The sequence below is a fragment of the Lithobates pipiens genome, unplaced genomic scaffold (genome assembly GCF_037356315.1).
Source record: "Lithobates pipiens isolate NorthernLeopardFrog02 unplaced genomic scaffold, aLitPip1_a1.2 Scaffold_13, whole genome shotgun sequence".
NCBI lineage: Eukaryota > Metazoa > Chordata > Amphibia > Anura > Ranidae > Lithobates > Lithobates pipiens.
Window position 1 is genome coordinate 535,731,593 of NW_027507718.1, and position 72,089 is coordinate 535,803,681.

Here is a 72,089-nt window from a genome sequence, read left to right on the forward strand (position 1 = left end):
GCGTGGATGTTGCTGGAGGGTTCCCAAGAACTGTCTTCAGGGGGATACCCTTTCCATTTTACCAGATATTGGGTCTGTGTTCCCCTTTTTCGACAGTCCATTATGGCTTCAACCTCGAATTCTTCCTCGCCTTCGACTTGGACGGGTGGAGGTGGTGCCACTTGTCTACCGGTGAAGGAGCTTGGAATCACTGGTTTTAATAGGGATACATGGAACACCGGGTGAATTTTGTATGAACTAGGTAGCGCCAGTTCAAAAGCTACTGGGTTTACCACCCTTTTGATTGCAAAGGGGCCAATGAACTTGGGACCGAGCTTTCGTGACGGGTATGGCAATCTCAGGTTGGCAGAAGATAACCAAACCTTATCCCCGATCTTGAAACTTGGGCAACTTCTTCTTCCTCTATTGTAGTACACCTCATATTCTCTTTGAGCCTTCTTCATGGCCTCCTGAATCTGTAGGAAATTGTCCTGAATTGACTTTACCCGTTCTTGGACTGCAGGAGCGGAGACTTCAGGGACGGAATCTGGCAAGAAAGAAGGGTGGTAGCCATAGTTCGCCCAAAATGGAGTTTGGTTGGTGGCGGAATGTACAGAATTATTATACGCAAATTCCGCGCAGGGCAGGAGAGAGGACCAATTGTCTTGAGAGCAGGAGCAGAAGCCACGAAGGTATTGTTCTAGTGTCTGATTTGTTCTTTCTGTTTGCCCGTTGCTTTGCGGGTGGTATGCGGAGGATAGTGAGGACTTGATTTCTAGTGCTTTGCAGAGGTCTTTCCAAAATTTGGAGGTGAATTGGATTCCCCTATCAGACACGATGTTGAAAGGGACGCCATGTAGCCTCACGACTTCCTTGATAAAGATACTTGCTGTAGCTGAAGCAGAAGGGGTGCCATACATAGGTAAAAAATGTGCCATCTTCGAGAGACGATCTACCACTACTAGGATTGTAGTGAACTGGTCAGAAGGTGGTAAGTCAACAATAAAATCCATAGAGATCTCTCTCCATGGGCGTTCAGGAACAGGTAAGGACCTCAAAAGTCCCCAGGCCTTGGTGTTTGCCCCCTTGTTACGCTGGCAAGTGATACAGGATTGGACATAGTTCTTGCAGTCCCTTCTCCAACCCGGCCACCAGTACGAACGACTGATTAGATCAGCAGTCTTCTGGATCCCAAAATGTCCTGCCATCTTGTGGTCATGAAATGTTTGCAAAATCTGAGGTCTTACTGAAGGAGGAATGAATACCTTGTTGTGTGCCCATAGCAAACCGTGTTTCCTTTCCAGGGAGGATACTGTAGTTTTGGAGAGTTGGTTAGTGGCTTGTTTGATGGCAGTTTCTAGATCGGGCTGGATAATTTGGAGGAAGTTGTGTGGAGACAGAATAGTTGTGGGTTCGGGTGGTTCTTCGGCTTCTGGAAACATTCGGGAGAGTGCGTCTGCTTTCCCATTTTTGGAACCGGGACGGAAGGTGATATGGAAATTGAACCTGGAGAAAAAGAGAGCCCAGCGTGCTTGTCGGGGTCGGAGGCATTTAGCAGCTCTGAGGTACTCCAGGTTCCTGTGATCTGTAAAGATCATGATGGGTTGAGACGCACCCTCCAGCAGGTACCTCCATTCTTCCAGTGCAAACTTTATAGCAAGAAGTTCTCGATCTCCGACATCGTAATTCCTCTCCGGAGGACTGAGTTTCCGAGAGGCGAAGGCAACTGGATGAAGGAGAGCCTTCGGCCCACTTCTTTGGGAGAGGATAGCACCTAATGCGAATTCAGAGGCGTCCACCTCCAACACATAGGGAAGGCTTGGATCTGGATGTAGGAGGATAGGAGCTGATATAAAGAGTCTTTTTAATTCATCGAAGGCTTCCTGTGCTTGTGGAGACCATCGAAATTTGACCTGCTGGCGGGTTAGTTGGGTGATGGGGGAAATAATCGTGGAGAAGCCCTGGATGAGCCTGCGATAGAAATTGGCAAAGCCAACGAATCGCTGTACAGACCTTTTGTCTGAAGGTGCCGGCCATTCTTGAATGGCTTTGATCTTCTTTGGATCCATTGAGATTCCTCCTGTGGAGATGATAAATCCAAGGAACTGGATGGTGTCTCTCTCAAATTCACACTTTTCTCCCTTTAGGTAGAGCCCATGTTCTCTGAGGACAAGGAGGACCTTCCTGACGTGAGTACGGTGCAGTTCTAAGGAATTGGAAAAAATCAAAATATCGTCAAGATATACTATCACGAAGTTGTCTAGATACTCACGGAAAATATCGTTGACCAGATGCTGGAATGTGGCCGGGGCATTGCAGAGCCCGAAGGGCATCACTAGATATTCAAAATGCCCGAATCTTGACCTGAAAGCCGTCTTCCACTCATCCCCATCACGGATTCAGACTAAGTTATATGCTCCCCGAAGATCTAGTTTAGTAAATATCTTGGCAGTTCTTAGGCGTTGAAAAAGTTCAGGGATGAGTGGAAGCGGGTACCTGTTCTTAATGGTAATTTTATTAAGTTCCCTGTAGTCCACGCAAGGCCTGAGAGAACCGTCCTTTTTTTCGACAAAAAAGATGCCTGCACCAGCTGGAGAAGAGGATGGTCGGATGAATCCCTTTTCCAGGTTTTCATCTATGTAAGAGCGTAGGGCTTCTAGTTCAGTCTCTGATAATGGAAAGATCCGACCAAATGGAATTTCGGAACCGGGTAGCAAGTCTATCGGGCAATCATAGGGCCAATGGGGTGGCAGAGTATCAGCCTTCTTCTTGTCAAAGATGTCCAAAAAATTATGATAGGCTGAAGGGACATGTTGCAGGTTATCAGGTATGGTCTGTATGGTTAGGCAGGAGGTGGACTTGTGGGAGGTCGGCAGGTGACAGTGCTGTGAACAGTAGGCAGATGAAAAGAGTACTTCTTTCTTGTTCCAGTTGATCTGTGGGTCGTGGGCTTGTAACCAAGGGAAACCCAGAATGATTGGGAACATAGGAGAGTGGATAACGTCAAAGCGAAGAAATTCGCAGTGACCAGAGTCTGTGGATGTCAAGATTGGTACTGTTTCCTGGGTCACAGGACCGGAGCAGGGTAGGGAGCCATCGGCCAGATGAATCTGAAGGTGTTGTTTTTTAGAGCAGAGGGGAACGTGCAGGCTCCGAGCTAGGGTTATGTCCATAAAGCAACTGCAGGCCCCGGAGTCAATGATGGCTCCCAGCCGAACCTCCTCTTCCGCCACCTGTAATGAAACCGGGAGGACAAGGTGAGACCGGGTGGAAACCGCAATCTGGGACTTCACAGCAACACGAGGTTGGCACTTACTGGGTCTCACAGGGCAGCTGCGTAGGAAATGGCCCGCTTCACCACAATATAGACAAAGGTTGGCTTGACGCCGACGGAGTCTCTCGTCAGGGGTGAGTGGAGCCCGGACCAAGCCCAGCTGCATGGGTTCGCCATCAGTAGAGGAGGTGGGAGCTGGAACAGGTGCGGGTACCGGGGGTACCCGGGGTAGCATCCAGATGGGTCTAGGTGACTGGAGGCGTTCGGAGCGACGCTCCCGTAGACGTCGATCAAGTTTGGTAGCCAACTGGACCAGATCTTCCAGGGATGTAGGGGTGTCTACTCGGGCTAGTTCATCTTTTAAGGTCTCAGACAGGCCCAGACGGAACTGATACTTAAGGGCAGCCTCATTCCAGTTAGTGTCCCCAGACCATTTCCGAAATTCCACAATGTAGTCCTCTACTGGTCTCTTTCCCTGGGTAAGGGAATGCAGGATGGCTTCAGCCGTAGCGGTGCGCTGGGGATCGTCATATAGTTGTGACATAGCTTCAAAAAAAGTCTCTACTGAATCAAGAAGGGGGCTCTTCTGTTCTAGGAGGTTATGGGCCCAGGACTGTGGCTCATCGGATAGCAGGGAAATGATGAACCCCACCTTTACCGACTCAGAATGGAAGGTCCTGGGCTGCAAAGCCAAATACAGGAGGCATGCGTTTTTAAATGACCTAAACTTCTTCCGGCTGCCCGAAAAACGCTCAGGAGTAGGGACCCTGGGTTCCGGAAGGGTCATGGCTACCGCAGGTGTAGCATCGCCTTGGGCTTGCGAAGCAGAAGGTCTGCTGGATGAAGAATCTGGTAGACTGGGAGCGACTGCCAAGTGCTGAAGGCGACCCTCAATCTGGAAGTAGCCATCTTGGAGTCGCTGTACGGCCTGGGTGAGGGCTGCAACCTGCTGGCAGAGAGCCTCTAAAGGTGAGCCAGCCCTGTCGGCTTCTGACATGGCTGGTTTGTACTGTCAGGTACTCACCAAAGCCGAAGTGCTGAGAGCGGCTTCCCTTGCAGCTGGGTGCACAGTACCCCTGAAGATGGAACAGCGGGTACAGGGCACAGAGAGGCACGGGTTGCCAGCAGGTGACTGGAATGCAGCAGGTCCACTGAAGGAAGAGATGCCCGTGCAGAAGATCTTGGAACTGGTAGAGGTAAACGCCTGCCAGGGGTTCCAATACCTGGAGTGAAGGCCGAGGGTCAAACACAGGTACAGTCCGTGAGACAAAGGATATTCCAGAAGCAGGCCGAGGGTCAAGCACAGGTATCAGTCCGTGAGACAAGGGATATTCCAGAAACAGGCCGAGGGTCAAGCACAGGTATCAGTCCGTGAGATAAAGGATATTCCAGAGGCAGGCCGAGGGTCAAGCACAGGTATCAGTCCGTGAGCCAGCAAGGCTAAGTGCAGAAAGTCCGTTTAAACAAGCCAGGGGTCAGATCAGGAGAGAAGCAGAGTGGTCTTCAAACAAGCCGGGTCACAACAGGAAGTGGTCAACAGGAACAGGAAACAGGAACACAGGTGAGCTGAGGAGACAAACCAGCAAAGACACAGAGCACATTGATGCCTTTTATAGGACTGTCAGGCCAATCAGGTAAGGCCCATCGCCGTGTGCATAGGCTTGCACATGCGTGTACGACATTGTGTCGTACGACGCATATGCATGCGTCGTTGTGCAGCTCTTCCCCGCAGGCGCACGGGGAAGTGCCGACGTTGAAGTCTGGTGATTCTCTGACACACATATTCTCAACATGAGGGGTGGGTGCTTTGCGTCAAGGGGGGTGCTCTGCCCCTCATCCCAAAATACCTTGTCCCCATGTTGATGGGAACAAGGGCCTCTCCCCAACAAACCCTGGCTGGTGGCTGTTGGGGTCTGCAGGTGGGTGACTTATCGGAATCTCGAAGCCCCCTTTTACAAGGAGACCTCCATATCCCGGCCCTCCATATGAATGGGTATCAGGTATATCATACCCCTACCCATTCACCCCAAAAAGCAGTGAAACATAAAAAAATGATGCAGCTTTCTGCCCCCTGCTGCCGTCTTCTCCACGTTGCCGTCTTCTCCCCGCTGCTGTCTTCTCCACGCTGCCGTCTTCTGCTCGCTGCCGTCTTCTCCACGCTGCTGTCTTCTCCCCGCTGCCATCTTCCCCCAATGCTTCCTTCTCCGCGCTGCCATCTGCTCCCCGCTGCCGTCTTCTCCCCGCTGCCATCTTCCCCCAATGTTGCCTTCTCCCCACTGCCATCTGCTCCCCGCTGCCGTCTTCTCCCCGCTGCCCTCTTCTCCTCGCTGCCCTCTTCTCCCCGCTGCCGTCTCCCCCCCTACTGTTTATATCTTCCCCCTCTGCCATCTTCTCCCCGCTGCTGTCTTCTCCCCGCTGCAGTCTTCTCTCTGCTCCTGTCTCCTCCCCACTGCTATCTTCTGTTCCAGGGAGAAGACGGCTCGGGCCTATTGTCAAAAACTGGCTGTTTTTTTTACATTTCACTGCTTTTTGGGGTGAATAGGTAGGGGTATGATGCACCTGATACACACTCACATGGGGGGGGGTTCTGGGGCCTCCTTGTTAAAGGGGGGCTTCCATATTCCAATAAGCCCCCTGCCTACAGTCCCCGACAGCCACTGGGTAGGGTTGTCGGGAAGAGGCCCTTGTCCCCATCAACATGGGGGCAAGGTACTTTGGGGGGACAGAGCCATCTCCCCATGTTGAGGGCATGCGTTTCCTCCCTTTCCTGACCTGCCGGACTGCATGCTCTTATAAGGGCCTGATATGGATTCTAGGAGGGACCCCATGCCTTTTAAAAAAAAGTAACTGGCGTGGGGGGGGGGGTGTTCCCCTCCGAATGCATACCAGACCCAAAAGGCCTGGTATGGACATGGGGGGACCCTTTTTTTTTACATTCAGCTGTCAGCAGGGAACCCCGCTGACAGCTGATGACTCATCGGTTGCTAAGAATGTGGCAGCCGGCTTCCCAGCCCCCTCCTTAGCCACCAATTATATGCAATGGGGGTAATTTACTAAGATGAATGCGCTGAGCCGGTCCAGACCTTAATTTGTGCACCAGATAAATTATTAATTGAGCGTGTGAACTGGCGCACGCATAAAGGGGCCCCCAGATCCCGACCTTCCCCGTGTGAAATGGTAAGGGGCCTACCATTTCAACAAAAAAGTGACAAAATTGTTAAAAATGACAAGAGACAGGTTTTGACAAGTCCTTTATTAAAGACTTCTTTCATCTTCTTTCTTCTGGTCTTCTTCCTTCTTCTTTCCTTCATCCTTCGGTTTCTTCCTCTATCTTCTTCTTCCTCCATCTTCTTCTTCCTCCGATCCTCTGCTCCTTTCCCCGGTGTTCTCATCCGGCATCTTCTTCCACGGCGTCTCTTCTTCCTCGCTTCCTTCTCAGGCTGCTCCGTGCAATGGGAGGCTCCCGCTGTGTGACGCTTCTCTTCTTCGGACAATTATATAACGGAACCGTGCGTCAGGGGGGGGCTTAGATTCACTTTGCAATAACAAAAACTTGGTTATTCGCCCTGCAGACAAAGGGAGGGGGCATAGTGATCTTGGATTGACAGGATTATGTTAAAGAGATGCACAATATAGTGGATGATGGGGATACCTACATTATATTGCCAAGTAATCCTGTTATTCAATATAAGAAAACCCTACAATCCTTGGTGGATAGGGGCTTTCAATCTAAAATATTGAATGAGAAAGAAAGAGTATTTCTCGTTCCAAAGGCACCAAAGGCCCCAGTGCTCTATTATTTGCCTAAAATTCATAAAAACCTTACTTGCCCCCCGGGACGTCCTATAGCAGTGTTTCTCAAATCCAGTCCTCAGGCCCCCCCAACAGGTCATGTTTTCAGGATTTCCCTCAGATGAAACGGCTGTAGTAATTGCTAAGGCAGTGAAACTGATCAAATCACCTGTGAAAAATAATGGAAAACCTGAAAACATGACCTGTTGGGGGGGCCTGAGGACTGGATTTGAGAAATACTGTCCTATAGTAAGTGGTATAGATTCTATTACATCCCGGGTGGGCAAGTATATCGATTTTTTTCTTCAGCCATTAGTGCAAAAAATGCCTTCGTATTTGATGGACACTAGACATGTGATTAACTTGTTGTCGGATTTTAAACCGAGTGAACAGACTTTGCTGGTAACGGCAGATGTTACCTCGTTGTACACGATTATCCCACATAAATTAGGGGTCGCAGCTGCGAGGTACTATCTGAACACTATGTCCACTCTGCCAGTACAGCAACAACAGTATATTATAGATTTGCTTGAATTTGCAGCGAGCCACAATTATTTCTGGTTCGAACAGAAATATTATCAACAAATTCATGGGGTGGCAATGGGGGCTAAGTATGCCCCCAGTTTAGCTAATCTTTTTATGGCGAAGTGGGAGGAGGACGTCATCTATAAAGACCGAAGCCCTTTTTTGATATTTTGGGCGAGGTATATAGATGACGTCCTCCTCCCACTTCGCCATAAAAAGATTAGCTAAACTGTGGGCATACTTAGCCCCCATTGCCACCCCACGAATTTGTTGATAATATTTCTGTTAGGGGTATAAGATTTTCAGTGGAAGCTAATCTAGACAGTCTCCACTTTTTGGATTTAACAATCAGTAAATGTGATGGTAGGTTTAAAACTATTTCATACTTCAAGAAGACTGATAGGAATTCTTTTATACCCGTGGGGAGTTGTCACCATAATTCTTGGTTAAAATCAATCCCTAAAAGCCAGTTTGTAAGAATGAGGAGGAATTGTTCAGATGTCAATGATTATAGGTTGCAGGCGAATATCCTCAAGGGGAGATTGGAGGAGAAGGGCTATGATGTTGAGTCTATGGATAAAACCATAGAACAAGTTGCTGAGGTCGATAGAGCTTCACTGTTGAAAGACAGTTTGGGTAACAAGAAGGAGAAACCCATTATCCCTTTTGTTACTTCTTTCTCAACCCAACATTATTCGATCAAAAGGATGTTGTGTAAACATTGGCATATATTGGGTAACGATAGGATTATTCGTACCTTCCTCCCAACCAACCCAGAGGTTATTTTTAGGGGAGTTCCCTCCCTTAGGAATAGGATAGTACCTAATGTGATAGATCCTCCAAGCAAGAGGGTTTATTTTTTCCAACAGTTAACAGGATACCATCAATGTAGACGGTGTCAGATTTGTACCTTGAACAAGAGTAAACAGAGGAAAACAGTATCATTTATTTCCACTAGTACCTTGAAAGAACATGAAATTTAACCTTTTATAACATGCAGCTCCAAGGGCGTAGTATACCTTTTACAATGTCCGTGTGGGCTTCAATATATAGGCAGAACCAAGCTATGCATGTTCGCTTGGGAGAACATATCACGAATATTAAGAATGGATACAAATTCCATTCTGTATCCAAGCATTATGCTTTACATCATGATCGCAACCCCGAAAACACTCTGTTTATAGGAATCGACAAGTTTAGTGCACATTGGAGGGGCAGCTCCCTGGTGCGGGATTTGTCGAGACTTGAAATGATGTGGATTTATAGAACACGGTGTTATATACCACATGGTCTTAACATGGACGTTGATGTGAATGCCTTTATAGATAATGGTTAGGCCTATGTATTGTGAACCATTTGTGAGTTCCTGGTTTAGATCCAATTAATTTTGGGAAAAGTGATCCCCATATAATTACGGGGTATATAGAGGCACTGAGTGTGACCGAACCGTATTTTTAATGGTGGTTATTTACCCCCTAATAGTCCCTTATTTTTTCCAATTTTAATAAGGGGCCCTTCTTTTGATATATTCCTCTAGCCGACATCATCTTTTCTTTAAGGTTGAGATGGGAGTAGTATATCTGAACATAGTGTAGGGAACATTGTATACGGAGTACACCTAATGTGTACACAGGTTCTAGCTATATATGGGATAGCGTAGGAATTGATGGCCCATTTTATACAAGCGGGAATAGAAGTTAGGGTTTTAGGGTCTCTAGAGCTCTGATGGGTGTACACTACGATTGTGTTAGGGGGGGTTGACCCATAGTCTATAAATGGATAGTGAGAATAGAGGTCAGTCATTTTGATTTGGGGCTGCCTCTGGTGTTAGGGGTTGTACCCCATGAATATATCAGGGGGTTTGACCCATAGTCCATATTTGGATAATTGAGCCCATATCAATTGGGGACAATGAGATATTTCTCCATATAAAAAATACATTTTTAAAGTATTAGGTTTTCTATTATATATAAATTTATGATATATGAATTTGTATGTTGCAATTTGTAAGAATTTTTTTTTTACATATGCTGAGAGAAAATTTTCTTATAATTTTTTATAATCTTAAATATTATCCTTTTATATATGTTTTGATACATTATTTTGGGTATTTAGCCTTTTGTTCAAATGGGTACATAGGTATTCGTATATTGAGAGATGAGAGTGGGACGTTTTTTACTTGAGATATTATATGTGAATCTCTCAATAATACAGTGTAGCGGTTCCTTTTCTTTTTCGCCCTAAGATACCTTATAGTATATGCCGGATGATTGGGCTAATATGTTAATGTTGCCCTAGTCCAAAATGGTGAATTAGGAGCGGGAACCAGGAGCTCAGAAGTGGGCGTTTACAATTTGCGGTCAGTATATACTTAAGGCGGTGGATCAGCGCGCCGCCCGTACCCCAGGAAGAAGTCAGCTGTGACGAAACGACGTAGGGTTGAGCGGCGTGCTGACGTCACCGCCATTCCCCATTGGTCTAGGAAGGACGGGCAGTGTGAGCGAGAGAGAGTGTTAGGGTCCAGGTGTGGGAGCCCGACTTTGTAGGAGGAGACCTCTCTTACAGCGCTGGTTCAGGAGCCGCTGGAATGGGAACAGCGGTCTCGAGAGCACAGTGGGTAGGAGGGCCTGCTGGATAGGACCGCTGTAGCTGGTAGTGGAGCGGAGATCCCTCTGGAAGGCTGAGCGACTAGAGGTTGCTGGAAGGCTGAGAAATGCAGGCAGTAGCTTCAGAAGCCGAGGACTGAACTGGCAGCAGGCTGGAGGAGAGTCAGACGGTCCGGGTCAATAGGTCAGCAGACTGGTGGTAACAGCAGGCAAAAGAGGTGTCGGTAAACTGGCAGAGGTTGGCAACGGAATCGCAGGCAGAAGAGGTATCGAGGTCAGGCAAGCCGGGTCGGGATTGGAGAAGGCAGAGAAGTCAAGCAGGCCGGGTCGGTAACGGTAGCAGGTAATCAGGTTCAGAATCAGGTATTCAAGTAATCGGGTTCTGGATCAGGTATTCAGATACACGGAAGCTGAGACGAAACAGCGCCGCACCGGCGCACTTGAGGAACCTTTAAACGTTCAGTGGCGGGAAGTAGCGCACGCACGCCACTCACGACCACGCGAACGAGCACGCGCACGAACGCCACTCACGAACGTGCACACTAACGCGCAAACGAACGCGCATGTGAACGCGCAGAAAACACGCGCCGACCCCTGTGTGCACGCAGCTGTACCTGTCCATTGCTGGTAAGTTCCTGACAGAGAGAGCCGGCCGGCTCGCTATTTTTATACCCGCTTGTATACAGCAGAATTGTGAGTGTACAATCTTGATTTTATATTGCTTATTAAAAGTTTTATACGGAGTTACGCTATGGGACCCTTTTTGTTTTATTTTATTAAACCAATGTGGTTGAAACGAGAGACATTTTGAGGAGGGGGCATACAGATTGGAAATATCAGCTGGGTCCCTGGAAGGTCTGGATTGGTGGTTAAAACTACAGGCACGTGTGATCTCCCTAAAAAGAGATCTTGCTAGCTGGTAAGCCTCACTGGATCTAGTGGTGGAGGATTCTGTTTCTGGGGGCACTTGCTTCAAACTCTGAGGGTGTTGTGTGCCAAGTCACCTAAGCGGATTGAAGTTTTATCTTCTCATTCTCCTGTTTTCATTATTTTTGGACTATTCACGTGTTATTATTTTAATACAGCTTTTCATTATTTTTGTGCTTATATCAATAATTTGCACATAAGGTGAAATGAAGTTGGTGTTATGGTGGTATCGATATCATTTAGCATTATTTTTCATATAAGCTTTTCAGCCCAGCTTTCTTTTTTCGATATATTTTGAATGTGTATGTTCCCGAATATGTTGCTTGGGAAGAATACATACATGTATACTGATTTTTTATATATTCATTTTCTACAAGAGAGAGGGCCATGGATTATTCAGTCCGGAGTGTCCAAAGAGTGGTTAATACTATGTATTTGGACTAATTCGATTTTTATTTTATTTTTTATTTTATTTTTTATTTTTATACATATGTGTATTTTTGGTATATATACATATGTTTTTTTTCCTATATATTTTTTTTTCTTTTGTTAATAACCTCTTTGGGACTTCTTAACATGTTTTAATAAAATAATGATTTTTTTGAATTAAATGATATTTTTCTATATCGTTCAAACCTAACTTGAATGTGACCAAATAGGGGACACCGATGGGAATGAGCTGAATGTCCATTTTTGGTGTCTATCCTGCCTGACAGGTATTTAACCACTTCCCGACCGCCGCACGACGATGTACGTCGACAGAATGGCACGGGCAGGCATATGGGCGTACATGTACGTCCCTGCCTACCCGCGGGTCGGGGGCCCGATCGGGCCCCCGCCCGGTGCCTGCGGCGGTCGGTATTCGTTAGGGAGTGATCCGGGATGAGGGGGCGGCCATTCATTCATGGCCACCCCCTCGCGATCGCTCCCGACAAATGGAAATCCTTCGTGACATCACTTCCTCTCCTGTAATGTAAACACAGGAGAGGAAGTGATGTAATCTCTCCTCCATGTCGGTATTTTTCGTTCCGACACCGAGGAGAGAGGATCGGTGAGTTGCACCAACACGACACTACACAGTAGAACATGCCAGGCACACTCACACCCCCCCGATCACCCCCCCAATTACCCCTGCCCCCCAGTCACAGTGACACCAATGTCATTTTTTTTTTTTTGCATTGGTGTCATTTGTGACTGTAATAACTGTTAGGGCAGTTAGGGTTAGCCCCCTTTAGTTCTAATGTACCCCCCTAACCCCCCCAATAAAGGTTTAACCCCGTGATCACCCCCCGTCGCCAGTGTCACTAAGGCTGGGTTCACATTGCAGCGGTTTATGAGAAAGAATGTGATTCGCACCGCACTGCAGTGCAAATCACATCCGATCTCTGTGCGATTCGAGTTCAGCCATACAGATAGTATACAGATAGTATACAGATAGTATGGCTGAATTCGTGTCGCACCCGCCGCAAACTCGCACGGGACCCTTTTTTAGTCCGCAGCAGAATTGGATCGCATGGGTGTTCACACCATGCGATCCGAGTTTGCAGATCGCACTGCGATATGCGAACTGATCTGGGGGTGTCAGTAACATTTCACTGACACTCCCAGCAGTTCGCATAGGGCAGTGTGAACTGCCGCCGGGAGGCATGCGATGCGGGAACCCGCCGCGGATTTATGGCGTTCCCGCATCGCTCCAGTGTGAACCCAGCCTAATAAGCGATCGTTTTTCTGATCGCTGTATTAGTGTCACAGGTGACGCTAGTTAGGCAGGTAGGTATTTAGGTTCGCCGCAGCTTTTTATAGCGCCAGGGACCCCCATATACTACCGCATAAAGCCCCCTGATTGCCCCCTAGTTAACCCTTTCACCAGTGATCACCATATAACTGTTACAGGTGACGCTGGTTGGTTAGTTATTTTTTTATAGTTTCAGGGCACCCGCCATTTATTACCTAGTCTCACTAGTGTACCCCTAAATTTAGGGGTGTCTACTTTCCAAAATGGGGTCATTTGGGGGGGGTTTGTGCCATCTTGGCATTTTATGGCCTTCAAAACTGTAACGCCCTTAGAAAGCCTGAAGGCGGTGCTTGGTTTTCGGGGCCCCGTACGCGGCTAGGCTCCCAAAAAGTCCCACATATGTGGTATCCCCGTACTCAGGAGAAGCAGCAGAATTTATTTTGGGGTGTCATTTCACATATGCCCATGGCATGCGTGAGCAATATATCATTTAGTGACAACTTTGTGAAAAAAAAAAAAAAGTTTGTAATTTTCCCGCAACTTGTGGCAAAATATAAAATATTCCATGGACTCAACATGCCTCTCAGCAAATAGCTTGGGGCAGTGGCGTAACTAGAACCTTCAGGGCCCCGATGCAAGAAACCATGAAGGGCCCCCCTAAACCCCAGCCAGGGCCCTTTCCTCCGAGTCCGGCGGTGGAACTTTAGGGCGTGGTCACAGGTATGACCTTTGTGAGCCCTGTAGTTCCACCACTGGTATCAGTAGTTTTTTTTTTTGTTTTTTTAGGTGCCCCATTGGGGGACTGTCCCCAGAAGAGATGAGGTCCTTTTCTCCAGGGCAGATGAAGTTACTGTCCCCAGGGGAGGTGGGGGTCCCTGTCCCCATGTGAGAAGCGGTCCCTGTCCCCAGGGGGAGATGGAGGGGGTATGTAAAGGTGTGTGGGGGATGGGGTCCTCTCAGTCACCATGACCAAGCTGCAGGCCGCGCACTCATCCATGTTGGCCTGGGCTCCATCCAGTGTGCTGGACGGGCGATCGGCATATCTCCCAGAAAGACCTTTCATCATCTGTGTATGACGGGGGAGGGGGGGGCTGGCAGACAAGCCTGCAGTGTCCTCCGGGGAGCTCTCATAGGGCTGCACTACATCTGTGTGCTTAAAGTTTGTTTACCCGGGAGAAGTATGCAGTGCAGTGTGGGCCGGACTCAGGGGGGGGCGGGACTCTGTCTGGGGAGAACAGACATTGGACTGAGCGGCAATGCATGGAGCAGGAGAGGGGTACACTGAGGAGCTGGCTGAGGACACAGGTCATGCGGGGAATGCACAACTAAAGAGCAGCCAGTGCGATAGTCGAGCATGGAGCTCTGCTAGTCACCCTCCACCTCCAGGCACCCGTGTGCCTAGTGCACTTGTACACCTAGCTGCCTATGCTGCTGCCAGCCATATGTAGAGGAGGCTGCATGGGCCCCCTGCAGCACAGGGCCCAGTTGCGGTCGCAACTGCTGCACCCCCTATAGTTACGCCCCTGGCTTGGGGTGTCTACTTTCTAAAATGGGGTCATTTGGGGGGGTTTGTACCATCTTGGCATTTTATGGCCTTCAAAACTGTGATAGGTAGTGAGGAGTAAAATAAAAAATGTATGCCCTTAGAAAACCTGAAGGCGGTTCTTGGTTTTCGGGGCCCCGTACGCGGCTAGGCTCCCAAAAAATCCCACACATGTGGTATCCCCTTACTCAGGAGAAGCAGCAGAATTTATTTTGGGGTGTCATTTCACATATGCCCATGGCATGCGTGAGCAATATATCATTTAGTGACAACTTTGTGAAAAAAAAATAAAAAAAAATTAAAGTTTGTAATTTTCCCGCAACTTGTGGCAAAATATAAAATATTCCATGGACTCAACATGCCTCTCAGCAAATAGCTTGGGGTGTCTACTTTCTAAAATGGGGTCATTTGTGGGGGTTTTGTGCCATCTTGGCATTTTATGGCCTTCAAAACTGTAATAGGTAGTGAGAAGTGAAATCAAAAATTTACGCCCTTAGAAAGCCTGAAGGCGGTGCTTGGTTTTCGGGGGCCCCGTACGCGGCTAGGCTTCCAAAAAATCCCACATATGTGGTATCCCCGTACTCAGGAGAAGCAGCAGAATTTATTTTGGGGTGTCATTTCACATATGCCCATAGCATGTGTGAGCAATATATCATTTAGTGACAACTTTGTGTAAAAAAAAAAAAAATTTTTTTTTTGTCATTATTCAATCGCTTGAGGCAAAAAAATAAAATATTCAATGGGCTCAACATGCCTCTTATCAATTTCCTTAGGGGGTCTACTTTCCAAAATGGGGTCATTTGGAGGGGTTTTATACTGCCCTGCCATTTTAGCACCTCAAGAAATGAGATAGGCAGTCGTAAACTAAAAGCTGCGTAAATTCCAGAAAACGTACCTTAGTTTGTAGATGTGACAACTTTTGCGCAAACCAATAAATATACAGTTATTGACTTTTTTTTTACCAAAGACATGTGGCTGAATACATTTTGGCCTAAATGTATGACTAAAATTGAGTTTATTGGATTTTTCTAATAACAAAAAGTAGAAAATATCATTTTTTTTCAAAATTTGCGGTCTTTTTCCATTTATATCGCAAAAAATAAAAATCGCAGAGGCAATCAAATACCATCAAAAGAAAGCTCTATTTGTGGGAAGAAAAGGACGCAAATTTCGTTTGGGTACAACATTGCATGACCGCGCAATTACCAGTTAAAGCAGCGCAGTGCCAAAGTGTAAAAAGACCTCTGGTCATTTACCAGCAAAATGGTCCGGTCTGAAAGTGGTTAAGCGCGGTGTGCTGACGTCCAGGTATGATCTCCGTTCCCAGTTGATGCCTTCTATGGGGAAACGCGTCGGGTGGAGGAAAACTTGTGATGTCATCACGCTGAACAGCCACCTGGCTGCTTCAATTTGTCTTTTTATGGATGTAAAGCCTGTATTCTCCTTTGGAAACTAAATCTTCTTTTTGGAACATATTACACCATGAAGCCCTCTCTTCGTCCTCTACTAAATGAGACTTTTTAGATTTCTATCGATCTGAAAGCGATCTCCGGAGTGAGCTTCCCTTCTGAGTGTCCGTCTACGGCAGGTGGATCATCGACCACAATCACAGCTCCACCTCCTCATCAGTATGTCCTGTAACACATTACCTCTATGAATAAAGATATGTGGACCTGGTTGGAGGAGATGGGACAGACAACTGAGGAGAGAGACATCTATTGGTCAGGATCTCCCAGCCAGGACCACAGATCTACTATCATCTGCTGCAATCCCTGATTGAGGTGTGAAATGTTTTACACTCGTATTATCTGAGAGTGATAGTGAAGGGGAAATGAGGAAGATATAGACGGCCCCTGGAAAGCTGCCAGTCCCTCGGGCACCTGCCTGGGGCACCTTGTGGGTAATCCGGCTCTATCCGTATGACTTGTGTTATTGCAGCCAAATACATCAACTTTGTGTTCCTTTGTCTGTGAAATGTTCTAATGATATGAAGGAGAATTCCTGACACAACGTTCCCTCATCTTATTACATGTCCTTTATTTCCCCAGATAGGGAGATTATTGTCAGGAGTCCTCCCATGTATTATCTGTGTTCCTCTGTATAAGGAGTCCTATGACTACGTGTCTCGGTGTCAGCCCCTCCCTGTGTAGGAATGTACAGAACTGGTAATGTGTGTCAAAGGCTTTCACTGTCATTGTCTCTTCTGCTCTCAGCGATGGCGTCTGCAGATCTGAGGAAGGAGCTGGAATGTTCCATCTGTCTGAACGTTTATACAGATCCTGTAATGCTGAAATGTGGACACAACTTCTGCCGGGACTGTATTGGTCTTGTGTTGGATACACAGGAGGGGTCTGGAGGTTATTCCTGTCCTGAATGCAGAGAAGAGTTCCAGGATCGGCCTGCACTGCACAGGAACATAACACTACGGAACATAGTGGAGAATTTCCTGTCCACCCATCCGGATCAGGAGGAGTCCGGGGTCTTCTGTACTTACTGTATTCACACTCCTGTACCTGCTGTCATATCCTGTCTGCATTGTGAAGCTTCTCTGTGTGACAATCACCTGAGAGTCCACAGCAAGTCACCAGAACACGTCTTATGTGACCCCACCACTTCCCTGGAGAACAGGAAATGCTCCGTCCATAAGAAGATCCTGGAGTATTACTGCACTGAGGATGAGACCTGTATCTGTATGTCCTGCAGGCTGGATGGAGAACATCGGGGACACCAGGTGGAGACTCTGGATGAGGCCTCTGAGATGAAGAAGAAGAAACTGAGAAATGTTCTGCAGAAACTGAACACAGAGAGAGAGGAGATGGAGAAAAGAGTCCAGAGTCTGCAGGAACACGGGAGGAAAGTACAAGGAGAAGCAGATGATGAGACAGAGAGAGTCACTGTCCTGTTCAGAGACCTCAGGAGACGTCTGGAAGACCTGGAGAAGAGAGTCCTGAGGGAAATCTCCTGGCAGGCAGAGTGGATCTCCGGGATAATCAATGATCTGGTCCAGGATCTGGAGATAAAGAAGGAGGAGCTGTCCAGGAAGTTGCGTCACATTGAGGAGCTGTGTAACGTGACGGATCCACTGACTGTCCTACAGGAATCAGACACAGGTGACTTGTGTGATACTGAGGATGGAGATGATGAGGACAGAGAGAGACATGATAAACTCCTCCATGATGGGGGGGATCTGGATGTGGGGGGGATCTCACACACATTACACACAGGTCTATCTGATATCATGTCTGGGGTAAATGTAGAGAAATGTCCAGGCACACATGTCTATCCACATTCTACTACAAAGGGCGAAGGTCACATCAATGCTGAACCATCCAGGGGACCTCCCCAACCCTCCCCCACCCTACAACCATCCAGGGGACCTCCCCAACCCTCCCCCACCATACAACCATCCAGGGGACCTCCCCAACCCTCCCCCACCATACAACCATCCAGGGGGCCTCCCCAACCCTCCCCCACCATACAACCATCCAGGAGACCTCTCCAACCCTCCCCCACCATACAACCATCCAGGGGACCTCCCCAACCCTCCCCCACCATACAACCATCCAGGGGACCTCCCCAACCCTCCCCCACCATACAACCATCCAGGAGACCTCCCCAACCCTCCCCCACCATACAACCATCCAGGGGACCTCCCCAACCCTCCCCCACCATACAACCATCCAGGGGACCTCCCCAACCCTCCCCCACCATACAACCATCCAGGGGACCTCCCCAACCCTCCCCCACCATACAACCATCCAGGGGACCTCCCCAACCCTCCCCCACCATACAACACTCACACCTCCAGGCTGGAGGACCAAATATTGGGGCTGTACAGCAAACATCGGGGGTGTCGGGGGTTACAGACATATTACTGGATGTGAGGACAGCTGGTAATTATCTACATATATCAGATGACAGGAAAACTGCATCCTCCTCATCATATCAGAATCGCCCAGAAACAGCAGAGAGGTTTCAGGTTTATTCTCAGGTGATGAGCAGTCAGAGGTTCTCCTCAGGGAGACATTACTGGGAAGTGGATGTCGGGGGGTCAGAGTACTGGAGAGTCGGGATGTGTTACCCCAGTATAGAGAGGAGAGGAGGTCAGTCACTGATTGGATATAATAAGAAGTCCTGGGGTTTGGAGGTGGGGAGGAGGTTGGAGGGGGTGTGGGGGTTGATTAATCATCTCTCAGTGATACATGACAGTAATAAGACCCCATTACCCGGCGGTGTCTCCAGTAGGAGAGTCAGGATAGATCTGGATTATGAGGCCGGGCGGATCTCCTTTTACGATCTGTGTGACCCGATCCGACATCTCCACACCTTCACCACCACCTTCACTGAGCCCCTCCATGCTGGGGTATGTGTATGGGGAGGTTATATACAGATATGTGGGGGAGAATCAGAAGTGAGAGATCTGCCCAGAGACATCACAAGGTGGAATATCTGATTGGTGATTGGTGGAATACTCATCCAATAGGAGGAAGCAGAGGACAGGAAACATGAGGGATTTATTTATAAAGCTGCAGGTTCCGGGGCCGTCATCTTCATCCTAAACCTCACTTCACTACCTAGTGTGTCACTGACCAGGAACAAGCATGCAGGAGGTCAGATTGTTCAGCCTTCACTGGCTGCATGCTTGTTCTGGGTCAGTGACACACTACATAGTGTAGCCAGGATCAGGATGACGGCCCCGGGGTCTCCACCATCACTCTGTATCTGTAGCAAAAAAAAATTTGGATGGAATGGGGGAGGGGTAGAGCCTCTTTTGGATTTTTACTAAGATCCAGGGCTCCATTAGAGATCTTCCCTCACTTCCTGTGTCAATGACAACACCAGACAGGAAGTGAGGGGAACTCTCCAACAACAACACAAACAGATATAGAAATCCTTTTCTTTAGTAGAGATGGGGAGGATTAGAACCCCTGTCAGACCTTTATTACTGTCTGTGTCCCTGTTGTAGATTTCCCTTCATTTCCTGTCTGATAAAATATTGTCACCAGGACAGGAAGTGAGGGGAAATCTCTCTGATGGAGCCCCGGATAGCAGTACAAACTTGACAGGGGTTCTAATCCTCCCCCACTCCATCCAAATCTAGAACAATAGGATTTGTCTAGACACACACTTTAATATCCACAATGAGAATTCCCACATTTCTGTCCTCACAGGTTCCTTTACATGACCAATCCATGGATCTGTGATTGATCCTCCCCCTCACTGTGATTGGCTGTGATGATTGTCACTATGAATACAGCCAGCGCTAGCCTTGTTCATATTGGATATGATGTAGAGGGGGCGGGGATTGTGGACAGGTGACGGGGGAGGGGTATATAGTCTCAGGAGGTGGAAATCCTTGACTCTGTATATGGGAATATTGATTAATGATTGGATATAGATAGAATGATGGGAGGGATCACATGATTTACTAATGATGAGATGAGATGACTAAGTGCTTATATGCTAATGTTCGGTTCTCTATATAATAACAGGTTCTCTGTCTAGAAGGACTTTACAGAAAGATGTTATTAGAGGAAATTGTTGTTCTCGGGGTCCTTGGAAGGTCTTGTTGGGGAACATAGAGACAGTTGGTCTCCTTCTTCTACAATGAGGGATTTGGGGGTCTGGAGGTGGGACAAGCTGATAAGGTGTTCAGAGATAACAGAAATGAATGTCTCTTGTAATGAATGATGTGCTGCTTGTACAAATTCTTCAGTGAATGATTCCATCTGTAAAATGTTGACGTTCCCATCTCAGTATTTCCATGTGTAATCTGATCATCATCTCTATCCCCAATACTTCTATGTGTTATTGATGAAAATCTGCAGAACATTTTAATAAAAATCTGTTATTTTACAAAGAAAAGTTTATTGGGAAGAGAAGACAGCAGAGAGGACGGTGCGGTCCCTTCATCCAGAACACAGATTGTCAGGAAGGGTGGAGGAGGGGTGTGTGGTGGTATCAAGCAAAATCAGGAGCGTGAAATAACGTTATTATTACTAACAAATAAGACACACTTATATCACACCTATACCAAACATATAATATATACATTGTATACATCCCCCTACAGAATGTACAGGAAACACCCCTCCATCCTGAGCTCCTAATGGTTACAGGGTAAAAGGAGGCAGAGCTCTGCAGTACTGTGCAAGACCAGAGAGGTTGGTGCAGTTCCACATCTCACCTCTAGTTGTTACACATTCTTCACACCAGTGACTGTATAATGAATTGCAATGTACACACAGAGTATAGAGCAATGTACACACGGAGTATAGAGCAATGTACACACAGAGTATAGAGCAATGTACACACAGTGTATAGAGCAATGTATACACAGAGTATAGAGCAATGTACACACAGAGTATAGAGCAATGTACACACAGAGCATAGAGCAATGTACACACAGAGTATAGAGCAATGTACACACAGAGCATAGAGCAATGTACACACAGAGTATTTGAGCAACGTACTCACAGAACATAGAGCAATGTACACACAGAGCACACATGCACAAGGTACACACAGAGCACACATGCACAATGTACACACAAAGCACACATGCACAAGGTACACACAGAGCACACATGCACAATGTACACACAGAGCACACATGCACAAGGTACACACAGAGCACACATGCACAAGGTACACACAGAGCACACATGCACAATGTACACACAGAGCACACATGCACAAGGTACACACAGAGCACACATGCACAATGTACACACAGAGCATAGAGCAATGTACACACAGAGTATAGAGCAATGTACACACAGAGTATAGAGCAATGTACACACAGAGTATAGAGCAATGTATACACAGAGCATAGAGCAATGTACACACAGAGCATAGAGCAATGTACACACAGAGCACACATGCACAAGGTACACACAGAGCACACATGTACAAGGTACACACAGAGCACACATACACAATGTACACACAGAGCACACATGCACAATGTACACACAGAGCACACATGCACAAGGTACACACAGAGCACACATGCACAATGTACACACAGAGCACACATGCACAATGTACACACAGAGCACACATGCACAATGTACACACAGAGCACACATGCACAAGGTACACCAGCATGTACATCATGAGAAGTAAAACATACCCCCTCTGGTGTGAACAGCCCCCCAGGTCTGACTATGACTTCCCCAGGAGGAGAGCCCCCCAGACAAATAATCAGCTCTTCCAGCGCCTCCTGCCCTCCAATCCCTTCCAGCTGACAGCAGCCCTTTTCCCCAATCATCGTACACCACGTGTGAGGGGATCCTAATTGTTTTTATTATTGAAACCCGGACACATCCACTATTCAAAAGTATTGGGACGCCTTTACACTCACATTAACCACTTCAGCCCCGCACCATTCCGCTGGACAAAGACCTGACCACTTTCTGCGATTCGGCACTGCGTCACTTTAACTGACAATTGTGCGGTCGTGCGACGCGGCACCCAAACAAAACTGACGTCTTTTTTTCTTCCCCACAAATAGAACTTTCTTTCGTGGTATTTGACCTCTGCGGTTTCTATATTTTGCGCTATAAACATAAAAAAGATTTTTAGTTTATAGTTTTTAGATTTTTTGAATTTTTTAAAAAAAGCAATATTTTTTATTTTTTACTTTTTGTTATAATAAATATCCCCAAAAATCTATAAAAAACGTTTTTTCCTCAGTTTAGGCCGATACGTATTCTTCTACATATTTTTTGGTAAGTAAAAAAAAAAAAAAGCGTTTATTGATTGGTTTGCGCAGAAGTATAGCGTCTACAAAATAGGGAAAAGTTTTATGGTATTTTTATTATTATTTTTTTTTTTACTAGTAATGGCGGCGATCAGCGATTTTTATTTATTGGGACTTTATGGCGACATTGCGGCGGACACATCGGAGACTTTTGCCACTATTTTGGGACCAGTCACATTTATACAGCGATCAGTGCAAATAAAAAATGCAGCGATTCCTGTGTAAATGTGACTGGCAGGGAAGGGGTTAACCACTAGGGGGCAGTGAAGGGGTTAAGTGTGTCCTAGGGAGTGATTCTAACTGTGGGGGGGAGGGGCTGTGTGTGACACGTCACTGATCACCGCTCCCGATCACAGGGATCAGTGTCCTGTCACTAGGCAGAACAGGGGAAATGCTTGTTTACATCACCATCTCCCTGTTCTTCCTCTCCGTGAGACGATCGCGGGTATCCCCGCGGTGATCGAGTGCGCGGGACCTGCGATCACACTCATAGAGCTCGCGGTGGGCAAGCGCCGGTGGTGGCGCACGCGATGGCATGGGGGGAAAATCCAAGGGACGTACAGGTACGCCCATTTGCGCAGCCGCGCCATTCTGTCGATTTATATATATACATGCGGCGGTCGGCAAGCGGTTAATGGCCCCCCCAGTCTTAGTCCGGGGGGGTTCAATATTGATTTGGCCCTTTGCAGCTATAACAGCTTCACCTCTTCTGGCTCACAGTCTCTGCTTTATATAATCCTAAAGGTGGTCTATGTGGTTCTCAGGACTCTGTGCAGGCCAGTCGGGTTCCTCCACCCCAAACTCGCTCATCCAGCTCTTTATGGACCTTACTTTGTGCACGGGTCCCAATCATTTGGTGCGGGGGATTATGGTGTGGGGAGATAGAGGGGGGATTATGGTGTGGGGGTGGAGGGGGGATTATGGTGGGGGGATGGAGGGGGGATTATGGTGTGGGGAGATGGAGGGGGGACTATGGTGTGGGGATGGAGGGGGGATAATGGAGTGGGGGGAGGGGGGGATTATGGTGTGGGGGGGATGGAGGGGGGATTATGGTGTGGGGGGATGGAGGGGGGATTATGGAGTGGGGGAGGGGGGATTATGGTGTGGGGGGATGGAGGGGGGATTATGGTGTGGGGATGGAGGGGGATTATGGTGTGGGGGGATAGAGGGGGGACTATGGTGTGGGGATGGAGGGGGGATAATGGTGTGGGGGGATGGAGGGGGGATTATGGAGTGGGGGGAGGGGGGGATTATGGTGTGGGGGGGATGGAGGGGGGATTATGGTGTGGGGGGATGGAGGGGGGATTATGGTGTGGGGAGATGGAGGGGGGACTATGGTGTGGGGATGGAGGGGGGATAATGGAGTGGGGGGAGGGGGGGATTATGGTGTGGGGGGGATGGAGGGGGGATTATGGTGTGGGGGGATGGAGGGGGGATTATGGAGTGGGGGAGGGGGGATTATGGTGTGGGGGGATGGAGGGGGGATTATGGTGTGGGGATGGAGGGGGATTATGGTGTGGGGGGATAGAGGGGGGACTATGGTGTGGGGATGGAGGGGGGATAATGGTGTGGGGGGATGGAGGGGGGATTATGGAGTGGGGGGAGGGGGGGATTATGGTGTGGGGGGGATGGAGGGGGGATTATGGTGTGGGGGGATGGAGGGGGGATTATGGTGTGGGGATGGAGGGGGATTATGGTGTGGGGATGGAGGGGGGATTATGGTGTGGGGGGATAGAGGGGGGATTATGGTGTGGGGGGATGGAGGGGGGATTATGGTGTGGGGGGATGGAGGGGGGATTATGGTGTGGGGATGGAGGGGGGATAATGGTGTGGGAGGGAGGGGGGATTATGGAGTGGGGGGAGGGGGGGATTATGGAGTGGGGGGAGAGGGGATTATGGTGTGAGGGTTGCTTTTCAGAGGTTGGGTTTGGCCCCTTAGTTCCAGTGAAGGGAACTCTTAAGGCATACCAAGACATTTTGGACAATTTCATGTTCCCAACTTTGTGGGAGGAGTTTGGGGGACGGCCTCTTCCTGTTCCAACATGACTGCCCACCAGTGCACAAAGCAAGGTCCATAAAGTCATGGATGAGCGAGTTTGGGAGGAACGTAACTGGCCTGCACAGAGTCCTGACCTCAACCTGATAGAACACCTTTGCGATGAATTATAGTGCAGACTGCAAGCTGGGCCTTCTCGTCCAACATCAGTGCCTGACCTCACAAATGCTCTTCTGGAAGAATGGTCAGACACTCCCATAGACACCCTCCTAAACCTTGTGGACGGCCTTCCCAGAAGAGGTGAAGCTGTTATAGCTGCAAAGGGCCAACTCAATATTGAACCCTCCGGACTAAGACTGGGATGCCATTAAAGTTCATGTAAAGACAGGCGTCCCAATAACAATGTGGCTTCTCTCTCTGTACCTCGATATTACAACAAACAACATGGAGGCCTCCTGTTTGCTCTCTACCCAAAACTGTATTACAGTATAAACCTTAGAAAAAAACTGAAATTAAAATTTAAAACACTCTTTCAAACGCCAGTATTTCCCATTGTCCTAACGTGAGTCAGAAGACCCCCGACTCCTCCCACCAACTTCCTGTGTCTCCAAAAGGTTGTAGCATGAACCCAGCAAACAAGTTCATTTACATATCAATGTTACAGGAAAAGGGAGGGGGAGGGGAGCCTCGCCCCATATGCAGGCTATACAATACAAGCCTAACAAAAAACAATGCATTGCCCTCTGTGAAACTTCCATACATTTGTAATACAAATAACACACCGCTGTGTACAAAACCTCAGTTCAAGCTAGTTTCACCCTCCAGCACGACTCGCGCATGCGCAGTAGGGAACCGGGAAATGAAGCCGAAAGGCTCCACTTCCTGATTCCCATACCCAAGATGGCGTCGGCAGCACCTGAGAGACAATCAAGAGATCAGCTTCGGGTGCCGACATCGCGGGCGCGCTGGGCGGGTAAGTGTCATTATTTTAAAAGTCAGCAGCTGCAGTATTTGTAGCTGCTGGCTTTTAAAAAAAAAAAACGGCAGACTCCCGGCGGACTCCCGCTTTATGTTACGCAGGGTGGATTCTGCAGTAGCAGCACGATCCGGATCATCATATAGCAACCCGAGGGCTTCAAAGAAGGCATCTACTGTTAGCAGGGCTGGATGGTTTGGTTCCAGGTTGAAGGCCCAGGCCTGGGGGTCACCCTGTAGTAGAGAGATAATGATTTGAACCCTCTGAGTTTCAGGGCCAGACGAGGATGGCCTCAACTTCAAATATCATTTGCAGCTGTTTTTAAAGTTGCGAAACCCTTTACGGTCACCGGAAAACCGGTCGGGCAAAGGGATTTTTGGTTCCGATGGAGTTTTTGTAGTGGTGGTAGTGGAAGGAGATTGCACCTTGGTGAGCTCTGTGGCCATTTCCTGAGCTTGATGGGATAAACGGCAAAGTTCTTGTGTAAACAACGGAGCCTGTTCAGGATTCATGATAGGTTTCCCTTTATGTACGGCTCGGGATAATGTCAGGCTAGGAGCAGATAACAGGTAACAGTTCAGGTGTGCTGATTATACAAAGAGTTCAAAGAACAAGAGCGCATACCATGAGCAGGTCTAAGCAGAGCAGGTCAGCTGGGACTTGTAGTTCACCGCTGCAGATGAAGGTAGATGATTGCTGGGACTTGTAGTTCACCGCTGCAGATGAAGGTTCTGTAGTAGAATCAGGCAAAGCGTAGTCTAGGCAAGCTGGGTCATACACAGGTAGATCAGAGTCCAAACGGTACCGGATCAGAAGCGAGCAAGGAGCCTTCTCCTTACCCTTTCCTCCTCTCCTCTCTCCTTTATTACCTATTTTTCTAATATGTTTTTGGGAGATTTTCTCATGGCATAAATTAAAGTCTACCTTACCTTTCTTAGTTTTAATCTTATCTCTCTCCTCCTCATTTCTAATCTATAGGATCCCCCATCTCATTTCCCCAAGGCCTCCATATTATTTCGAACTCTCTAAGATTCCCCCTTTTTACATATACTGTCTTCTCCTTCCATATTAATTCACTGATGACTTGGATCCATTCACTCACCAATGGGGCCCTCTCCGCCGGCCATCTTTGTGCAATTATTCTACGCGCATTGGAATAGCGCTGACGTTTCTTATATTAGGAGGGCGGGGCCACCCATCACCTGACCCCGCCCCCTCTGACGTGAGGGGAGCCAGGGATTCCCTAATGATGTATGGGTGACCCCGCCCCCTCTGATGTAAGGGAAACCTGCGTTACATCAGAGGGGGGTGGGGTCACCCATACGTCACTGGAGAACCCCATAGCTTTCCTCACCAGCGTCAGAGGGGGCGGGGTCAGGTGACGGGTGGCCCCGCCCTCCTAATATAAGAAACGTCGGCGCTGGGATCTCCGCAGTGTCTCCGCAGTGGAGACAGAAGACGGATGTATGGACAGCGCTGGACTGAGAGATCCCCCGTCGCTGGATATGATCATCCATCGCTGGACCCCGGAGATCCATCGCTGGATGGTAAGAGTGGATTAGCACCGCTGGAATCTTTTTTTTATTTTTAATAAAGGAATTTTTTAAAAGTGTGTTTGTCTTACTTAACCATTTTTACACTTTCTTTGTGAAATGGTAGGGGTACTTTTGTACCCCCTTACCATTTCAAACAGGGGGGGTGGGATCTGGGGGTCCCCTTGTTAAAGGGGGCTTCCAGATTCTGATAAGCCCCCCACCCGCAGACCCCCACAACCACCGCACAGGGTTGTGGGGATGAGGCCCTTGTTACCATCAACATGGGGACAAGGTGCTTTGAGGGGTCACAGACCCCCAAAGCATCCTCCCAATGTTGAGGGCATGTGGCCTGGTATGGTTCAGGAGGGAGGGGGGCCGCTCTCTCGTCCCCCCTCTTTTCCTGCGGCCCGCCAGGTTGCGTGCTCGGATAAAGGGTCTGATATGGATTTTTAGGGGGACCCCACGTCAATTTTTTTTTTCAATTTGATGCGGGGTTCCCCTTAATATCCATATCAGACCTGAAGGGCCTGGTAATTGAATTTAGGGGAACCCCCACGCTTTTTTTTTTTTTTTAATCAATGAATGAATGAACGTCCGTTTTTAAAACTTTTTTTTGCATTGATCCATGTCCCCTGGGGCAGGACCCGGGTCCCCAAACACTTTTTAGGACAATAACTTCCATATTAGCCTTTACAATTAGCACTTTAGATTGTGAACGTTCGAGTCCCATAGACTTTAATAGGGTTCTAAAGTTCACAGGAAGTTTAGGTCTGTTCGCAGGTTCTGGTGCGAACCGAACAGGGGGGTGTTCATCTCATCCCTAATCCCCATCTCAAGTATGAAAACGCAGAAATCCACCTCTATCCCGACTTTTCGGCAGATCTACAGAAGAGGAAAACCTTCCAAGACATCCGTCGGCCCCTCAGAGAAAAGGGCCTGCCCTACAGTATGTTATACCCCAGCCGGCTAAGAGTGGTACACGCTGGCACCACCAAGTTCTTTGACTCCCCGGAGGAGGCGGACTCCTGGTTCTCTACCCTGCGGTAAACTCTTCCCCTTGGATGTGGCTCATAGTGCCCGCCTAGTGCAGCATTTTGTCCTGAGAGGTCTTTCCTTTTTACCATAGGTATAAATGTTCTCCTGCCAACTACTGTCATTATTTTTTACATCCTGGAGTAAACGGAGCAATGAAGACTAGAAGAAGGTTTACACCTGTGGACGTTGTCCCCCCTCCCCCCCTTTTTTTTGTTCTCTTTTTCTTTTTCTCCCCGAGTCTGTCTCCAGCTCCAGTACTGTAAGTCGCACTTCCCAGGTAATTGGGAGGTTGAACTACCTAGTTCTTCTTGCCCTGCGCTAAGTTTTGGGCACGGACTGTTCCGGTTTTTTGTTTAGGGATGAAGCTGACCCGTTCCAATAGTTCTGGGGGGTTGGCAGGGGTTGTTTGCTTGCTGCTGAATTATCATACTTTGATACTACTTACTTATATATATATGAAGGTAATATTGTCCATGTGTGGGTGTTGGGTGTCCTATCCTATTGGGGGGGTGGGGGGTAGGGGGGCAGAGCGGATTGCTCTCCCCCTTCCTCTGGTGGGCTACCCTGTTATGTATATATCTGCTAGATGGAGCTTAGATTGGTGTCATGGAATGTGCGTGGTCTTAATAGTCGTTTTAAGAGAGCGCTAATGTTTAAGTATCTACAGGCGCACAAGCCGCACATTCTCTTCCTCCAAGAGACCCATCTGATGGGCAGCAGACACTTGGCCCTCCGCAGGAGATGGGTGAGACAGTCCTTTCACGCCACATATTCTAATTATTCTAGGGGGGTGTCCATTCTTCTGAACAGATCCCTTAATTGCCAGGTTGAACAAGATCCAGGGGGAGGATTTGTCATACTACTATTGGCTGCGGAGGCCCAGATGTTTGCGTTTGTGAACATATATGTTCCGCCCCATTTTCCAACATCGGTGCTTCATGCGGTGTGTGACAAGTTGGCTGCTCATACGGTAGCGAGGCTTATCTTAGCGGGTGATTTCAATGGCATACTGGATCGGACTCTAGACACCTCCAACCCAACCAGACCGCCGTATCCAGATCTGGAACACTGAGCCACGGCCTTGCAGCTCATGGAGGTGGAAAAATCCACAGGTGCAGCGCTTCTCCCATCGGTCTGCGGTCCATCGCTCGGGCTCCAGAATGGACCTGGCCTTTTGCTCCCCGGCTATGCTTCCATATGTAGCCTCGGCAACGTACTTGCCATGCGGGGATATCAGACCATTCCCCTCTAGAGGTCATTCTGCAGCTTGGAGAGAGGGGGAGCAGAGGGGGTTGGAGACTTGCGACCCGCTGGCTGCGAGATGAGAGGGTGGAGGAGGGTATGCGGGGTAACATTGATCAGTATTGGGTCTGTAATGACGATGTGTCCACTGCACAGGTGACGTGGGACGCCTTCAAGGTGACTATAAGAGGGGACTACATATCTGCAATAAAGGCTGCCAGGGTGGACTGTGCCTCTGAGACTAGGGACCTAGAATCGGAGGTGCGTACGGCTGAAGAGAAGTTTGCAGCGGATCCCTCTCCTGGGGCATACTCCTCCCTGGCACAGGCTCAAAGGGCGCTCTCTATACACTTATCTAATGTGACAAACTCCTCGGAAAGGTCATTTAGAGACAGAATATTTGAATCGGGGGACAAGAACGGGAGGCTTCTGGCCGGCCTGGTGGCTGACCCCAAATTGCAAACGGTTGTACCCGTTATACACACTGAGACAGGGGGGGTGACTTCTGACCCATCTGCCATCCTTAATGAATTTCTTACATTTTACTCCTCTCTATATAAATCCACTACTACGCAGATATCCTCTGAGCACCTCTCCTTCCTCCGCGGACTGTCCCTGACTGGCCTGACGGGGGAGGATGTGGCCCTATTAGAAGCTGACATCTCGATTGCCGAAATAGAAAGGGCAATTCACTCATTACCACCTAATAAGACGCCGGGTCCTGACGGACTCCCAGGAGACTGGTACAAAATGTACATTGCCGACTTGGCCCCACGGCTTCATAAGCTGTATGCCCTTAGTTTAGAGACAGGATCCCTCCCTGATTGGATGTCGCAGGCCCACATAGTCCTTGTTCAAAAGCCGGGAAAAGATTCCTCCTATTATTCAGCATACCAGCCCTATATCCCTCCTTAATTATGATCTAAAAATACTGAGGAAAGTGCTGGCCACCAGGCTGATGGGGATCCTCCCGTTTTTTGGATGACATCGATCAAACTGGTTTTATGCCGGGGAAATCGACTGATGTCAATATCCATAGAGTCTTCACTCATCTGCAAATCCCTTCTACGGACCAGGACACCAGGGTTCTGGTGGCCCTGGATCTTGAAAAGGCATTTGACTCGGTGTCCTGGACCTACATGGAGGAGGTACTCAAGTTATATGGTTTTGGCCCCATTTTTAGAAAATGGATCCGACTATTATACCAGAAACCGACAGCACAGATTAAACTGGGAGGTAGGCTGTATTCCTCATTCCCGGTGGAGCGGGGCACCCGACAGGGTTGTCCTCTATCCCCAGCCCTTTTCTCCTTGATGGTTGAGCCCTTGGCGGTCACGCTGAGATCCTCGGGCGCCGTTTGGGGGTGCGGGTGGGGTCCTTGGAGGAAAAGATTGCACTCTATGCTGACGATATTTATCATCTTCCTCCGAGATCCTGGACCGTCCCTTCGGGCGGCGCTGGAGCTTCTATCGAGCTTTGCTGCTGTGACGGGCCTTAAGGTCAACTGGGACAATTCCCAGATCCTACCGGTGGACCCGGGGGCTAGGAGGCTGGCGGACTCCTCGCTCCCGCTACAGTGGGCAGAAAAAATTAAATACCTTGGTATTATCATTTCTCCCAGAATACAAGACTTCTGTAAATTAAATCTTCTTCCTATCCTGCAAACTACGCACGATAGGCTGAAAGTATGGGCCAGTCTTCCCCTTACACTGATAGGTCGAATTCATTTAATTAAAATGAAACTGCTCCCCCCTCTCCTGTATGTAATGCGCCATTCTCCGATGTGGATACCCAAGATCCATTTTTTCGATGCCTAAATTCTCACATAACTAGTTTTTTGTGGGGCACTACACCTCCCCGGTTCCGCTTGTCCATACTACAAAGACCCTGGATGCAGGGGGGCCTGGCATGTCCTGATTTTTTCTGCTGGCACATGCCCACGGCTTGTTTGCCTTGGACGCCACCAACGCAGCAGTTGCCTTGGAGGCCTCCATTGTGGGATCATTTGAAGCACTGCGGAACGTTTTGTTCAGGGGTCCCAGAGCTCCGCACCCTCTCATTACCTCGATGAGGACGGTGCTGAGGGCGTGGTCTGTGGTGGTCGGCCGCCAGGTCGGCTGAGTCCCGGGCTTACTCTCCTAATATTCCATTGTGGCTCAATCCCTCCCTACCTGAATTTTACTCTATACCAGACCCGATCGTGTGGCTGTCGAGGGGCGTTCGGTATATCCATCATATTTGTGAGAATGGTGCGTTACTGACATTCTACCAGCTGAAATCTAGATTTGACTCACCCAATACACACTTTTCCCGGTTCCTGCAGCTTCGTCATGCATACAAGACTCAGTTCGGTGACTCTCCTGTAAACCTATATCAGTCTAACCTGGAACTGCTCCTGTGTCAGGAGACATTGCCCAAACCTTTATCCACCATTTACAAGGCTCTGCAGCCCTCTGTTCATAGTGGATTAGAAAAACTCCGAGACTTTTGGGTGGCGGAGCTGGATGGGGAGGACTGGGAGGACATTTGGGACTTTCCCCCTTCAGATACTTGGTCTCCTCTAGAGACCGGCTGATCCAATTTAAAATATTGCATAAATTTTACTATACTCCATATAGGCTTCATAAAATATACCCTGACTCCACGCCACAGTGCTGGCGTTGTCGGGCGGACTCGGCGGGGTACATCCACATGATCTGCTCCTGCCCCCGAGGTGCAACACTACTGGTCACTAGTCGTCTCCTTTATTACTAAACTAACCACGATTCCTATACCTCAGACGATTGAGATCTGCCTGCTTGGTTTGGTAGACGAGGTGGTCCCCTCGAGGGCAGTTCTCACATTACTGAGTTTGTTACTTTTTTACGCCAGGAAACTGATTGTGCTCCGGTGGAGGGCCCCCTCGGCGGCCCTCACCCCGAGTGCATGGAAGTCATTAGTTAACATTGCAATACCCTTGTATAGGGAAGTATATTCTAACCGGGGATGCCCTCAAAAGTTCCAAAGGGTTTGGAATGTCTGGTTGGAGTCTGAGACAACAACTGCGGAACAGGAGAACCCTGTGGGATTGTCAGCCCAATCTAGCTCATAGACGACTCCCTCAATGGTTCCATCTGGGGCCATGGCACCTGAGCCACCCGACTGCCAGTAGACACCCGCTGATGGACCTTTGTTTTGGTAGACTGCCTACAGGGAATTAATAAACTTATGTCAAACACTGTAAAAAGTATTTCTCCTGTCAACTTTAGCAGCAAGCTCCGGGGTTTGTTTTTCCCTCTGTTCTTAGGGTCAGGCTGATAGAGTTAGGTTGTTATGCCTCACCTACTGTTTTACTGTTTTATGTTAGGCGAGCCCGGGAATGCCCAAAGGGCTCTGCTTTGTAAACTTTTATTTTGAAAATAATAAAAAGAATTTATATATAAAAAAAAAGATGGACACTTCATGGAGACGAGGAAATTGGGGACATCGCAGGCTTCGGTGTCAGGTAAGTGACACATAATGGGCTAGTATGCAATGGATAGTAGCCTATTATGCTTTACCTTTGCAGGGAAACAAAGAGGAAATAAAACCCGTCAGAGTTCACTTCCTCTTTAATACCTAAGAATAAAAGACTAGGAAGACACGATGGTTCAAATTTTGAGTGGGCTTTTACTACCACCTTTTCTTCCCAGCATTGGTGGGTGAATAGAATAGTAAAGAAACACTGGAAAGTGCTAAAAGGGGACCAGATTTTAGGCTCGGTGCTACCAAACAAACCTAACATAATATATAGAAGAAGGCAAACTTTAAAGGATAAATTAGCACCCAGTGCGGTTGATTTACCCCCCAAAAATCAGTATGTTTGGGGGTCTAAAGGGTTTTTTTCTCTGCAAAATCTGCAAAGTGTGTAAGACGTCTCAAACCATTAGGACATCTTCCGTTACATCCAAGGTAACAGCTAAGACATTTAGTATTAAAAATTTTATTAACTGTGGGGGTTATATACCCGCTTACCTGCCCATGCGGGTTACAGTATGTAGGTAGGACCCCTAGGGCACTTCACATCGGGATAGGGGAGCACCGGGGTAATATTAGGAGAGGATTCAGAGGTCATCGTGTGTCCAAACATTCCCGTTTATGTCACAATAGAGAGAGCTCCTTACTTAAAGTAATAGCAATAGAAAAATATACCCCACATTGGAGGGGCAATAACCTTAAAAGGCATATTTCCCGCGGTGAGACGTGATGGATATATGACCTCCAGTCTTATAGTCCTTTGGGCCTTAACATTGAGTGGGATATAAATTGCTTTATTGATAATAGTTCAATCCCAGATATTGAATACTTATTTACTCGCACATTTCTATTCTTCTTGTGCTTTTCTTGTACTTTCCAAAATATGGATCTTCCTTTCAGTAGAGATCTTTTAATAATGAATGTTTAATTAACCACTAGGCGCCCACGCTATATCCGAAAAAGACGGCTACAGCGCGGACGCCTATTGCCGGGAGGCCGTCCCTGGACGTCCTCCTGTTTACTTCCGCAATGCGCAGCCAGTCACAGATCGCTGTAAACGGCCAATCACAGCGGCTGTGTACAGCGCAATCGGCGTGCCCAATGAGAGATGATCTCATATGTAAACATATGAGATCATCTCTCATCACCGGCTCTCCCTCCTCACACAGACAGCATGTGAGGAGGAAGAGATTAGCAGCTGCAGCAGCCGCAAGTAAAATATCTCCCCAGTGTGCAACCTGTCAGTGCCATCTGTCCCCAGTGTGCCACCTGTCATTGCCATCTGTCCCCAGTGTGCCACCTGTCAGTGCCATCTGTCCTCAGTGTACCACCTGTCAGTGCCATCTGTCCCCAGTGCCACCTATCAGTGCCATCTGTCCCCAGTTCCATTTGCCCCAGTGCCACCTGTCAGTGCCATTTGCCCCAATGCCACTTGTCAGTGCCATCTGTGCTCAGTGCCACGTATAAGTGCCATCTGTCATCAGTGCCACGTATAAAGACATCTGTGATCAGTGCCACGTGTCATCAGTGCCACATAGTGCCATCTGTCATCAGTGCCATATCACTGTCACATGTCATCAGTGCCACATAGTGCCATCTGTCATCAGTGCCATATCACTGTCACATGTCATCAGTGCCACATATTAGTGCCATCTGTCATCAGTGCCACGTATCAGTGCCATCTATCATCAGTGGCACCTGTCAGTGTCATGTGCCATCTGTTATCAGTGTCACGTGTCATCAATGCCACGTATCAGTACCATCTGTCATCAGTGCCAGTGCCACATATTAGTGCCATCTGTCATCAGCGCCACATATTAGTGCCATCTGTCATCAATGCCACGTATCAGTACCATCTGTCATCAGTGCCACATATTAGTGCCATCTGTCATCAATGCCACGTATCAGTACCATCTGTCATTAGTGTCAGTGCCACATATTAGTGCCATCTGTCATCAGTGTCACATGTTTCACTTTGAGAGGTTGCTTTGGAGTCGCCGTGGGATGGATCAGGAGGTCGGTGAGTGGAACGACTTGGTCGGCATACAGCAGAGTGTGGGGGGAATGGTTGGCTTTTTCACGGCTGGCGGACGCCGAGCTGGGGGGGGACTGATCGCGGTTTGTTGGTATTGTATTTCGTGGCTATGCAGATGGAAGGGATGGGGTCAGTATCGTCAAGTGAGCGGAAGCTGGCAGCGCTGGCCTTTTGGTTTAAATTACGGGGCGAAGTGGATGTTACGAAGGGCTTCTGGGTGTGGCAGGCCCTGAAGGGGTACCGGAAAGGTAATCTGCAGGGGGATGGGCGGAGGCCGGTGACTTTTGCTATTCTTCAGGCGATTTGCGATCAATTGGGGGGTTGTGTGCGTCGGGCTACGAGGAGCAGCTGTTCCCGAACGGCGTTCTCCCTAGCGTTTTTTGGAGCTTTTCGGGTAGGGGAATTGGTCAGTCCGGCAAAAAAGGTTGGGGGGGGTCTGTTGGGACAGGATGTGGCGTTGTGGGAGGATAGCGTGCTGTTGAAGCTCCGCAAGTCTAAGACGGACCAGCGGGAGAAGGGGGTGGATATTTGGTTGTATGCGTTGCCGGGTTCGGTGATATGTCCAGTGCGGGTGGTGACGGAGTTCATGAAGATTAGACCTGGGGGGGGATGGCCCGTTGCTGGTGCACGGGGATGGGACCTTCCTGTCCAGGTTTCCATTCGTGGCTGTATTTCAGAAGTGTCTACAGTCGGGGGGTTGGAAAGCTCGCAATTCGCTTCGCACTCCTTCCGCATCGGGGCGGCCACTGAGGCTGCCAGATGTGGGTTGGACGAGGCGGCGGTAAAAAGGATTGGGGGATGGGAGTCCAGGCGTTTCCGGTCTTATGTTCGGCCACATTTGTTGTAGGCTGGGTTTGCTTCATAATGTTGGGAAAATGGAGGTTGTTTCGTTTTTTGTTCTGTCATTTCAGATGGAGGTCTACCACGCCTCGTCTGGATTCTAGGGCACTCGTATGTTTTTTGGGGTGTGAGGAGAGCGGATGTCGGGCCGGAGGGAAGGCAGCTGGGGATTTCCCGTAGTGAGGCACGCATCAGGTGGTTGGGGATCCCGGGGATGAAGTGGAGCAGAGTGGTGCCGGAAATCCACCGGTACGCCAGCCTGGATAGGCCCCCCAACGTGCTGGTGCTCCATGTTGGGGGAAATGACTTGGGGGTTAGATCTACTCGGGATCAATAAATACTTTACTTCCTTGATTAGCTTTCATTGGCTGACAGCTGATCACATGGTAAAGGGCCGCTGTCATTGGCCCTTTGCCCAGATCTGTGATCAGCTAAGTCTGAAGGACTCTACGGTCATAGAGTGTGCCCCCTGTGTGGTCATGGGAGGACGTCCATGGATGCCCTCCCAGCACTGGAAGCCCACACTGTAGCCATCTTTCGGCTATAGGACGGGCAGAAGGCGGTAAAGCCTCCTGGTAGTAAAATAGACCCGGCAGACATATTACCTCATAACATGCTGGTATCCTTTCTCAGCACCAACCCGATAACTCAGGAGAAGACCAATTACTGACTGTCCCAGGTGGGGAACAAGGCGTGGTCAGTGATTAACCCCCCCAACCTGCTACAAACCTTCCACCACCCCCCAGTTCCCTCCTGAATGGCAGATACATTCCATCCCCCACCGACAGGGGCCAATCGTCACAGCACTCCATCACCCGACCACAATCACAGCTCCATCTCCTCATCAGCATCTCCTGTAACCTTCAGCACATTGGCTCCATCACTAAAGATATGTGGACCTTTGTTGGAGGAGATGGGATAGACAACTGAGGAGGAAGACTTCCATTGGTCAGGATCTCCCAGCCAAGACTGCAGATCTACTGATTGAGTTGAAGTCATCTGCTGCCATCCCGGTGTAGCGCCGACTCCTGAAGAGCACGCGCTATGTGTGTTTTGTCATTTAATATTCCTGGAACCGCAGTTGGGTTTTGGGTTCAATTATACTAAATTCTGATCTCAGTACCAGTCTAGCTGGATTGCTGAATTGTGTTCTGCTTGACCATAGGTGAATGGTGTTATCTCTGGCGGGTGTTAGAACGCAGTCCAGTTAGGTGCATTGTGTGCAAATTCTTTCTCGGAACCAGCCCAGTGGGAGTGTCATCCTGCTGTGCATTCTGGGAGAGGGCACTTAAGGTGCTGACATCACGCGCTTCGGGGTTTCCGGTCCAGAAGTGCTTTCTGTCTGTTTGATCCTCCTGACCAGCTCCCAGGGCTCTAATGGCCTGGGGTGCGGATCCACCCAATTCCGAGTCTCGGGGCTGGCTGGCCCAAGGCAAATTAACTGGAAGGAGGATTCGGAGGTGGTCCGGTGCCGTCTCAGTTTGTGGAGAGGCCCAGTAACTGGAGAAGCATCCAGGGGAGGACTGTTCGGGAGAAGGCCACGCGGAAGGCTGGCTTCTCAGAAAGTGAGGCCCGAAACGGAAAAGACAGAAAAGAAAAAGTAGTGCAGGGCCGGGCATGACCGTGTGTTTAGGGGAGACAATGCAGGGGTTAATATGAGGAGATAAGAGAGAAGGGGACAGTGAGTAAAGTCCAAGGGGGGAGGGGTAATATATAAGGAGGAGGCGGGGCTGGGCTGGGGAACAGAAAGTTGTGGAGAAAGAAATGAGGGGGCAGTTTTTTGCTCTGCTCCTCCAACATGGCTGAGATGTCACTCGGATGAGGGTCTTTATGGATGACCAGGTGAGCGGATGGAGGCTGGGAGGTGAGGGTTGCTGTGCATGCAGAGTTGGCGGCCTCTGGCACTCTGTTTTCACCAGGGCCCTCATCTGGGGCCCCGCCCGTGAATCGCAGGACTACTACCTCCTCTGCCTGCATCGCTGCGCGGGGAGGAAGGCTCGGCGAGGGAGACTTATTAGTATGGCCGTCAGGCTGCTTATATAAAAAAAAGATTTTTAAGTGGGCGGAGCTCCGCGGGTGGGCGTGGCATATACGGGCGGCGCGAGATGGCGCAAGATGGCGGTGGAAGGACAAAGTTGACCTTTCAGGTCATAGTATGTGAGGGCATGTGTGGAACTGTGGCAGGAGGCGGAGCTTCGGGGGTGAGACAGGCACTACAACAGAGGGACTCCACGGCCCCCAGGACCTCTTTGCCTGGGGGGCTGATGACACCACCAGTCCTGATCTAGGACGACAGGTCGGTAAGCTGACAGTGTGCGAGGAGGAGGAGATGCAGGAATGCGAGCCAGCGATGGAGGAAAGCGAGGTGGCTGTTGGGGTTCCAGTCAGCCCGGTAAGTCAAACAATGTCTAAATGTTTTTCGTTTAAGTTGCATTGCAGGATTTGTTGGGGGGTTGGAAAGGGGGGTGCAATGTCGGTGGCAGTTGCTCCTCCGGGAACAGAGGTGGTGGATGCTGGCCCACAAGTGGCGGGCGGTGTGCCTACCAGTTTTGGGACAGTGGCACTGCGTTGGGGTTGTCAGGTAATGGTAGGAGGGAGATGGTAAGGATTGCAGATAAAAAACAAAAAAAAGTGAGATGTACGGGTGCTTTGAGGGTCCCCTGGGAACACAATTAAATAGGAATTCCGGGATACGATTTGAAAAGGTAAGTGTGTGGAGATCTTCTCGTTATGGCCCCTTTAAAAAGAAAAAAAAAAGGGGGGGATTTACATTTTAAGTGTATAGGGTCATGCAGGAAGATTAAATGGAAAAGGATGAAGGTAAGAGGAGGTACCGATTGGTTTTGTGGAAGGCGGTCGCCATTATGTGATTGTCATGGGGGGAAGAACCTGAACATGGTTCGGCGTTGTTCTGTTATATGTAGGCCATTGGTGGTGCACATGTTAAAAAGGGAGATCTGATTGGCTACGGGATGATGAGCAGTTTAGACTGCGCAGGTCGGTATGGCCGTCTCTTAATGGGGATCAAAGGATAGCGGCTTCTGGATGCGGTTTCTGTAGTAGTAGAAGCCCCCGAAGCAGTTCCTTTTGGCGGGGTATACTCCCATCTGGGCGGTCGCCCGAAAAGGAAGGGGGGTGGGTTGGCAGTGCAATGTGAGCTCCTGTCAGTTCAGTGGTTTTTGCGTTAAGCACGAATGTAAGGGGGTGGGGGGACCCATCCATTGTATTGTCTCTTCATGTGAGGACAATGTACAGCTGAGCCTAGTCACACAAGGGATGACTTTTGGAAGGGGGTGAAAAGGTTGCAGCCTTTCATAATTAGATAGCCGGATAAGGAAATGGCGAGGTTACTTGCCTCCGGGGTTTTTAATGTTGTCTGCAGCGGGGGTGGTGCCTGAGAAGGAACCAGACAAGTTTTGCCTCCTTTCCTCACTTATCTGTCAAAACAAAAAAAAAATAATGTTCTGTCAGAATCCGATGCGGTGCACTGTGTCCGATACTTCCCGTACACAGCTATAAGGTGGGTTGGGTGTGATGGAAAAGGGGCGCCTATGGTGAACTAGGAATCCGTGTTCCACTTGCTTCCAGTTTATTCGGAGAGCTTTGGCTGCTGGATAGATGCTGGCAAGAGGAGTTTTTTTACTTGGATCGATGCCGGCCCATGGGGTGCTCAATTTAGTGGGCCATGGTTAGATGTTTAGTTCTTTACCAGAGTGGGGGGGTAGAGACGTGTCAGTCCCTGATTCAATCATACATGGCTTGGACGTTTGTGTGTTGGGCCGCCTTCCTCCGATGTGTGTGCGATTATACTTTATACATTGCAGGGAGGTTCATTAGTGCCATTGGCTGCAAAACACAGGGGGCCGACGAGGGATATTGTACTATTTTGTTCTGGCATTGTGATTTGTTTCAGAGGTTATGGAGGGTCATCTGTCGGTGACCAAGTTGGAGGTACTATAGAAGGGGGTGTGTGAGGCCCAGGGATGGTGTGAGGTTGAGTTGAGGACATGACATTAGTTGCTGGGTAAGTTCAATTTCACCTGCCGGTTTTATTCCAATGAGCGGGTTTTGGCCGATGGCTGCCGTCTGCTACAGTGGGGGTTTCAGGCCCTGGATAATTTAAACAGTTAAATGCGGAACATCGGGAGGGTTAGAAGGTTTGGTACGAGTTCTTGGCCACATATAAAGGACGATAGGGGGATGCCAGGTCGATGGGAAGAGAGGTCACGAACACAGCGGGATAAACGGGTTTTGGGGAAAAAAAAAATTTCAGGGGCAATAGAGGGAGGAAATTTGGCCCCAATTTTGTTGGGTGGAAGTGGGGTGTTCATTCGTAAACTTGTGCTATTGGAATTTTTCCAGTGGTTGCGGCTATGGAGCTGGGGTAAGGGTCATGCAGGAACCTGACACATTTTGTGTTGCGTTAGGTGCAGTTGAACATTTTCTATATGCTATTCATCTTGCAGGCTTCGGAAACACGGGGGGCTTACTCCTTGCATCCATTTTCGGTGGGAGTTAGCCGGCCACAGAGGGGGAGGAGTTCCCTACTTGGGCTGTATAGGGGAGATGGCATTGGAGTCACCACGGGAGGTAACAGGGCGGTCAGCAAGTGAGTCCACATGGGTGGCTTACGTGAAGGTATGAAAAGTAGGGTGGGTTGTTCGGTGCAGGAGTCTGAGGTCAAACATGGCTGTGTGGGGGGTAAGGTTGTTGGTGGTACTGTGGTTCCAGGAACTTGGTAAACGGGGTCGGTATCTGCCATTGAGCGGAAACTGGTGGGTTTTTGGCTTTTGTTTAACCCGCGGTGAAGGGTGGATTGAAAAAAAAAAGAGTTTGGGTTGGACAATTAAAAAAAAAAAAAAGAAAGAATAAAAAAATGATCAAAGGGTTAGAGGGGTGGAGGTGCTGCTGTTTGTTACCAGGATTCAGGGTAATAAAAAAAAAGGGATAAAACGGTTAGGAAGTTTCTAGGGTTTGGAACAGATGGCATGGGAGGCAGTTCATGTGGCACAAGGCTGGGAAGTATTGGTCGAGGTTCCAGTTCAGGTGGATGTTCTGAAAATACCGCTGGGATGCAAGGTTGGATGGTGCAGAATACGCTTCACGCTCCTTCTGCATCGGGCGGCTGTAGAAGCTGCCAGATGTGGGTTGGATGAGGCGGTGGTAAGGATGAATGGTAGGTGGGAAGCAAAGCGATTACGCACTTACCTATGCCTTCATGTGGTGGTGGAATAAATAATAAAAAATAAATAAAATAAAGTAAAATAAAACATGAGTGGGGGAGTAGTCTGTACATACAAGCTGTGTTGTTTGTGGTATGGGGGTACATTGGTTTACTTTAAAGTTTAAAGTTGGTGCTGCCCTTGTTTAGCGTTTTTTTCCTCCAGATGGAGGACTTATACGCCTTGTCTGGATTTTCTTTGTTATCTGTATGTTTGTTGGGGGGGCCAGAAGAGCAGATGTGAGATCGGTTGGCAGACAGTTGGGTAGTTAGAGGAGGGAGGCATGTGTTCACTGGCTAGGTGTATGGGGGTTGAGGTGCAGCAAGGTGATATGGGAAGTGGAACGTTAGGCGCAGCAGGATAAACCGCCGGTCATTTGGGTTATGCATGCAAGGGGTAATGCTTTTGGGTTCGAATGATCAGGGAGCTGATCTCGGACGTTAAGTCAGATATTTTACGACTTTGTACAGTTGTCTAACACTCAGGTGGTGGGGAGGTTGTGGCTCAGGATGGGGGGCCTGGTGATCAGGCAAGTGGAGGTGGAAACTAATGTGGGCCTGTAATTGAGGGTGTTAGAATACACCTCTAGGTAGTGGGGATTGTTTTCTGGGTTTTGGGGCTGCAAGATGGGATCCAGCGGGCCCCGGGGGTGTGGGGAGCCCTTAAGGGTAAGGTGTCATCCTTGCGGGCTGTGTTTTGTTGGTCTTTGACGGTGTCAGTAAACATATGTGATGCAAAAGGGGTGGGGGGCTCATCGGTAGTATGTGCCCCTCCGGTGTATTCCAGCGAAAGATTAGCTGGAATACTGTAATGGTTGCACTGCAGGAAGGGGGTTGTCTCTGAGCTGATTATCCGCTGGAGGCCTATCGTGTGGAAAAAGGTCCCACAGTGTATTGGTGGAATATGTGTTGGAGTTCGGGGGGCCATCAAAGACCAACAGACTGGAGTTGAACAAGTTATTACGGAGATGATATTTTGGTATATATTTGATATTGGAGTTATTTATATGGTGTGAATAATAAATAGGCTGCTATGGCCATTTATACTCCAAAATGAAGGTGTGGTCTCATCATTGTAGAAGGGTAAGAAATGGGGATGTTGGAGTACAAGTGGTATAGCAGTAAGAGGCAGGTTGGGTACCTCTGAACTACACTGGTCAAGAGCCTGGAGACATAGTTGAAAGACCCCAAGTGAATCTGGTCTCATATGGTATCGCCGGACCGGCTGCGAGATACTGGTACCGTACGAGGGTTCTCTAAGTTTGTCTACATCCTTCAGTTATTCAAGTGTTCTACACCAAGTCTGTGGCAGAGACTTTATTGAAGTGTTCGCTTTGTCTGAGCAATCTATCGGCTGCTGGCCTGGTGAGAGGAGGACTATCCGATAAGGGTGAGGATCCAGTTGTGAATGGCTATTCTCTGGATTTCCTAATGTGAGAGACTCTTTTCTATTTGACTAAGTTCCAAGAGTACCTGGACTTTCCACCTAAACCCTCCAACCCTTATTGGAGAGACGGTGTTTTGTTGATTCCTTCTTGCACATAAAAATCCCTCAAGCGGATCTGGTGTCGGTCTCTGCAGTTCTTGGGCCATCTACCTCGGGAAATCCCTAGACATACACGAGGTCAAGAATAGTGATGGACGAACTTCCGATGGGACGTTTCGCGAACGTGGACCGCGAACGCAGCCGATAGTTCGCGAACCGGAACGTTCGCGGCTGGCCCCATTGACTTCAATGGGAGGCGAACGTCGCAAACCTACAGGTCAAATTTGCAGCCACAAAATAATTAATAGCTGTGCAAACATAGTCCCACCACATGGCCAATGACATAACACATGTATGAGGTGAATCTGGAATCGACAACTACAAGCATTCTTTTTTTATATGTGAAATTGTTGTGACAATTCAGGACTGTGGAGCGCATGAAGGCAATGGAGGAGAGGGAAGGTCAGGGTAGGCAAAGAAGAGGGTGCAGGAGATGATCACCAGCAGCGTGACATACAGCAATGACACCTGCACCGTGATAGAGTGATCTGACACCAGCACCGTGATAGAGAGCACTGACATCAGCAGCGTGACATAAAGCACTAACACCAGCACCGTGATATACAGCACTGACAGCAGCACCGTGACAGAGAGCACTGACATCAGCAGCGTGACATACAGCAATGACACCTGCACCGTGATAGAGTCATCTAACAACAGCACCGTGATAGAGAGCACTGACATCAGCAGCATGACATAAAGCACTGACAGCAGCACCGTGATAGAGAGTACTGACATCAGCAGCGTGACATAAAGCACTATCACCTGCACCGTGATATACAGCACTGACACCTGCACCGTAAGCAGCCCCAGGAGGAAGTCAGCATAGCACAGGGATGGTGGGAGCCCCTCATAATAAGCAGCCCCAGGAGGAAGTCAGCACAGCACAGGGATGGTGGGAGCCCCTCATAATAAGCAGCCCCAGGAGGATGTCAGCATAGCACAGGGATGGTGGGAGCCCCTCATAATAAGCAGCCCCAGGAGTATGTCAGCATAGCACAGGGATGGTGGGAGCCCCTCATAATAAGCAGCCCCAGGAGGATGTCAGCATAGCACAGGGATGGTGGGAGCCCCTCATAATAAGCAGCCCCAGGAGGAAGTCAGCACAGCACAGGGATGGTGGGAGCCCCTCATAATAAGCATAGCACAGGGATGGTGGGAGCCCTCATAATAAGCAGCCCCAGGAGGATGTCAGCATAGCACAGGGATGGTGGGAGCCCTCATAATAAGCAGGCCCAGGAGGAAGTCAGCACAGCACAGGGATGGTGGGAGCCCCTCATAATAAGCATCCCCAGTATAAATATGACACCACTCAACCTCTTCAAAGAGGAGGGTACGGGCATATAGTACGGTGTGCTTTTTTTGGACAAGGAAGTGAGCCAAATGAAGAAAGAAGGTCTGTGTGCTCGATTAAAAAAATTGTTTATCGACATATACATGGTCTACTGGTCACATGTGTTGAATTCCTCCGAGATCCATGCTTCATTCATTTTTAGAAATGTGAGGTAGTTAACACTGTCGTGAGCTAGGCGAGTACGCTTATCGGTCACGATCCCCCCTGCTGCGCTGAACGTCCTTTCGGACAGGACACTGGATGAGGGGCAAGCCAACTTTTCGATTGCAAATTGGGCAAGCTCTGGCCAGAGGTCAAGCCTGCCCACCCAGTAGTCCAGGGGTTCATCACTCCTCAGAGCGTCCACATCGGCCGTTAACCCGATGTAGTCGGACACCTGACGGTCTAGGCGTTCCCTGATGCTGGATCCGGATGACACCTGTCGATGGGTCGGCAGAAAGAATGACCTCATATCCGAAGTCACCAACACATCTTCAAACCGGCCTCTTCTTGCAGGCGCTGTTGGATTGGTACCCGCAACTCCTTCTCTGGGAGTGGGAATTGCTGCTCTGCCAGCGCATGCAAAAGCAGAATGCAGCATTTCTCGAAGCAAGGCCTGGAAGTGCTCCATTCTGACAGCCCTCTGTGACGGCGGTAACATTTCCGCCATTTTGTGTTTGTACCAGGGATCTAAGTAAGTTGCCACCCAGAACTGGTCCTTGACCTTTATGCTTTTTATACGGGGGTCCCTATTAAAACACTGGAGCATGAAGGCCCCCATTTGCACTAAACTGGAAGCGGTGTGGTGGCCTGGCTCCTGCTCATCATCCAGGATAATGTCGTCCTCTTCATTCTCCTCTCCCCATCCACACACAACAGGGATCCCAGAAAGGTTTAAAGCATGCTCTTCTTGCTCCTCCTCATCCGCCCCGGCACCATCCTCCTGTGACTCCTCTTCAGACTCCTGTTGTTCACCTGTCTCAGATAGAGTAGCCCCCCCTGGGAATTCATTCAGCATTGCGACTTCCTCATTTTCCCGCTCCTGCTCCTCCACAGCCTGATCAATGACACGACGCAATGCACGCTCCATAAAGAAGGCATAAGGTACCATGTCACTGATGGCGCCATGGCTGCGACTGACCAGATTGGTGATCTCCTCAAATGGCCACAGAAGTCTGCATGCGTCGCGCATGAGCAGCCACTGGAGCGGTGAAAAAAAACCCAGCTCCCCAGAACCTGTTCTGCCGCAGAGTTCATACAGGTAGACGTTAACTGCACGTTTCTGCTGGAGCAGCCTATCAAGCATATAGAAGGTTGAGTCCCATCGCGTCAGGCAATCGCAAAAAAGACGTCTGACCGGCAGATTGTGTCGCTGCTGAATGTCAGCAAGGCGAGCCATGGCCGTGTAAGATCTTCTGAAATGGGCTGAGATTTTCCTTGCCTGCCGAAAGATGTCCTGGACCTCAGGGTATTTGACAACGAATCGCTGCGCGACCAAGTTTAAGACGTGTGCCATGCATGGCACGTGCGTGATTTTGCCCTGTTTCAATGCGCTAAGCAGATTGGCACCGTTGTCACACACCACTTTACCAACTGTCAAATTGAGCAGTGCCGGGCCAGTGTGGCTCTTGGCTTCCAGGCACAACAGACGCAGCACGGCATGGCAACGTCTCACCTGGCATGTCGAATAGGTTCTGGGGAGCTTGGGCGACGCAGCGGAAGAGACGCTAGCAGTGGAGAAGGAGGAGTCAGCCGAGGAGGAGAGGGAGGAGGATGGAGTAGGAGGAGGAGGAGAAGAGTCAGGCCTGCATGCAATCCTTGATGGTAAAACCAAATCTACAAGGGTGCCACGGGTTACATGCTTGACGGCCGTCAGAAGGTTCACCCAGTGGGCAGTAAAAGTGGTATACCTTCCCTGCCCGTGTTTGCTAGACCATGTGTCTGTGGTCAGATGTATCTTGGCACCGACACTGTGTGCCAGAGATACATTCACTTGCCGCTGAACATGGCCATATAGCTCTGGGATGCCCTTCTCTGAGAAATACTTCCTTCCTGGGACCTTCCATTGCGGTGTTCCAATAGCCACAAATGTGCGAAAGGCCTCCGAGTCCACCAGTTTATATGGCAAGAGTTGACGGGCTATGAGTTCTGACAAGCCAGCCGTCAACCGTTGGGCAAGAGGGTTATCCGGCGTCATCATTTTTTTACGCTCGAACATTAAGCCCACGGAAGCCTGCCTTTTTGCAGAAAAACATGAGCTTGGCGTGATGGAAGGTGGAGTGGAGGACAATTGTGAGGAGAGAGGAGAAGGAGAAGTAGAAGACGAGGCTGGACGGTGAGAGCCTGCAGTGTGGCTTTGTGTGTTCCGTTGCTCCCACTGGGCTCGGTGATGGCTGCTCATGTGCCTTCTTAAGGCGGTTGTCCCTAGGTGAGTGTTGGGCTTACCGCGACTAATGCGTTGACTGCAAAGATTGCAGATTGCAACACTATTGTCAGCAGCGGACACGTTAAAAAAAGCCCACACTGCGGAGCCATGTGCCGGTGTCCTGGGAGCGCCAGATGTGACCGTACATGGTCGATGACTCGCTCCTGATACATTTGCAGTCTGCTTTGTCCCTCCTGTGCAACGTAAGTTATTCCTGCTTCTCCTCCCTATCTGCTGGTCCATATCTCCCTCTGAACTCCCCTCCTCTTCCTCTCTTGTGGGCACCCACGTGACATCACTAGACACGTCATCATCGACGTCACCTTCCCCACCGCTATAAGTAGAGATCTCGGAGTAGGCAGCAACACCGGGGACCAACCTCCTCCTTGGGCTGATCTGGGTACTGTCGTCAGACTGCTGAGTAGCGGTTGTTGCTACCTCCTCTTCCTGATCCAATACCAAGAGTGGCTGCACATCAGAAATGTCTTGATATGGATCGGAAAATAATTCCTGTGACTCAAGCGGAGGGTATGTGGTGGTGGTGGTGTTGTTGGTGGTAGTGTCTTTGGGGGTGCACATAGCAGAGAGTGAAGAAGAGGGTGCAGATCGAGAGGATGAGGAGGGTGCAGAAGAGTAAGGCTGAGCGAGCCACTCAACCAAGTCTGGTGCATCCTTTAAAGTAATTGAACGCACCTTCTACAACTTCCCACTTTGGCTCAAGGCTGTTGCTCCTGCCCTACCCCTACCACCCCTGCGGAAGGGCCTGCCTCTTCCTCTGCCTGTCATTTTTTAAATGACCCTGTGACAAAACTCTTAGTCCCTATACCAATGAAGGACTGCTGCAGTATAGGGCAGCGGTCAGCAGTAGTGCACCTCAACCCTATGTATTGTGGACCTATACCAGTCCTTATAGAATAGCAGACTGTACCTCACTCAACCCTATGTACTGTAGCACCCTAGATCAAGTTACCAGTCCTTATAAGGACCTTTTGTGGAACAAGTGAGTTGTGACTGATTAGCAGACTGCAGCAGAAGGGCAGCAGTCAAGTATAATATTCTTTCTATATTTGGAAGAAAGAATATTATACGTGTACAAGCCTATTACCATACCACTGATACCAGTCCTGAAAATAACCTTTGTGGACCTAATAGTAACAGCTACTGTTTAAACTGACCCTCACTGCCTCACACACAGCTTCCTGCCTGTCCCTATATAAACTGACAAAACAGAGGCTGCTGGAACAATAACTGGAATAGCACTTTTGTGGACCTGATAGTAACAGCTAATGACTAAACTAACTGTCCCTGCAGCACACACCGTCCTGTCCCTTTCTCTACACTGACAAAAGACACTCAGGCTGCTGCAACAATCACTAGCACAGCACTGCCTCAAACCTATATCCTGAACTACACCTAACACCTATACCAGTCCTGAAAAGAACTTTTGTGTACCAAATAGCTAGCGATTTGGGTCACTGCAATCTCTCCCTGCTCCACACAGCAACCTCTCCCTATAGTGACAGAAGAAAGAATGTAAAATGGCCGCCGGATCGGGTCTATTTATAAGTTAGGGGGAATGTCCAAGTGTCCATGTGCTGTCATGTCTCAATTGGCTGTCCTGTACCCCATGATGGATGTGTCATCATAGGTCAAAGTTCTTTTACACAGTAAACACGGAAGTCCGCCGGGCGAACAGCGACAATAGTCCGCCGATTGGGCGGACCGTGAACAGCCGAAATTCGCCGCGAAACGACCGCCGGGCGAACCGTTCGGCCATCACTAATCAAGAAGGTAACGGTAAGCCCAAATCAAATCCTTCCGGGGTCAGAGCTACACCTGATTGAGGTGTGAAATGTTTTACACTCGTATTATCTGAGAGTGATAGTGAAGGGGAAATGAGGAAGATATAGACGGCCCCTATAAAGCTGCCAGTCCCTCGGGCACCTGCCTCGGTAATCCTTGTGGGTAATCCGGCTCTATCCGTATGACTTGTGTTATTGCAGCCAAATACATCAACTTTGTGTTCCTTTGTCTGTGAAATGTTCTAATGATATGAAGGAGAATTCCTGACACAACGTTCCCTCATCTTATTACATGTCCTTTATGTAGCGCCGGTACTCCTAACGAGTACGCTCTATGTGTTTAAATTTAGTTTTTTGCTCAAAACTGTAGTAAGTTTTGGGGTTAATTGTGCTAAATTGTACTTTGCCATCAGTTTGGCTGGGCTGTATAGAAGTTGTGCCTGGTCATAGGTGGGGTGGTACACCTGTGGGAGGCTATAGAACGCAGTCTGGATGGACGCATTGGGTACCAATCTCTATCTGGGAGCCAATCAGTGGGCGCGTTTGTCTCACTGCGTAATTCGGGAAAAGGTACTTAAGGTGCGGGTTCTGGGTCCAGAAGTTGTTGCTGACTCCGTGGTCATGGTCCTCCTGACCAGCCCCCGGGGCCCTCATGGCCTGGGGTGCAGATCCATCTATTTCCGAGCCTCAGAACTTGCTAGTTTGAGGCGCAGTAACTGGAAGGAGGATTCTAAGGTGTTCCGGTGCCGTCTCGGGTTTGGAGAGGCCCAGCAACTCTACACGCGACCAGGGGAGGACTCTTCAGTAAGAGGGCCACACACAAGGCTGGCTGCTCGGTAAGAGCCTGGAAGCTGAGCTGCCATGGACATCGATTAACTCCACAATTCTTACGGTATTGCCAGACCGGCTAAAAGATTCTGGTACAGCAAGAAAAGTTCCTACTTCTACTCTTCCAGTTCTAACAAAGTTTCCAACCAAGTCTGTCTGAGAGACTTTTAAACCTGGAATTACCTGTTGGCTGCTAAACCCAAAACTTAAGGATTTATCCAACAGATAAAGAATCCAGTTGCTGTTCCCTGGATTGTGTACAGAGAGAGAGACTTTTATTGAAGTCAGCAGTTCCAAATACCTGAGCTAAACTTTACCCCGATACCCCGATACCCCCTACTCCCAACTTAGAGACTGAGCTTGTTCAATCGTTTTATGCAAAATAAAAATCCAAACAAGGAATTCAAGTGTCGGTCTCTACAGTTACTGGGTTATCAACCCTGGGAACCCCTAGACAAGGACAGCGAGTACGAAACCCTGGGAACCCCTGGACAAGGACAACGAGTAGGGAACCCCTAGACAAGGACAATGAGTACGAAACCCTGGGAACCCCTAGACAAGGACAACGAGTACGAAACCCTGGGAACCCCTAGACAAGGATGAGTACGAAACCCTGGGAACCCCTAGACAAGGACAACGAGTACGAAACACTGGGAACCCCTAGACAAGGACAACGAGTACGAAACCCTGGGAACCCCTAGACAAGGACAACGAGTACGAAACCCTGGGAACCCCTAGACAAGGACAACGAGTACAAAGCCCTGGGAAACCCTAGACAAGGATAATGAGTACGAAGCCCTGGGAACCCCTAGACAAGGACGAGTACGAAACCCTGGGAACCCCTAGACAAGGACAAGGAGTACAAACCCTGGGAACCCATAGACAAGGATAATGAGTACGAAACCCTGGGAACCCCTAGACAAGGACAACGAGTACAAACCCTGGGAACCCCTAGACAAGGATAATGAGTACGAAACCCTGGGAACCCCTAGACAAGGATAACGAGTATGAAACCCTGTGAACCCCTAGACAAGGACAACGAGTACAAACCCTGGGAACCCCTAGACAAGGATAATGAGTACGAAACCCTGGGAACCCCTAGACAAGGACAAGGAGTATGAAACCCTGGGAACCCCTAGACAAGGACAAGGAGTACGAAACCTTGGGAAGCCCTAGACAAGGACAATGAGTACGAAACCCTGGGAACCCCTAGACAAGGACAATGAGTACAAAACCCTGGGAACCCCTGGACAAGGACAACGAGTACGAAACCCTGGGAACCCCTGGACAAGGACAACGAGTACGAAACCCTGGGAACCCCTAGACAAGGACAACGAGTATGAAACCCTGGGAACCCCTAGACAAGGAAAACGAGTACGAAACCCTGGGAACCCCTGGACAAGGACAACGAGTACGAAACCCTGGGAACCCCTAGACAAGGACAATGAGTACGAAACACTGGGAACCCCTAGACAAGGACAACGAGTACGAAACCAGGGGAACCCCTAGACAAGGACAACGAGTACGAAACCCTGGGAACCCCTAGACAAGGACAAGGAGTATGAAACCCTGGGAACCCATAGACAAAGGCAACATGTATGAAACCCTGGGATCCCATAGACAAGGACAACGAGTACGAAACCCTGGGAACCCCTAGACAAGGACAACGAGTACGAAACCCTGGGAACCCCTAGACAAGGAAAACGAGTACTAAAAACCCTGGGAACCCCTAGATAAGGAAAACGAGTATGAAACCCTGGGAACCCCTAGACAAGGATAATGAGTACGAAACCCTGGGAACCCCTAGACAAGGACAAGGAGTACGAAACCATGGGAACCCCTGCACAAGGACAACGAGTACGAAACCCTGGGAACCCCTAGACAAGGACAACGAGTATGAAACCCTGGGAACCCCAGACAAGGAAAACGAGTACGAAACCATGGGAACCCCTTGACAAGGATAACGAGTACGAAACCCTGGGAACCCCTAGACAAGGACAACGAGTACGAAACCATGGGAATCCCTAGACAAGGATAACTAGCACGAAACACTGGGAACCCTTAGACAAGAACAACGAGTACAAAACCCTGGGAAGCCCTAGACAAGGACAACGAGTACGAAGCCCTGGGAACCCCTAGACAAGGACAACGAGTACGAAACCCTGGGAACCCCTAGACAAGGACAACGAGTACGAAACCCTGGTAACCCCTAGACAAGGACAATGTATACGAAACCCTGGGAACCCCTAGACAAGGACAACAAGTACGAAACCCTGGGAACCCCTAGACAAGGACAATGAGTACGAAACCCTGGGAACCCCTAGACAAGGACAACGAGTACAAAACCCTGGGAACCCCTGGACAAGGACAACGAGTAGGAAACCCTGGGAACCCCTGGACAAGGACAACGAGTACGAAACCCTGGGAACCCCTAGACAAGGACAAGGAGTATGAAACCCTGGGAACCCCTAGACAAGGAAAACGAGTACGAAACCCTGGGAACCCCTAGACAAGGACAATGAGTACAAAACACTGGGAACCCCTAGACAAGGACAATGAGTACAAAACACTGGGAACCCCTAGACAAGGACAACGAGTACGAAACCCGGGGAACCCCTAGACAAGGACAACGAGTATGAAACCCTGGGAACCCCTAGACAAGGACAACGAGTACGAAACCCTGGGAACCCCTAGACAAGGACAATGAGTACAAAACCCTGGGAACACTGCAATCTCTCCCTGCTCCACACAGCAACCTCTCCCTATAGTGACAGAAGAAAGAATGTAAAATGGCCGCCGGATCGGGTCTATTTATAAGTTAGGGGGAATGTCCAAGTGTCCATGTGCTGTCATGTCTCAATTGGCTGTCCTGTACCCCATGATGGATGTGTCATCATAGGTCAAAGTTCTTTTACACAGTAAACACGGAAGTCCGCCGGGCGAACAGCGACAATAGTCCGCCGATTGGGCGGACCGTGAACAGCCGAAATTCGCCGCGAAACGACCGCCGGGCGAACCGTTCGGCCATCACTAATCAAGAAGGTAACGGTAAGCCCAAATCAAATCCTTCGGGGGTCAGAGCTACACCTGATTGAGGTGTGAAATGTTTTACACTCGTATTATCTGAGAGTGATAGTGAAGGGGAAATGAGGAAGATATAGACGGCCCCTATAAAGCTGCCAGTCCCTCGGGCACCTGCCTGGGGCACCTTGTGGGTAATCCGGCTCTATCCGTATGACTTGTGTTATTGCAGCCAAATACATCAACTTTGTGTTCCTTTGTCTGTGAAATGTTCTAATGATATGAAGGAGAATTCCTGACACAACGTTCCCTCATCTTATTACATGTCCTTTATGTAGCGCCGGTACTCCTAACGAGTACGCTCTATGTGTTTAAATTTAGTTTTTTGCTCAAAACTGTAGTAAATTTTGGGGTTAATTGTGCTAAATTGTACTTTGCCATCAGTTTGGCTGGGCTCTATAGAAGTTGTGCCTGGTCATAGGTGGGGTTGTACACTTGTGGGAGGCTATAGAACGCAGTCTGGATGGACGCATTGGGTACCAATCTCTATCTGGGAGCCAATCAGTGGGCGCGTTTGTCTCACTGCGTAATTCGGGAAAAGGTACTTAAGGTGCGGGTTCTGGGTCCAGAAGTTGTTGCTGACTCCGTGGTCATGGTCCTCCTGACCAGCCCCCGGGGCCCTCATGGCCTGGGGTGCAGATCCATCTATTTCCGAGCCTCAGAACTTGCTAGTTTGAGGCGCAGTAACTGGAAGGAGGATTTTCAGGAAGGAGGTGTTCCGGTGCCGTCTCGGGTTTGGAGAGGCCCAGCAACTCTACACGCGACCAGGGGAGGACTCTTCAGTAAGAGGGCCACACACAAGGCTGGCTGCTCGGTAAGAGCCTGGAAGCTGAGCTGCCATGGACATCGATTAACTCCACAATTCTTACGGTATTGCCAGACCGGCTAAAAGATTCTGGTACAGCAAGAAAAGTTCCTACTTCTACTCTTCCAGTTCTAACAAAGTTTCCAACCAAGTCTGTCTGAGAGACTTTTAAACCTGGAATTACCTGTTGGCTGCTAAACCCAAAACTTAAGGATTTATCCAACAGATAAAGAATCCAGTTGCTGTTCCCTGGATTGTGTACAGAGAGAGAGACTTTTATTGAAGTCAGCAGTTCCAAGTACCTGAGCTAAACTTTACCCCGATACCCCGATACCCCCTACTCCCAACTTAGAGACTGAGCTTGTTCAATCGTTTTATGCAAAATAAAAATCCAAACAAGGAATTCAAGTGTCGGTCTCTACAGTTACTGGGTTATCAACCCTGGGAACCCCTAGACAGGGACAACGAGTACGAAACCCTGGGAACCCCTGGAGAAGGACAACGAGTAGGGAACCCCTAGACAAGGACAATGAGTACGAAACCCTGGGAACCCCTAGACAAGAACAACGAGTACGAAACCCTGGGAACCCCTAGACAAGGATGAGTACGAAACCCTGGGAACCCCTAGACAAGGACAACGAGTACGAAACACTGGGAACCCCTAGACAAGGACAACGAGTACGAAACCCTGGGAACCCCTAGACAAGGACAACGAGTACGAAACCCTGGGAACCCCTAGACAAGGACAACGAGTACAAAGCCCTGGGAAACCCTAGACAAGGATAATGAGTACGAAGCCCTGGGAACCCCTAGACAAGGACGAGTACGAAACCCTGGGAACCCCTAGACAAGGACAAGGAGTACAAACCCTGGGAACCCCTAGACAAGGATAATGAGTACGAAACCCTGGGAACCCCTAGACAAGGACAACGAGTACAAACCCTGGGAACCCCTAGACAAGGATAATGAGTACGAAACCCTGGGAACCCCTAGACAAGGATAACGAGTATGAAACCCTGTGAACCCCTAGACAAGGACAACGAGTACAAACCCTGGGAACCCTTAGACAAGGATAATGAGTACAAAACCCTGGGAACCCCTAGACAAGGACAAGGAGTATGAAACCCTGGGAACCCCTAGACAAGGACAAGGAGTACGAAACCCCGGGAACCCCTAGACAAGGACAATGAGTACGAAACCTTGGGAAGCCCTAGACAAGGACAATGAGTACGAAACCCTGGGAACCCCTAGACAAGGACAATGAGTACAAAACCCTGGGAACCCCTGGACAAGGACAACGAGTACGAAACCCTGGGAACCCCTGGACAAGGACAACGAGTACGAAACCCTGGGAACCCCTAGACAAGGACAACGAGTATGAAACCCTGGGAACCCCTAGACAAGGAAAACGAGTACGAAACCCTGGGAACCCCTGGACAAGGACAACGAGTACGAAACCCTGGGAACCCCTAGACAAGGACAATGAGTACGAAACACTGGGAACCCCTAGACAAGGACAACGAGTACGAAACCAGGGGAACCCCTAGACAAGGACAACGAGTACGAAACCCTGGGAACCCCTAGACAAGGACAAGGAGTATGAAACCCTGGGAACCCATAGACAAAGGCAACATGTATGAAACCCTGGGATCCCATAGACAAGGACAACGAGTACGAAACCCTGGGAACCCCTAGACAAGGACAACGAGTACGAAACCCTGGGAACCCCTAGACAAGGACAACGAGTACTAAAAACCCTGGGAACCCCTAGATAAGGAAAACGAGTATGAAACCCTGGGAACCCCTAGACAAGGATAATGAGTACGAAACCCTGGGAACCCCTAGACAAGGACAAGGAGTACGAAACCATGGGAACACCTGCACAAGGACAACGAGTACGAAACCCTGGGAACCCCTAGACAAGGACAACGAGTATGAAACCCTGGGAACCCCAGACAAGGAAAACGAGTACGAAACCATGGGAACCCCTTGACAAGGATAACGAGTACGAAACCCTGGGAACCCCTAGACAAGGACAACGAGTACGAAACCATGGGAATCCCTAGACAAGGATAACTAGCACGAAACACTGGGAACCCTTAGACAAGAACAACGAGTACAAAACCCTGGGAACCCCTAGACAAGGACAACGAGTACGAAGCCCTGGGAACCCCTAGACAAGGACAACGAGTACGAAACCCTGGGAACCCCTAGACAAGGACAACGAGTACGAAACCATGGGAACCCCTTGACAAGGATAACGAGTACGAAACCCTGGGAACCCCTAGACAAGGACAACGAGTACGAAACCATGGGAATCCCTAGACAAGGACAACGAGTACGAAACCCTGGTAACCCCTAGACAAGGACAATGTATACGAAACCCTGGGAACCCCTAGACAAGGACAACAAGTACGAAACCCTGGGAACCCCTAGACAAGGACAATGAGTACGAAACCCTGGGAACCCCTAGACAAGGACAACGAGTACAAAACCCTGGGAACCCCTAGACAAGGACAACGAGTAGGAAACCCTGGGAACCCCTAGACAAGGACAACGAGTACGAAACCCTGGGAACCCCTAGACAAGGACAACGAGTACAAAACCCTGGGAACCCCTGGACAAGGACAACGAGTAGGAAACCCTGGGAACCCCTGGACAAGGACAACGAGTACGAAACCCTGGGAACCCCTAGACAAGGACAAGGAGTATGAAAGCCTGGGAACCCCTAGACAAGGAAAACGAGTACGAAACCCTGGGAACCCCTAGACAAGGACAATGAGTACAAAACACTGGGAACCCCTAGACAAGGACAATGAGTACAAAACACTGGGAACCCCTAGACAAGGACAACGAGTACGAAACCCGGGGAACCCCTAGACAAGGACAACGAGTATGAAACCCTGGGAACCCCTAGACAAGGACAAGCAGTATGAAACCCTGGGAACCCCTATACAAGGACAATGAGTACAAAACCCTGGGAACCCCTAGACAAAGACAACGAGTACAAAACCCTGGGAACCCCTAGACAAGGACAACGAGTACGAAACCCTGGGAAGCCCCTAGACAAGGACAACGAGTACGAAACCCTGGGAAGCCCTAGACAAGGACAACGAGTACGAAACCCTGGGAAGCCCTAGACAAGGACAACGAGTACGAAACCCTGGGAACCCCTAGATAAGGAAAACAAGTATGAAACCCTGGGAACCCCTAGACAAGGATAATGAGTACGAAACCCTGGGAACCCCTAGATAAGGAAAACGAGTACGAAACCCTGGGAACCCCTAGACAAGGACAAGGAGTATGAAACCCTCAGAACCCCTAGACAAGGACAAGGAGTACGAAACCCTAGGAACCCCTAGACAAGGACAATGCATACGAAACCCTGGGAACCCCTAGACAAGGACAAGGAGTATGAAACCCTGGGAACCCCTAGACAAGGACAACGAGTATGAAACCCTGGGAACCCCTAGACAAGGGCAACATGTATGAAACCCTGGGAACCCCTACACAAGGACAACGAGTACAAAACCCTGGGAACCCCTAGACAAGGACAACGAGTACGAAACCCTGGGAACCCCTAGACAAGGACAATGAATACGAAACCCTGGGAACCCCTAGACAAGGACAATGAGTACGAAACCCTGGGAACCCCTAGACCAGGACAACGAGTACGAAACCCTGGGAACCCCTAGACGAGGACAACGAGTACAAAACCCTGGGAACCCCTGCACAAGGACAACGAGTACGAAACCCTGGGAACCCCTAGACAAGGACAACGAGTATGAAACCCTGGGAACCCCTAGACAAGGATAACGAGTACGAAACCCTGGGAACCCCTAGACAAGGACAACGAGTACGAAACCATGGGAACCCCTAGACAAGGATAACTAGCATGAAACACTGGGAACCCCTTGACAAGAACAATGAGTACGAAACCCTGGGAAGCCCTAGACAAGGACAACGAGTACGAAACCCTGGGAACCCCTAGACAAGGACAACGAGTACGAAACCCTGGGAACCCCTAGACAAGGACAACGAGTACGAGCTGCAGGAGGTAATCGGTAAACCCAGAACAATTCATCAGCTCCTTCGGGGATTAGTACTACATTTATTTTCCCCAGATAGGGAGATTATTGTCAGGAATCCTCCCATGTATTATCTGTGTTCTTCCATATAAGAATAAATCTCAGCCTCGCCCTGATACTGAATGTACTTAATTGGTCCCACTGGTTAATGAGTGTCAGGGACTTTCACCATTGCACTGTCATTGTCTCTTCTGCTCTCAGCAATGGCGTCTGCAGATCTGAGGAAGGAGCTGGAATGTTCCGTCTGTCTGAACATTTATACAGATCCTGTAACCCTGAAATGTGGACATAACTTCTGCCGGGACTGTATTGGTCGTGTGTGGGGTACACAGGAGGGGTCTGGAGGTTATTCCTGTCCTGAATGCAGAGAAGAGTTCCAGGATCGGCCTTTACTGCACAGGAACATAACACTACGGAACATAGTGGAGAATTTCCTGTCCACCCATCCGGATCAGGAGGAGTCCGGGGTCTTCTGTACTTACTGTATTCACACTCCTGTACCTGCTGTCATATCCTGTCTGCATTGTGAAGCTTCTCTGTGTGACAATCACCTGAGAGTCCACAGCAAGTCACCAGAACACGTCTTATGTGACCCCACCACTTCCCTGGAGAACAGGAAATGCTCCGTCCATAAGAAGATCCTGGAGTATTACTGCACTGAGGATGAGACCTGTATCTGTATGTCTTGTTGTCTGATTGGAGATCACATCAACCATAAGAAGGAATCTCTGGATGAGGCCTCTGAGATGAAGAAGAAGAAACTGAGGAATGTTCTGCAGAAACTGATGACAGAGAGAGAGGAGATGGAGAAAAGAGTCCAGAGTCTGCAGGAACACGGGAGGAAAGTACAAGGAGAAGCAGATGATGAGACAGAGAGAGTCACTGTCCTGTTCAGAGACCTCAGGAGACGTCTGGAAGACCTGGAGAAGAGAGTCCTGAGGGAAATCTCCGGGCAGGCAGAGCGGATCTCCGGGATAATCAATGATCTGGTCCAGGATCTGGAGATAAAGAAGGAGGAGCTGTCCAGGAAGTTGCGTCACATTGAGGAGCTGTGTAACGTGACGGATCCACTGACTGTCCTACAGGAATCAGACACAGGTGACTTGTGTGATACTGAGGATGGAGATGATGAGGACAGAGAGAGACATGATAAACTCCTCCATGATGGGGGGGATCTGGATGTGGGGGGGATCTCACACACATTACACACAGGTTTATCTGATATCATGTCTGGGGTAAATGTAGAGAAATGTCCAGGCACACATGTCTATCCACATTCTACTACAAAGGGTGACGGTCACATCAATGCTGAACCATCCAGGAAACGCCTCAAACCCTCCCCCATCATACAACCATCCAGGGGACCTCCCCAACCCTCCCCCACCATACAACCATCCAGGGGACCTCCCCAACCCTCCCCCACCATACAACCATCCAGGGGACCTCCCCAACCCTCCCCCACCATACAACCATCCAGGGGACCTCTCCAACCCTCCCTCACCATACAACCATCCAGGGGACCTCCCCAACCCTCCCCCACCATACAACACTCACACCTCCAGGCTGGAGGACCAAATATTGGGGCTGTACAGCAAACATTGGGGGTGTCGGGGGTTACAGACATATTACTGGATGTGAGGACAGCTGGTAATAATCTACATATATCAGATGACGGGAAAACTGCAACCTGGTCATCATCACCTCAGAATCGCCCAGAAACACCAGAGAGGTTTGAGGATTATCAGGTGATGAGCAGTCAGAGGTTCTCCTCAGGGAGACATTACTGGGAAGTGGATGTCGAGGGGGCAGGGTACTGGATAGTCGGGATGTGTTACCCCAGTATAGACAGGAGAGGACGTCAGTCACGGATTGGAGATAATAAGAAGTCCTGGGGTTTGGAGGTGGGGAGGAGGTTGGAGGGGGTGTGGGGGTTGATTAATCAGCTCTCAGTGATACATGACAGTAATGAGACCCGAATACGCGGCGGTGTCTCCAGTAGGAGAGTCGGGATAGATCTGGATTATGAGGCCGGGCGGATCTCCTTTTATGATCTGTGTGACTCGATCCGACATCTCCACACCTTCACCACCACCTTCACTGAGCCCCTCCATGCTGGGGTATGGGTAGGGGTAGGTTGTATAAAGATATGTGGGGGGAATCAGAAGTGAGAGATCTGCCCAGAGACATCACAAGGTGGATGATCTGATTGGTGATTGGTGGAATACTCATCCAATAGGAGGAAGCAGAGGACAGGAAACATGAGGGATTTATTTATAAAGCTGCAGGTTCCGGGGCCGTCATCTTCATCCTAAACCTCACTTCACTACCTAGTGTGTCCCTGACCAGGAACAAGCATGCAGGAGGTCAGATTGTTCAGCCTTCACTGGCTGCATGCTTGTTCTGGGTCAGTGACACACTACATAGTGTAGCCAGGATCAGGATGACGGCCCCGGGGTCTCCACCATCACTGTGTATAGCAAAAAAAATTGGATGGAGTGGGGGAGGGTTAGAACCTCTTTTAGGTTTTTACTGAGATCCAGGGCTCCATTAGAGATCTTCCCTCACTTCCTGTGTCAATGACAACACCAGACAGGAAGTGAGGGGATCTCTCCAACAACAACACAAACAGATATAGAAATCCTTTTCTTTAGTAGAGATGGGGAGGATTACAACCCCTGTCAGATCTTTATTACTGTCTGTGTCCCTGTTGTAGATTTCCCTTCATTTCCTGTCTGATAAAATATTGTCACCAGGACAGGAAGTGAGGGGAAATCTCTCTAATGGAGCCCCGGATAGCAGTACAAACTTGACAGGGGTTCTAATCCTCCCCCACTTCATCCAAATCTAGAACAATAGGATTTGTCTAGACACACACTTTAATATCCACAATGAGAATTCCTACATTTCTGTCCTCACAGGTTCCTTTACATGACCAATCCATGGATCTGTGATTGATCCTCCCCTTAATGTGATTGGCTGTGATGATTATCACTATGAATAGCGCTAGCCTTGTTCATATTGGATATGATGTAGAGGGGGCGGGGATTGTGGATAGGTGACGGGGGAGGGGTATATAGTCTCAGGAGGTGGAAATCCTTGACTCTGTATATGGGAATATTGATTAATGATTGGATATAGATAGAATGATGGGAGGGATCACATGATTTACTAATGATGAGATGACATGACTAAGTGCTTATATGCTAATGTTAGGTTCTTTATATAATAACAGGTTCTCTGTCTAGAAGGACTTTACAGAAAGATGTTATTAGAGGAAATTGTTGTTCTCGGGATCCTTGGAAGGTCTTGTTGGGGAACATAGAGACAGTTGGTCTCCTTCTTCTACAATGAGGGATTTGGGGGTCTGGAGGTGGGACAAGCTGATAAGGTGTTCAGAGATAACAGAAATGAATGTCTCTTGTAATGAATGATGTGCTGCTTGTACAAATTCTTCAGTGAATGATTCCATCTGTAAAATGTTGACGTTCCCATCTCAGTATTTCCATGTGTAATCTGATCATCATCTCTATCCCCAATACTTCTATGTGTTATTGATGAAAATCTGCAGAACATTTTAATAAAAATCTGTTATTTTACAAAGAAAAGTTTATTGGGAAGAGAAGACAGCAGAGAGGACGGTGCGGTCCCTTCATCCAGAACACAGATTGTCAGGAAGGGTGTGTGGTGGTATCAAGCAAAATCAGGAGCATGAAATAACGGTATTATTACTAACAAATAAGACACACTTATATCACACCTATACCAAACATATAATATATACATTGTATACATCCCCCTACAGAATGTACAGGAAACACCCCTCCATCCTGAGCTCCTAATGGTTACAGGGTAAAAGGAGGCAGAGCTCTGCAGTACTGTGCAAGACCAGAGAGGTTGGTGCAGTTCCACATCTCACCTCTAGTTGTTACACATTCTTCAAACCAGTGACTGTATGATGAATTGCAATGTACACACAGAACTTAGAGCAATGTACACACGGAGTATAGAGCAATGTACACACGGAGTATAGAGCAATGTACACACGGAGTATAGAGCAATGTACACACGGAGCATAGAGCAATGTACACACAAAGTATAGAGCAATGTACACACAGAGCATAGAGCAATGTACACACGGAGCATAGAGCAATGTACACACGGAGCATAGAGCAATGTACACACGGAGCATAGAGCAATGTACACACAGAATATAGAGCAATGTACACACAGAATATAGAGCAATGTACACACAGAGCATAGAGCAATGTACACACAGAGTATAGAGCAATGTACACACAGAGTATAGAGCAATGTACACACAGAATATAGAGCAATGTACACACAGAGCATAGAGCAATGTACACACAGAGTATAGAGCAATGTACACACAGAGTATAGAGCAATGTACACACAGAGCATAGAGCAATGTACACACAGAGTATAGAGCAATGTACACACAGAGTATAGAGCAATGTATACACAGAGTATAGAACAATGTACACACAGAGCATAGAGCAATGTACACACAGAGTATAGAGCAATGTATACACAGAGCATAGAGCAATGTATACACAGAGTATAGAGCAATGTACACACAGAGTATAGAGCAATGTATACACAGAGCATAGAGCAATGTACACACAGAGTATAGAGCAATGTATACACAGAGCATAGAGCAATGTACACACAGAGTATAGAGCAATGTACACACAGAGTATAGAGCAATGTACACACAGAGCACACATGCACAAGGTACACGCAGAGTATAGAGCTCTTCCAGCGCCTCCTGCCCTCCAATCCCTTCCAGCTGACAGGCAGCAGCCCTTTACCCCAATCATCGTACACCACGTGTGAGGTGATCCTAATTGTTTTTATTATTGAAACTCGGACACATCCACTATTCAAAAGTATTGGGACACCTTTACACTCACATTAACCACTTCTGCCCCGCACCATTCGGCTGGCCAAAGACCAGAGCACTTTCTGCGATTCGGCGCTGCGTCACTTTAACTGACAATTGCGCGGTCGTGCGACGCGGCACCCAAACAAAACTGACGTCTTTTTTTCTCCACAAATAGAACTTTCTTTCGGTGGTATTTGAAAATCCAAGGGACGTACAGGTACGCCCATTTATATATATACATGCGGCGGTCGGCAAGCGGTTAATGGCCCCAGTCTTAGTCCGGAGGGTTCAATATTGATTTGGCCCTTTGCAGCTATAACAGCTTCACCTCTTCTGGCTCACAGTCTTTGCTCTAAATCATCCTAAAGGTGGTCTATGGGGTTGTCAGTACTCTGTGCAGGCCAGTCGGGTTCCTCCACCCCAAACTCTCTCATCCAGGCCTTTATGGACCTTATTTTGTGCATGGGTCCCAATCATTTGGTGGAGGGGGGATTATGGTGTGGGGGGCTGGAGGGGGGATTAGGGTGTGGGGATGGAGGTGGGATTATGGTGTGGGGCTGGAGGGGGGATGGAGGGGGGATTATGGTGTGGGGAGATAGGGGGGGGATTATGGTGTGGGGATGGAGGGGGGATTAGGGTGTGGGGATGGAGGTGGGATTATGGTGTGGGGGGATGGAGGGGGGATTATGGAGTGGGGGGATGGAGGGGGGATTATGGTGTGGGGATGGAGGGGGGATTATGGTGTGGGGGTGGAGGGGGGATTATGGTGTTGGGGTTGCTTTTCAGAAGTTAGGCTTGGCCCCCTTAGTTCCAGTGAAAGGAACTCTTAAGGCGTCAGCATACCAAGACATTTTGGACAATTTCATGCTCCCAACTTTGTGGGAACAGTTTGGGGGACGGCCCCTTCCTGTTCCAACATGACTGCCCACCAGCGCACAAAGCAAGGTCCATAAAGTCATGGATGAGCGAGTTTGGCAGGAACGTAACTGGCCTGCACAGAGTCCTGACCTCAACCTGATAGAACACCTTTGCGATGAATTAGAGTGCAGACTGCGAGCCGGGCCTTCTCGTCCAACATCAGTGACTGACCTCACAAATGCTCTTCTGGAAGAATGGTCAAACATTCCAATAGACACCCTCCTAAACCTTGTGGACGGCCTTCCCAGAAGAGGTGAAGCTGTTATAGCTGCAAAGGGCCAACTCAATATTGAACCCTCCGGACTAAGACTGGGGGGTCATTAAAGTTCATGTAAAGGCAGGCGTCCCAATACTTTTGGTAATATAGTGTAGTTTATACCCCCCAGGAGGACAGTCCCCTCATGGGGATATAAGCAGAGATAAGATAGGACATACAACCAGTAAAAACATGACAATGCAACACGGGAATTGCCCACCCTGCCCTCCTTTTCCTGGAAAACATGCCCACAACAAGTGTTGATCAGCCAGGGTATGCCCACCGGGGTGCCCAGAAACAGTTCCACAGCCCCGGATACATGAAGTACATCACACCCCCCATTTCTAAATGCCCCGCCCAGATCCAGCCCAGATCCAGGTTACAAAGCGGCACATCTTCAGCCCAAATAGTATAAAAAGTTACTAATATAAAGATGGGGGTAGTCGGGGCAAAATGGGCAAACGCTGCATTAAGCAGATCTGGAGGAGCAGCCGGGCAAGAAAAGTTCTCTATCCCCGGCTGGTGAAGGTGGGTCTCCACAATCTGTAAGACAACGTCCCCTCAGATGTACCCCTGTTCTGGGGGCTTCCTGGCTGCGTAATCCCAGTAGATACCCCCAGCCAGGCAAAGGGATTGGGGACCGGCTCTCCTCCATGCCCCGACTACTCCGAAAAGTAGATAAAATCTGCGGTCTCCTCCATGGGCCATAATCAGAGGGTAGAAGGTTAGCCCAGAGTCCCCTCCAAAAGTCCCTGTGCCGGTTGGGTCTGTCACAATGAGTCCTCCTATATTACCTTCCTTACTTGCTATTGTAGTTCTTCCCCCGGAGGAACCACTTGGTAGATCAGTCCTCCTCTTTTACCTCCCTCCAGTCCTTTATGTTGTAGTGTTCTCCCTGGAGGAACCACTTGGTAGATGAGTTCTTCTATCTTACTTTCCCTAAATACTTGCTATTGTAGTGCTCCCTCTGAAGGAACCACTTGGTAGATAGGTCCTCCTATCTTACACCCCTCCCCCCATTCAATATTTCCCATTGTAGTGCTCCCCCTGGAGGAACCACTTGGTAAATGGGTCCCCCATCTTTCCTCCCTTCATTATTTGCTATTGTTGTGCTTCCCTGGAGGAACCACTTGATAGATGGGCCCTCCTATCTTACCTCCCCTCAGTATTTGATATTTTAGTGCTCTCCCTGGTGGGATCACTGGATAGATGGGCCCTCCTATCTTACTTTCCTGAAATACTTGCTATTGTAATGCTCCCCCTTGAGGAACCACTTGGTAGATGGATCTTCCAAGCTTACCTCCCTTCAATGCTATTGTAATGCCCCCCATGGAGGAAGCACTTGGTAGATGGGTCTATCTTCACCCCCAGTGATGACCCGCTCTGGCTGTACCCAAGCTTACAGACACACCTGTGGCTTAAAACAAGCTTTATTAAAAAGCAAGATCCCTGCACAAAGGGTTTGTAAACCAAACAAAATGCTGTACAATAGTAAAGGTAACAGAAATTTCAATATCAAACCACTGCAAAGAACAACAGTGCTAGCCGGGCGTCCTACCTAAACGGCCCTGTCTACATCATTGGCCAGTGAGTCTATGTATATTCTACTGTAGTAAGAGCCCTGGTTCCCCAAATTCTAGAGAAGAACTCATACCACACACTCAGAGAGTCCCCCCCCCCCCCATCTCTCTCTTCCTTCTATCCAGACACGGTCTCCAAAAAAGGTGTGAGGTTGCTGTAGACAATCCGGTGCCCCCTTGTTCTTCCTTACAAGCTGTCCACTAAAGCTAGGGCTAAAGGAAACATGAAGTAGCCGGGTTGTGACGTTCTGCAAAGTGGCTTAAAAAGGCCACCAACTAACACTGCACTCTACCAAAGGTAGGTTGTAAAGGTCTTTGGTGCCCAAAGGAAGACAATATTAGCTTCACCACAAACAAATCCAATGTATCGAGAAACGAAATGTTTCTTGTGAACCTCTCTAACACAAGCTGAACACAAGATACAGGCAGTGGAAACTTCCACCATGGTGTGTCAGGCGGTGGGATGGGGTTATCATCCAATAACGCCGTGATGAGATGTAACTATGTAACCTGATCGTCATGGAATCCATTCATAGTGACAACAATCTCCTTGGAACAGTTCCCACCCATGGGGATCATTGGCCAGTCTGAACCGAACAAATCCGTCTTCTGACTCCGTTGTCTCCATTAAACTCTGTTTTGGGCAAAGGGCTCACTTACAGGTTTAGAGGGCTGCAGGGTGACCTCCACCTCCTTGTCTGTTGCCTTCTCCTGTTCCTCTTTTATCCAACTCTACATCATCAGTCCTGAGGGTTCCTTACGAGTTCCTTAAGGGTTTGCTGTGGTGGACCTGGAGAAGGTGACATCCATAGAATCAGACCGTAGCAGCCATCTTCCCCCCAGTCATTTTCTTCCTCTTAGAGCAGGGGTGTCCAAACTTTTTTCAAAGAGGGCCAGATTCGATGAAGTGAACATGTGTGAGGGCCGACCATTTTGCCTGACATTCTTTGAACCATTAAAATTCGGTCATTCGAGCACTCATACCTGGCCCAACAAAAATTCTTGTGCCTTTGTCGCGCTCGTTTGCCTGACACACAGACGAATGCTCTGTTCTTTAGGGGTACCGTTAAGTCTTAATGGTACCCCACACATTGGAAACATGGGGTGCTTTTGGTGCAGCGCAATGAAAAAAAAAAAAAAAAGCTCTGGGACTTCTTTCCCTGCATTTTTGTGGGTATGGAAGCCCATTGAAATGCATGGGCTGCCCTACACACAGCATGCAGCCATGCAGATGTGAGCCAAGGGCTTATTGGAGGGGCAGTAAAACTACATGGTTAAGCTGTTTTTACCACCCCCAACTTCTCCCCCTTTAGCTGCAGAGGGAGCAGCTGGGGGTGTACACATGCTGTGGCTGCAGCTGGAGGTATGCTCAGGGTGAATGGGCCTGCACTGCAACTACCCCGCAACTGTGTAGACTGCACAGTTGCGGTATAGTGATGCTACATTTACGGGCTTAAAACAGGTGGTGAGGAGGCAACATAATGCCTCTTTACCACCTTTCAAATGCCTCTGAAAAGCGATCTGTATATGGATTGCTTTTCAGAGGAGCAGCAATCCTGGCTGCTATCACACACACAAGCACCACAAAAGCAGTTCTGATGGTACAAGAATGGGGGGGGGTCTGGATTAAAAGTAACACACATGCATATACACACACATACAGACACATGCATACACATACAGACACATGCATATACTTACATACATACAGACACATACATACATACAGACACATGCACACACGTACATGCATACATACATACAGACATACACGCACATACATACACGCACATACAGACATACATACAGACACACATACAGACACACATACATGCACACACATACATGCACACACATACAGACATACATGGACACACACACACATGCAATCATACATGCACAGACACACACACACATGCGCGCACACACACACACACACACACACACGCACACACACACACACATATAGACACACATGCACACACATACATACAGACATGCACACACATGCACAGACACACATACATACAGACACACATGCACACACACACAGACACACGCACACATACATACAGACACACATGCACACACACACAGACACACATGCACACATACATACATACAGGCACACATGCACACATACATGCATACAGACACACATGCACACACATGCATACAGACACACATGCACACACACACATACAGACACACATGCACATACATACAGACAGACATGCACACATATACATACAGACACACATACAGACACACATGCACACACACACACATACACATAAATAAAGCCTTTTTAAAATGAATCTAGCTTGTAGTACAGTACCTTTCCATTCCATTTCCTCATTCAGCCGGGTACTGCACTGTAGGGGGAAGCAGAGAGCACAGCGCACTCCTCTGCACTTTACTTTCACATTTGAAGCCGACGGAGCTTCACACAGTGCCGGGGATCGGCTCATTTGACAGCCCTGATCCCGCAGCACACCAGGCGGGCCGTTCAAAACCGGACTGCGGGCCGCGATTGGCCCGCGGGCCGGACTTTGGACATGCCTGTCTTAGAGGATTGGCTGTGATTCGGTCGCTGGAACTTTTGGAATATGAGGTGAACTATTCAAGGGTGGCTCTACCTTGACATCTGTAGGACTCACCCCAGTGTTATATTTTACATTACCTCGGAACCTTCATGACCCGGTGTCTTGTAAAATAGGGTCCTCCATCAGATGCTGTCCTCTGCGTACTGCGCATGCGCAGTACACAGGAGCACAGATTCCGAAAATTGCCGAGGACGAACGGCGCCTGCGCCGTGAGTCCAGGTTCTATCCCCACTATCCAAGTGGACATAGAGTTAGAATAAAAAAGAGCCGAGCGCAGCGAGGCCGAGCCCGAAGCGTGGCGAGCGAAGCTCGCCCGCGAGGGGCCCTCTAAAATTCTAAACCCTATGTCCGCTTGGATAGTGGGGCTACCTCCTCCACTCACGGCGCAGGCGCCGTTCAGCTTCGGAGATTTTCCGAAGCTTCGTCTGCTCCGTACTGCGCATGCGCAGTACGGAACGGACACATATCGATGGTCGGACTCAATTGGGCAGAACACCGGCTTCCCGCCCCCCTCCCAAACCTTGTCCCTCTGACCAAATGACTGGATAGGTTTTGGAGTAAATGGCCATCAGGCCTAAACTTTTTGTTAACCAAAATATAATCTTTAATAAATACCAACATTTAAATATGGTAAAACTTTCCCAGCCTTCCCAAGGGGTCATGGGTACGTAGCATCACAACATAAAATGGTGACTGCCTATAACTTCAACTGTAACCTCTTGACCTCCAGACGGCAACCACTGTCTCGGAGGCAATAACCAACTGTAGCAGTGACCTACCCGTTTTAAACCCTCGTAACCTGGAAGTACCTACAACCACTCCCATCCCATGGATGGGTACAACAGGCCTTTTACCTGTACCTCACTTCCTCTTCTAAAGCCCCCAGAACCGCCCAATGAAACACACTATCCCTTGAGACCGAAGCCCCGTACCAAACCAGGGAGGGTGGGTGAGGATCACTTCCTCCTCCGCTCTCCAACTGTTAGCATTGTCCCTGCTAGCACGTAATGGACGCCGTGGCTCCCCCCCTGGCTCCACCCACTCCTAACCCTTAAAGCGGCCATACACACCCCTTAAAACGGCAACTGTGCAGTCCAGCACATGTCATGCCGTCCCTGCGCCTACCTACCCCTTGTGGATGCTAGCTGCGGGACTCACTGTACTGGCATCTGAATGGCTTCACTCAAAGGCAAGAGGTGGTTTTGATACCAGGAATTCAAAGGCGCTATCAGGGTGGATCTAGTACACGGTGTGATATAGGGGATAGTTTGCTCAGTGGTAGAAGCCATTTTTAAGTGAGACCATGCCAGTCTGAGCTTCATTTCAGGACTTGCCAGGCCACTTTTTAGTTTTTTTTATTAAACACAGCAAAAGTCATTTCCATACAACTTGCTCACACAAGGGTTTCAGATTCACACAGCAAAACAGGCCCATGAGCCACCTGGCTGTCTCTTCACCAGCACCACTCTTGTCACCGGTCCCAACTCACCAACTCACCGGCTCTCCCGACTTTTCTTGGCTCACTTGGTCTGTAGTTACAGATATCTCCTGTATGGGTCCAATCCTTGCCTCTCCATAGAGGTCTCCTGGCTCCTCGGGCTCTCTCATTCCTCTGAGACCTCCAGATTCTCTCAGTCCCCAGGACTCTACTAGTCATCTCTGCTCTCCCAGACTCTCTCAGTCCCCAGGACTCTACTAGTCATCTCGGCTCTCCCAGACTCTCTCAGTCCCCAGGACTCTACTAGTCATCTCGGCTCTCCCAGACTCTCTCAGTCCCCAGGACTCTACTAGTCATCTCGGCTCTCCCAGACTCTCTCAGTCCCCAGGACTCTACTAGTCATCTCGGCTCTCCCAGACTCTCTCAGTCCCCAGGACTCTACTAGTCATCTCTGCTCTCCCAGACTCTCTCAGTCCCCAGGACTCTACTAGTCATCTCGGCTCTCCCAGATTCTCTCAGTCCCCAGGACTCTACTAGTCATCTCGGCTCTCCCAGACTCTCTCAGTCCCCAGGACTCTACTAGTCATCTCGGCTCTCCCAGACTCTCTCAGTCCCCAGGACTCTACTAGTCATCTCTGCTCTCCCAGACTCTCTCAGTCCCCAGGACTCTACTAGTCATCTCTGCTCTCCCAGACTCTCTCAGTCCCCAGGACTCTACTAGTCATCTCGGCTCTCCCAGACTCTCTCAGTCCCCAGGACTCTACTAGTCATCTCGGCTCTCCCAGACTCTCTCAGTCCCCAGGACTCTACTAGTCATCTCGGCTCTCCCAGACTCTCTCAGTCCCCAGGACTCTACTAGTCATCTCGGCTCTCCCAGACTCTCTCAGTCCCCAGGACTCTACTAGTCATCTCGGCTCTCCCAGACTCTCTCAGTACCCAGGACTCTACTAGTCATCTCGGCTCTCCCAGACTCTCTCAGTCCCCAGGACTCTACTAGTCATCTCTGCTCTCCCAGACTCTCTCAGTCCCCAGGACTCTACTAGTCATCTCGGCTCTCCCAGACTCTCTCAGTCCCCAGGACTCTACTAGTCATCTCGGCTCTCCCAGACTCTCTCAGTCCCCAGGACTCTACTAGTCATCTCTGCTCTCCCAGACTCTCTCAGTCCCCAGGACTCTACTAGTCATCTCGGCTCTCCCAGACTCTCTCAGTCCCCAGGACTCTACTAGTCATCTCTGCTCTCCCAGACTCTCTCAGTCCCCAGGACTCTACTAGTCATCTCGGCTCTCCCAGACTCTCTCAGTCCCCAGGACTCTACTAGTCATCTCGGCTCTCCCAGACTCTCTCAGTCCCCAGGACTCTACTAGTCATCTCGGCTCTCCCAGACTCTCTCAGTCCCCAGGACTCTACTAGTCATCTCTGCTCTCCCAGACTCTCTCAGTCCCCAGGACTCTACTAGTCATCTCGGCTCTCCCAGACTCTCTCAGTCCCCAGGACTCTACTAGTCATCTCTGCTCTCCCAGACTCTCTCAGTCCCCAGGACTCTACTAGTCATCTCTGCTCTCCCAGACTCTCTCAGTCCCCAGGACTCTACTAGTCATCTCTGCTCTCCCAGACTCTCTCAGTCCCCAGGACTCTACTAGTCATCTCGGCTCTCCCAGACTCTCTCAGTCCCCAGGACTCTACTAGTCATCTCTGCTCTCCCAGACTCTCTCAGTCCCCAGGACTCTACTAGTCATCTCTGCTCTCCCAGACTCTCTCAGTCCCCAGGACTCTACTAGTCATCTCTGCTCTCCCAGACTCTCTCAGTCCCCAGGACTCTACTAGTCATCTCGGCTCTCCCAGACTCTCTCAGTCCCCAGGACTCTACTAGTCATCTCTGCTCTCCCAGACTCTCTCAGTCCCCAGGACTCTACTAGTCATCTCGGCTCTCCCAGACTCTCTCAGTCCCCAGGACTCTACTAGTCATCTCGGCTCTCCCAGACTCTCTCAGTCCCCAGGACTCTACTAGTCATCTCTGCTCTCCCAGACTCTCTCAGTCCCCAGGACTCTACTAGTCATCTCGGCTCTCCCAGACTCTATCAGTCTTCAAGATTCTCTCAGCCCAATGGACATGAAATCTCTCCAACATGGAGTGCTGTCTCTTTCGTAGAACAACTGCCTCCTCGCAGGAACACGGCTGTCTGCAAATTGGAGCACACCCCCCCTCCTGGCTGGAGGCCTGAGCTATGCCCAAACTTTGCTTATAACAAGTGTGCGTACCTGTGCACTCACATAACCCGCAGGTCTTCAGGTAAGGCGTTACCAGGGTGTGCGTTGCAAATGGTTGCGGATCCCCGGTCCTGGGCGCAAGTCTTCTCTGCTTCACCTTGAACCTGGAAGCCAGCAGACCCACGTCTGGCTGTCCCCAACGCTGGCAAAGTGCCCTGAACACCTCTGGATGGAGGGACCATTCCCACCGGGGTCAACCTCCAACGATGACAAAATCAACCTGACAATTTTCCACTCCTTGGGGGGTGTACTTGGGGTGGATATTTATCTTCCAACTCACAATTATGTGCCGCTTTGTGTTGGTCTATCGCATAAAATCCCAATAAAATACTTTTATGTTTTTGGTTGTAACAAAATGTGGAAAATTTCAAGGGGTGTGAATACTTTCTCAAAGCACTGTATATTTATAGTTATATTTTTTTTTACCACTAGATGTCACTCAACCGTTCTTTTTGGATGTATGAAGCCATAGGATGTGAGATATATCTGGGTCTGTGTTTTAGTTTGAGGATCATGTCATTTGACCTCTAGATGTGTCCCTATTGTAACCTCTATGGGGAACGTCTATCATTATAATCCTATTCATTTACTATAAAAACTGGAAAATGAAGTAAAAATTACGTTTATTGATCATATTAATGTTTTAGTTATGAAAGAGGAGTTCCAGTCTTTAAAAAAATAAATAATTCAAAGTCAGCAGGTACAAATCCTGTACTAATCCTGTAGCTGCTGACTTTTAATATAAGGACACTTACCTGTCCTGGAATCCTGCGATGTCGGCACACCGAGATGATTCGTCAATCGGCTTTGAGCGCAGGCGTCGGCGTCTGTAGTGAGGGAAACCGGAAGTGAGGCCTCTAAGTCGGGGTGTGTTGGAAATGACGGGGCCCCCTGGAGAGGCCACCAGGAGCCCAGCAGGGGACACTCTGGAGCTGTAGACTCCACCAGATTCAAATCCAAATCAGGACGCACCATGTCCACTAAAGTATCCTCAAGGACCTACGGCACAGTCTGGCCCTGAAGTGAAGTTCTGTACCTGACCCTCTTTGGGCTCCTCCACCTCTTCTTCCACTTCCACCCATTCCGGCTCTAACACCGGAGGGGCGCCAGGAGAAAGGGACCGTCCAACTTTCTCTCCTCCCCGTGTAAAGGAGGAGAACAAACCCACAAGCTTCTACTCCAAACCTTCCAATGTGGACACCAAGTCCTGCCTGGTCACAGATGATGAGTAGTGTTGTGGAAATTTGATTGTATAACATTTATGTGAACATTTTATTCTAGGATGTGTGTTTTATAGATTGTCATCTGTCTCCCTGTGTCTGGTTTAATCGAGGATCTCTCTGGCAGAGCGCACTTGGGTCAAATCGAGACCAGTGGTGTAAAAACGGTCGGTATGAAAACCTTCTCATGGGCTTGGAGACGTGTTCTCGGTGTCTGTGGATGTTTGTTGGTTTGTAGGTATCAAGCGCAATGCGCTGGGTTTCTTGCCTTCCAATGACTATGCGCATTAGAGAAGCGAAGTCCACATAACGAGATAGACATATTATTGTATCTCTGTGTGGCCACATTATCCATTTTGGATACATATCTGCTTTAATAAGAGGACATTGGTATCTGCCTTGTTAATATACTCGTACCGTATATTGACAACACCAGTAGCAATGTCCCCGCAGATCTTCTCAAGCCGGTA

The 72,089-nt window shown here is 49.1% G+C and overlaps 2 protein-coding genes across 2 annotated transcripts; both read left to right on the top strand.

Annotated features, from left to right (window-relative positions):
- Positions 1-16,568: 16,568 nt before the first annotated feature.
- On the top strand, positions 16,569-20,246 carry LOC143975726 (E3 ubiquitin/ISG15 ligase TRIM25-like). The gene has a single exon (XM_077478227.1). It carries the CDS (start codon positions 16,597-16,599, stop codon positions 18,832-18,834), a length of 2,238 nt encoding a protein of 745 aa, XP_077334353.1. The 5' UTR covers positions 16,569-16,596; the 3' UTR covers positions 18,835-20,246.
- Positions 20,247-56,609: 36,363 nt separating this feature from the next.
- LOC143975727 (E3 ubiquitin/ISG15 ligase TRIM25-like) lies at positions 56,610-60,034 on the top strand. Its single transcript, XM_077478228.1, has one exon. The coding sequence runs from the start codon at positions 56,633-56,635 to the stop codon at positions 58,595-58,597; it is 1,965 nt and encodes a 654-aa protein (XP_077334354.1). The 5' UTR covers positions 56,610-56,632; the 3' UTR covers positions 58,598-60,034.
- Positions 60,035-72,089: the final 12,055 nt, after the last annotated feature.

Coding starts and splice junctions, on each gene's coding strand:
- LOC143975726 (XM_077478227.1), top strand. CDS start 16,597: ATGGCGTCTGCAGATCTGAGGAAGGAGCTGGAATGTTCCATCTGTCTG.
- LOC143975727 (XM_077478228.1), top strand. CDS start 56,633: ATGGCGTCTGCAGATCTGAGGAAGGAGCTGGAATGTTCCGTCTGTCTG.